The sequence below is a fragment of the Homalodisca vitripennis genome, chromosome 1 (assembly GCF_021130785.1).
Source record: "Homalodisca vitripennis isolate AUS2020 chromosome 1, UT_GWSS_2.1, whole genome shotgun sequence".
Taxonomy (NCBI): domain Eukaryota; kingdom Metazoa; phylum Arthropoda; class Insecta; order Hemiptera; family Cicadellidae; genus Homalodisca; species Homalodisca vitripennis.
The window spans coordinates 170,564,740-170,630,189 of NC_060207.1; the positions used below are offsets into that span (position 1 = coordinate 170,564,740).

At 32.9% G+C, this 65,450-nt stretch overlaps 2 protein-coding genes across 2 annotated transcripts; both read right to left on the bottom strand.

The window, feature by feature from the left end:
- Positions 1-24,772: 24,772 nt before the first annotated feature.
- LOC124353979 (UDP-glycosyltransferase UGT5-like) lies at positions 24,773-35,942 on the bottom strand. The gene is made up of 5 exons (XM_046804083.1): positions 35,112-35,942; positions 32,708-32,930; positions 26,917-27,136; positions 25,359-25,486; positions 24,773-24,967 (listed from the first exon to the last, which is right to left on the bottom strand). Exons 1-5 carry the CDS (start codon positions 35,907-35,909, stop codon positions 24,810-24,812), a joined length of 1,527 nt encoding a protein of 508 aa, XP_046660039.1. The 5' UTR covers positions 35,910-35,942; the 3' UTR covers positions 24,773-24,809.
- A 3,601-nt stretch (positions 35,943-39,543) lies between these two features.
- Positions 39,544-56,277, bottom strand: LOC124352721 (UDP-glycosyltransferase UGT5-like). Its single transcript, XM_046802352.1, has 5 exons — positions 55,322-56,277; positions 47,293-47,515; positions 43,783-44,002; positions 40,612-40,739; positions 39,544-39,773 (listed from the first exon to the last, which is right to left on the bottom strand). The coding sequence occupies exons 1-5, from the start codon at positions 56,123-56,125 to the stop codon at positions 39,604-39,606; spliced, it is 1,545 nt and encodes a 514-aa protein (XP_046658308.1). The 5' UTR covers positions 56,126-56,277; the 3' UTR covers positions 39,544-39,603.
- Between the last annotated feature and the right edge of the window lie 9,173 nt (positions 56,278-65,450).

The window sequence follows — 65,450 nt, forward strand, 5'->3', positions numbered from 1 at the left end:
TTACTGGACAGCAAATAACAGCAACGACCGGTACAAGCATTTCATATTTTGTAGGGACCTAATAAAACAGCATTTTTCTTCAGCGTGTAAGTGTATTTGGTTTAAAGGTCTATTCTCGGAAAAACTCCTGTTCTAAAAGATAACAAAAGTATCCTCCGTTTTATTTTAAGATATAAATTTCATATTTAGCTCGTTTTAGAATATAGCAATTCAAATTGAAAGGCTTATTCTCAGAAACTAACAATTTTCAATCAACATTATTCCTATCTCCAAATTTTGTTTTCCCTAATCTCAAAAAATAATTAAGTTTAAAGTTTATATAGAAATATAAATAAAAAATATCTAATGAGTGATTACACACCAAAATTAACGTACATTATAAACTATGTTTCGCCGCATTGGTAGATCCTGTTTCACATATTTGTAATTATTCCTATGATTTGACCAGCAAAATGCAGTGTTTACAACATATGAAACAAATTAATACAACATTTTTTATGTAACAAGCTGTTTATAATATGCTTTAAATTGAGAGAAATTATATTCGGTAAATTTACACAAGTTGACCTATTGAGACAGTGTTAATAAACTGCACCATTGTGAAGGAGCCGGCCATTTCGAAAAACAGAACAAATATGATACTTGGGATATAAGTCTATTAGTATTAGTCTATTGTATATAAGTTTTCAAATGAACACCCTGTACGGTTGAAAACATTAATAAATACCTAAAGGAATGTCAAATGAAAATCAGAGCACATATGCGTTAAGAAAAATCAAGGAGTAAAAATGTCTAAATATATTCAGAAATCATCTCAATACACAAATTAAGGCTGCCATGCATTCTGTACGTTTATTAATTTATTAGAAACCTCTTATTCTATTGATTATGTCTTGATGAATGACGCATTGAATGACATAGGAGTGGTTTGTCGACAGCTGGAGTGTGTAAAATCTTATTTGAAAAATAGACCCTTCACAGTAACAATATCAGACTTTTATAGTGATACAAAAATACTCGTACAGTAAGTGAAGAGTTCCTCAAGGGACTCCTACAATAACCTTGGTCATTTGCTATTTAACATTTACATAAACAAAATATTTTATAAAGCACAAAAAGTAAAAATGTTTGGATATTTTAATGATATGATCCTAGTTTAATCCCACAAGACATTGATTAATGCACAAGGAATAATAAAAAGTGACTTCGACATAGTAAATAAATGGTTTCATAATATGGATCTTATTGTTAATCCACAGAAAACGGTTCATATTCATGTTAACCTCGAAAAAATGTAATTAGTACTATTCCAGTAATAAAGTACCACAAGGGTCAAAATTGTGAAAATTCAATTGGAAAACTGATTGAGAGTGTAACACTATAGAACTAAAAATGTAATACAACATGTAATTATATAGGAATGACAACTGACAAAGGCTTAACTTGGAGAAACCAAATTGAAATGCTACAAAAGAAAATGTATTAATGCAGGTCAGAGTTCTGCAGACTAAAATTGTTTTAGTACTCACACTCAAATATGTGTGTACAAATATTTTATAGAATCTAAAAATGCGGTACCTATCTTTTTGTATGGAACAGCATTAGATATACACTTGAAAAATGTATAAAAATTAAATAAAAAGAGGATAAAATCGTTGTTTGTCAATATACTTAACTATTCTGGCCATAAAAACTACATTGAAAAAGCAAGCTCCCAAGTGCCAAAAGATTGTTATAAAAAAATCTATTGTTACGGGTTTGCTTAAATAAAACACTCGGCGAATATTGAATCCACTAAATTTGTATGAATCTTAATATTTAAAAACTTAAAACTTGGCTGGTTTTAAATAAACTAATTGTTTATAAACAGTCACTGATCTATACTGTCACAATACCACTATTAACTATATTGTCTATCTAGTTACGTACATTCGAGTCTATTTAACACTGACGCTGTTATTAATTAGTAACAGACTTCCATCTGTCACGATCACGAGTATTTAACTCTAATTCTGTCACTTCACATGTTCACTTCTGGAGCTTCCAGAACTTTCAAGTCAAGTGGAGAAGGTCACAGCGTTCATCCACCGCTCATGTAAGAGGGGCGCCACGCCCGGTTCAAAGAAATTGACCCAACCCACTGAGTGCTCTTTCTCCAGCAGCGCTATTCACCTATTATCCTAGTTGTTACTGTCCGGAATCTCGAGTTCACAGTTCACAAAACACCTTATTTTCAAAAAATTTTACAAAAAATACAATTCCATGTGCTATACAAAGCACGTGTGGAAGGGAAACTCAATTTCTTTTTTTAATATATTGTTATTATATATTACAGTTCGCAAAGTATATTCAAAGCCTATTCAGTCATCGTTTATTGAGTGTTCGATAAAATTCCCTTTTTATGGGATGTTCCGTTTATCTGGAATATTCTCGTAACGCTAACTTAGTCAATTATTTTGGGGGAAATTATTTAAAAGTTTCAAAGAATCTGCGGGTTATTGCTTAATTATTAGGTTGTTGAATGATATATCGGTTAAAATATACCAATATGATTAAATTTATGATTTCATACTTTATTTCGTTATTCAGTAATATCAATTTATTTTAACATAAAATTATTTTAATAAATAACACTATATAAATTGGTATAAATTATTTTATAGCGAATAATATTGTGTAAAGCAAATAAAACTATTTAATTTAGTTCAATTCAATTCATTCAGTAGGTCAGCGGTATCGTGTAACTCTATAAATTAATAAAATCACTAACAATAAGAATAAGAATAAGAAATATTTATTCCATTTGAAAATAAATACAGTTATAAAATCATAATTAAAAAACTCGGAATTCTAGCCATCTAGACAGGTGGCGATGGCTAGCACAGTTTTATCAAACAACTAAATTGGCATACAACAGTCTATATTTGACACTTAAACTGGCGGTCCACTGCAGCGCCTACTATATACACACAAAGTATTTTACACAAAAAACTATTAAGTCAAAACTAAGAATTATAGATTATTTCTTGTTAAAATTAATACCCCAGTAAGTACATATTTTTCAAATTTTACGAAACAGAAACAAAATATTATATATTCTAAACTTAATGCTACCATTTTCAATGTTTTCATCCACAACATAACATTTAATGGAAATTAAAATTACTCCCAAGATGAAGTATTACATCATTGTATAATACAATTTTTAATTTACATCGAGTTTATAATATATCACTGAATGATGCCTGTTAATTCAGTAATTTCATCATTTTCCAGCAACCAAAATTGTAATTTTTTTTTTTTAAATAAATGTTTTTTACAAATAATTTTGATTTGGTTTGGTAGCAGGTTAAACAATTTTGGACCTAAAAAATACAAATGACTTTCTAAAGAATGACTTATACACTTTTGGTCTTTTGAAAAGACCTTCTGAAGCAGCTCGCGTATAATATTAAAACTGTTTATTATTGTCATCACCACTTCGCATATAAAACGTTTTTAATACTTTAAATACAAATAGATATTTTAATGGTAGTATTTTCAACTGTCTGAACAGAGGAAGGGAACGGCTCACGTTTACATTTAAAACTGTTATTATTCTAATAAAGTGCTTCTGTAATTATCTCCAGTGGGTTTTAAAGCTTTATTACTAGCTCCCCCCCAAATTTCTATCCCATAAATAAATCTGGAGTGAATTAGTGCAAAGTAAAGGGTGCGCATTACAGCCTCAGGTAGCAAGTTCCTCAAAAAGTAAAATTTTCTGACGTTTCTTCTTAAATTGTGACTGTAGATTGTCTGTATGTGGTTTCCAGGATAATGATTCGTCGATTATTATGCCAAGGTATTTGATTTGATTCACTTGCTCTATAAACAGGACATTTACATTTATTGTCATTCTCGCAGTTAATATTTACGTGAAATATCAAGTTGTTGTCGAAAGAAAAAACGTTTATGACCAAAATTTATAAATTTAGTTTTTTCGCGGCGTTTACTATCATGTTATTATTTTCACACCACGCTTTTTAATGACCGAATGTCGAATTTCATTTCCTCTAAAATGTTAGTCCAGTGTGTATTATTATATTGAAGAGCAATGTCGTCAGCAAAAGCTGTGGCTCTTCCCTTGAAGGGAACGCATAGTAAATCATTCACGAATATTAAAAACATAGTTTTTTCACTAAACACAGAGCCTTGAGGGGACGCCCCGGGATACAGGTTTTGAGTTACTGGTAATATTAGCTATATTCACTTTTTGAGTTCTGTTCGTTAAATAACTTTCAAACCAGTCCAGCGCAACTCCCCTTACTCCAGCAGCCTTAAGTTTTTTCTAAAAGTATTCCCGTGATCTACTAAATCGAAAGCCTTTGAAAAGTCTATGAAAAATACCGGAAGATTTATTATTGTTATTAATACTGTGTAAAAACATTTTCCATAAGAGTTGTAATTGCGGTCTCAGTACTCTTTCCTTCAGTAAATCCGAATTGATAGGGCGAGAAAAATTTTACTTTATTTAAAAAAGACAACAACCTTGCTTTCATACATCTCTCAAAAACTTTAGAGAATACACATAAATAGAGCGATTGGTCTGTGGTTCTGTAAAATTTCCCTATCACCTTTCTTAAATATTGGGAACCACAGTTGCTTGCTTGAATTTAGTAGGGAACTTTCCACTTAAGAAACTTAAATTCACAATAAATGCTAAAACTTTGGAGATTTCAGGTTCAATGAATTTTATTAAATGAGTAGATATTATTATCACAGCCGGTTGATTTCTTATTTTTTAGGCTTTTAATGATGGAAGAGATTTCTTGATGAGTGACCGGGTTAACGAACAGCGAGCGCGGCTGGTGCTGGCAGTACCTGAGTGTGTCGGGACGCGGGCCGGGAGGGCTGGTTATCTAATAAGTTACTTAATGACTGTAGCCGGTTTTAGCTTATAAAAGAGATGTTGAATTGTCTTCTAATCATCTAAAAAATTCAAACCATTTGTACATTGTTTTATTACCAACAACCAACCAAACATTATCATTATCTGGATATTTACTTGCAAACGTTTAAAGTCTGCTTCCAAACGTGAAGCGAAGGGCTTTGATTCTGTATCGTAACACTATATAACGATAAGGGATTTGGCTGTGCGCCCTACGTCGATGTTGCTGCTCCAGACGTCTGCTCACTTCATACTACAAATTATGATATATACAATAATAAACCTTTTAACACTTTTTTATTTTTTTTTAAATCGTACAATGTACATTTCTAATTCTAGGAATTCATCTTCAAGTACTATTAGGTTAAGGTAAATTATGAAAATAAATAATTAAAACCAAATTGTCATATGTTTTAACTACCTCGGTGGCTAAATTTGTTGTATTTAATTTAATATGTGATCAATGTATATTGTTTACAAGTCTAACGAATAATAAATTTTTTGTTGGAAAATCTTTGTCATTTAATAATACATTATGATTAATTTTGGCACTTTTGTACTTTTGTAAATTTCTAAACGTTCTAAAATTGACAATAAGCGACTTTTTTGAATGTGTGAAATTTCAAGATTATTTTCGATGTTAATGTAATTATGGCCGGTGTTATTTAAATGATCTGTATATTTTGCATTTGATGATGTTTCCAATGCTTTTATATGTTTATTAAATATAATTTTAAAGGATCGGCCGCCTTGTCCAATATAGTGGGATTGACAATCATTGCAATTTAATTCGTATATTCCTGATTTAATTTAATAGTACCTGAAGATAAATTCCTAGAATTTAAAATGTACATTGTACGAAATAAAAAAGATCAAAAAATGTTAAAAAGGTTTATTATTGTATATATATTTATAAAACACTTTTCAAGGCTACATCTCTAATACAAATTATTTTTTACTCTCATATTTTACTAATGTTGAGAACATTAAGTGAACAATTCCGTGGTTTATTCACATCTAACTATGGATTTACGAGTATGTTTTTCTTGCTCTATGTTTTAATATTGTTTCTACAAACTAATATACTCTCTTATAAATCACTTTATTAATGTTTTGGAAAAACCAAATATCCAGTCAAAGCTCAAAAACATTAAATAATACGAGTCACACTGGAAAAACTGTTCATAGCGATAACCGACGGCCAAACCTAGTACTATCATTTATAGGACCTAGCACAATATTAGCGGATTCCGTTAACGTCAGTAAAGTGTATGTTTCTGGTTAATGGTCTTTTTAACACTATTTTAATAAAGGCTAAGCATTATTTTTATTTTAGTTTTAATTTAATTTTATATTTATCTATAAAATTGTCCATACATTATTGTAATCAATACAGTTTTATTTTATTTTTAGTATCTGTAAGATTTCCCTTACAAAGGAGGTTCATACTTTAGATAGAAGAATATAAAAAAAATTAAATGTCGAAGATATCAGTAAAATTTCAAACCCGGTGTTACTTTACTTGTGATCAAGCATCAGAACTGCGAACTTTGTTATTAGCTTTCTATTCTAATTTGTGCTAAACTCGTAATCACAAGTTGAGCTTTATATTGTGTTATACCTGTAAAAGCGCTGTAATCCTCTGATATAAAACAAGCACCCGGTGGTACAGATATCCCTATTAGAGGCCAATACAAGTTCATTTTGTCTCACTAGTGAAGTTTCTGTAAGGAAATAATTAATTGTACTAAAATAGTATAGATATTGTATTAATTGTATAAAATATATCTTGTTTATATTCCCTCTACGGCTTTTTGCGACTCTTGAACATCCACTGGCAATATTGAGTCACAATAGGTTTCAAACTCCATAATACCATATACAAATATAGCAGTTACTATTAAACAATAAGGAATTGCAAATAGTAATTATATTATGCATTACCAAATAGCCAAATCACATAATTAGCACAGTAGTGTTATTATAACAATAAGTTTTTACTCTATTAATGCTTTATGGAAATGCGCTGCATAAGAATGATGTAAAATCCTATTAGCTGTGTGCGGTCCAGTTACTGGGTCAATTTTCTTCAATTAGGGACAGTATTTCGCAACCTTAGGGTCCTGAGCTGTCGTCTACCTTTCCCAAGCTTGTTTTCTACGTTCTTTTAAATAACTTAATTAATTTTCCTAATTATTAAATGAGCCTCTACTGAGGCGGTTATTCAATGACATATCTTCGTCAGTAATTTGATACGAAATGTTTGTTATGATAGTAGTAGGTACCATTAGTACAAATAAAATACATAATGGAAGAACAACTTCATTGGAATCCCTATCGCACAAGAAATATCAGTGTTCACTATATTAAAGTAAAATTGGATTTTTTTAAATCTGTATATTCCAATTGGGTTCATACAAATCGAAAATCCAAATATAAAACTATATCAAATTTTGCTTCACTGCCCAGTTTCATATACAATCAGTGAAATGCCCTATAAGCTACAAAATGTTTCTATTATATGTATACATAATATTTATATATTAAGGGGAGATGTACGCCCGAAAATTAAAAATTTGTATTTATTTTTTTTATATTTTTGTTGTATTGTTTAGTTTGTTCTGATTAAAATGATATATAATACATGCATATACGGATCCTAAATAATATAAAAATAATATTTTTTTCTTGCATAAAGCGTCCACGGACGACAACCCACAGCATCAGCTTTGCGACATATCATGGTGTAGGTATAAGCAAGCCATTTGGGATGCTAAAACATATGAACATAAAAATTCACTGGACCAGCCCATAATTGATCTGATAAAACCTATATTCAGGGACCTGGCAAAAACTGAGTTGTTATAGTTGTTAGTCTGCACGGCCGCATTCAAAATATTAACGAAAGCTTCAATTCTGTTCTCTGGTCCAGAGTGCCAAAAAATAACTTTGTAGGACTAAAAACTCTAAAGTTAGGCACATATGATGCAGTTATTACTTTTAATGAGGGCAGTCAGGGGAGATTAGCAGTCTTAAAAGGGCTTGGGGTCAAAATTGGCAAAAATTGTGCAAAGTGCCTTAGTGAAATTGATCGAGGTCGGATGATAAAATCAGATATAGCATGTGAAGAGAAGACAAAGCTAGCCAGAAAAAGGACCAGGATGATCAGGAAGAAACTCCTCGATGTTGAGAAGGAAAATGATCAGAATTACGAAGCTGGAATGTTTTGAAATGTAAGTAAATATATGTTTATCATGTTTTCGCGATTTCCCGAAAATCTATTTTTTTTACACAAAAGTCCCATTATCTCAGAAAGTAGAAGGCCAATTCATTTCAAATTTTTACAGGTTATTAAGAATGTCTGTTTACACAACCCCTACTAGATTTAGACTTCTAGCTCAACAATAAAAAATTATTTTAAAATAGTAATCCAAAATTATAAGCAAAAATATTTACAAATATTTAAAAAATAAAAATAATGCCAAAAAGTTAATGGAATTCAATGAAATTAGTAGGGTGTCTTTAGAATACTATGTTTATTTTAGGGTAAAAATTTCAATTTTATAACTCTGATACTTTCTGAGATAATGGGTTATATATTAGCATATGTTTAACATTACGGGCTTATGGGCGTACATCTCCCCTTAAGAAAGTTTAGAAACTTAGTAACACAGTTATTTCTTTCTTTTTTAATACTCCTAGCTTGAATTTCCTTGTAGTTTATAATCAGAACCAAAACAATTTTACCACTTACTTTTTCGAACGATTCCCCGGGCTTATTTCATAAAATACCAATGACTTAAAAATACCATATTAAAAGCATTAACGTTAAAAACGTTAACGCTAATGCTTCGGAGTGCCTATTGTGAGCGGTTTTTTTAAGACATTGGACTTTGAGTCCAAGTTAAAGATAGCGCAGGTTCGAATCCTGTCTGTGACCGTTGTACGTTTCTCAGTACCATCGACCTGGCGCTGTATCGACTCTCTCCCTTATTCTGTTTTATAAGATCCACGCACAGGCCAGTGGCCGATGAGGACGGACAGTGTAAAGTTTAAAAGGTAATCGGCTTCTCCTCTAAAACATCTTAACAGTTCTTCACCCTGTCTTTTAAATTGGCTACTTACAGCATATAACAATAAGTTTATTTGGAACATAAATGGATCTTGACACTTAACATTTGCTCAGTGTTGTCACATCTAGAAAATACTATAACGGTAAATGTCCCGATCAATGTAAAAACACTCTCTTTACTCAAAGTTTCCTAACGAGAAAATTTCGGTTTCCGCGAAATATCTTGCACACATAGATGGAATAAAATTATATTATGAATACTTTGATCCTAAATAAATCTTTTAAGAGTAATTTTGTCTAAATAAATAAATACTATCTGCAGCAAAATGGATTTAAATTTTAAATGATAGCCCATATTTTGAAATGAAATTGATATTTTTAAATCGAATATTGGCAATGTTAATGTCTGAAAATGAAATAAAAGCACAAATTTCCGGGTATACACACACACACACACACACACACACACACACACACACACACACACACACACACACATATATATATATATATATATATATATATATATATATATATATAAATTTTGAGGAGGCTGCCATTTTAAAAATAAAGCTTCATAAGAATTTAAATTTTTTTCTGTAATTAGGCATTTAAGTAATAAAGCTTTATACCAAATAAAATTAAATCCTGCAATAGGTAACTACACTATGACCACAGTTCAACGTATGTAGTGATATAATCAGCTCATTGAAGCAGCTAAAATTAAAACAGCTGATTTTTGTGGCTCACAAACAGTGCTGTCACATAATCAGAGTTGATATTGTTTAGTACTGAGTTTTAAAGTGCATTTTCTCCCTTATTTACTAACAGATTTTAGAAAACTTGTAATTATGTAATGTATATGTATATGTAATTAAATTGTTGAGCTATAATGTAATAAATATGACTTTTTTATATTTGTAATCTTTTGCATATTTGTGCCAACAGTTTTCAGGAAGTTTTTGAAAGTAAAGCTTCTAAGACATTGATACTTTTTATGTGATAACTCTATTTTTCAAATTTCAACCCATTAAAACAAGCCGTTCTCGAATAAAAAAAGTTAAGTAAAAAAAAAACAAAATAGCAGTTAGGTAATTATTGAGTTTAAAAAAGGTTTAATATTAAATTTTGGTTTGTCTTTAGTCAGGAATAATACCTGAAAATATTGGTAGAGGTTTCTGGGTCCCTGTATATAAAAAAACAATCCATACTTGTATAAGTTACAGACACGGTCTTGCTAAAGCCAGGAATAAGTCTCGAGAAATACTGTTTGACATAACAAGTATATAATAATACTTTTTCTACTTGTTGATAATTCGCCTTATTATTTGTTTTTTTTTTTTTTTTTTAGTGAAGTATTGTTTTATTCTGTTTAGTGTTGTTTTTACTGGCAAGTAGGTGCATCTTGCAGGTTTATTTTGTCATACCCACTAGGTATTTGTAAAGATCTTTCCAAATAGAGTACAATATTGGTAAAGTTATTTTAGTCACAGTTTGGATTTTAACCCGCTTCGGAACCGGAGTCTTTAGAAACAAATTTAGATGCCGGAGATCATTTCGAGTCCACTGCCTCTATCAACATGGCATTACATGAAACTTAATGTAAAGATATTATGAACTAGGCTTCTTGTGCTACGCTCTTTACAGCTGTGCTCTGTACTCAGCGCCTACTACTACTGGACGGCAAACAACAGTCAGCAACGAGTCTGGTACACGTATTTCATGTTTTGTAGGAACCCAATAAATCAGTATTTTTCTTCAGCTTGTGTAATGATAACTAGTTTTCGCATCTGTTTTCGGAAAAAAATTTTGTTCTAAAATTCCCTACGTTTGATTTTGAAATATAATATTCATACTTAACTAGTATTTGAATAAAGAAATTCAGGTTGAACTACCTACTCTCAGAAACTAAGAGCTTTCCTCAGTATTTAACAGGTTGAAAGAGCTCTCAAGTAATTTTTTTAATCAATATTAGGTTTCTTTGGATATTGGACGATCATTGATATTTTATGACTATCTTATTCTAAGGGTTAAATAAAATACACATAATACCCTCAGTTATCAGTCTGTGCTCTGCTTTTTGGGTGGATTTCATTAAGTTGTACAACCTATACAGACCTCTTTTTGATGTTTCTTACGTAAAAAGCAATATCAAAACCACATTTTTCCTTGCGCTTTTTATAACTATACTTTTTTAACATTTTAAAGCTATATTTCTTGTCGATTTTCTTTCTCTATATTACACAACCTTGTTTCATTTTCAATTTAATAACAATCCTTAATAGAGTTTTAGTTACGTTTTTATAATTCTGATTATTGTTAAAAAACGAATGGATCAACATCGGTCAACATTTTGGTTGACTCGCTGGATAGATTTTTCAACTTATCTATTGAAATCCATGGTTGAAATGTATGATCGTTTGAATATAAAAATCAATTATTTTAAGCGACTCCTTTAATCTTTCTCTGATAATTTATTTTCATTAGAAGATATTTCTGTTTTTGAAACTACTTCTAAATTTGAATAACTAACTTTAAAAGAGACTCTTATAGTTTAATACACTCTGTCCCAATTTAAATGTATTAGTTCCCGAAAATTTAAGATGTTGCTGGTTTCTTTCCGAGTGAATAATTATAAGGTAAAGTAACTTGACAGTTGTTACCGAGCTTTTTAAACTACAGGTATCAGACCAGTCTCCTGAACTAGTAAATCGTGAATACCTGATAAACGTTTAATTGCACGTGTATCATTATATTTTCATTATATTTATCATTATAATTTCCCATAAGCTATATTAGCGTTTAACTGAAATGTCATTGAACGGAATCTCAAATTATATTGTAAAAACGTATGTGATTAAAGGTCATAATGCAACTTGAATTACTGCAAAAGTTCATGATTCATTAATGCTTGATATAATAGTAGTTTCTTAAAATGATGTAAAGGCCGTAGTTAAAGAGACATAAATTGGAGGGAAAAGTATTTTATTATTTTTCAACTGTAAGTTAGTTTAACTGTAGTCGAATAGCTATATAAAAAGTGTAGACTACAACAGAACAATAAAGAACTTTTTTGACGGAATAGTAAATATATATAGGATGTGTTAAAACTCACCAAGCAATAGATACCCGGATTTTAGATGAGGTGAGACATGGCTGATCTACAAGTTTTTGCAATTAATAATGTAAATATGCAAATAAATGTTATAAGTGCCTGTAAAATTCATAGGCTTTTCATATTTATCTATATAAGCCTCATTGTTTCTGAGAATGTTCTGATGATAGAAAGTTAATTCTAAACAAGTTAATAATATAATTAACTTCTATTACTTTGTTTTAATAAAGCAGAGTACTTTGAGGTAATATAAGAAGTGATGTTACTATCAAGTTTAATCTATGCTTTCAATACATTTTTATCAAATTTGTTTGAAATAGGTTCAGTATTTTCGAAGATTAACGAAAACGAATATCGTGTATATTATGTTAAAAATCGATTTCAAAAGTTCTCTGCTCTCATTAACTCTTGAACATAAATATATGAACCAATATTCATACTAAATCTTAAACCCTCAACAATTGGGTAGTAGGAAGGTCAATATTTTTTAATGTACCGATTGTGTGACATATAATTTTAATGGCCAAAGAACAAATCCGCAAATCAAAGGTCTCTCTATCAATCTTGTACAAAACGGTGCCCAAAGTTTTAATTTAAGAAATACAATAACATTTAGTACTGTTAACTATAAAGTGTTATAACAAACTATATGTATTAAGATTATTAAACAACACATAAATTGAATTGTATTTATTATTTTTTAATCTTTTTAAATAAACCGTTTAAATATTTCAGTTACAAAGTCTACCCATTTCTTCCGTCCAAGTCGGAAAGACTATTTTTATTTATGTCCATTTATGACGGGGAGGCAGGATCATGAAAATAAAGTTTAATGCGGATTATGAACTTCGAAATTGTTGATCTAATCATTCTAAATAACTGATAACCGTCAATTCTCCCTCACGAAAACACGAAAATGGCTCATCTTGTTCATTTGGAACAACAGACCTCTTTCAATAGATTATGGGAACAGGAAAAAATCAAATTTGTAGCATTTAAGTAAAAATTCAATTTAATCGTGTATTTTATTAGTTATTTAATTACTGCAACTCTTGAACTGTTTGGAAAGCGAAGTTTTCCGAGCGGGATTCCTTGTTTACTCTGGCCCGCATCACGGTGTAAATGTGTTCTCCCGCTGTTGGCTCTCATCTAATTAGGTTGCCGGCACATTTGTTGATTTTAGCAAGGTGAAAACCATTCCGTAATATCGGCTGTGATACTGTTTCATGTTTTTAAACATATTTTACTCTTTTAGCACTGCACTTAATTTTTCCGTATTGCAAAACGAAACAATTTTGCTATGTAACTTTATAATATTTCAGGGTCGATTTATACGTAAAGAGTTGTATCTCACATAAATAATGGCAGAAAATAATTGGCAAAGCAAAAGTATGAATTTTTCTTCTTTCAAGTGTTTAGCAAATGAATTTCTCAACCAAATTTCTCCAAAATATACTTTTTCTTCAATATCGTACTGCAACGCAACAACATAAAGTCGTATCTTTATTTATATTATGTTTATTCTGAGATATTCATGTTAGAGGGAGCAACTATGTGAATCGATTGCAAATGTGGGATAAAAACCGAATATTTACTGGATATGGTGCAAATATATGTTCCCTCACCAAAATATGTTCTCTGGAAATCGTTTTCATAAATAACAATGTCACAAATTATATCCGTTCTAATTATGTCTTATACTACATACTGCATAACTATTAAAGAGAAGGTTACGATAAAGAAATTGAGGATGATACTTATTTTGGAAAAAGCTCGTTCCTAAAACCACAGGAATAATCTAAAAGACTCAGTGCACGAATTCCTTTCAAAAAACTCGCAAATTCTGTCGTTGTGACTTCTAAACTTTTTAATATAAACAACGAGGAATGATCTGATGAGTACTCGAATTTACCACTGTATTTAACTACCTACATCAATAACTTAAGCATAAATTTAGAATCAAATTTTAGAAAAGTTCTGTTTCGGGAGGAACTCCGAAATGTACAGGAGTTCAGAAAAGAGTTTCACAAATTTCTGTAGTTGATAGGACTCATAATAAAATAAAACAAGCATTATTGTCAGTTAAGAGACATCAGCTATTTTACCATGTTTGTTGCAACGAGCTTGTGCAAACGTCCCTTTAAGTGGTCGTGCTCCTTCGTGCGTTGACGGATTTCTTTTATTTTATAACTACACTGGTTCTTCTGTTATTTGAATTTTAAAAAAATTCAAATGGTTTTATAATAATAGAAATGGCGGCTAGTGGCTAAACAAAACATTTCTCGACTTATTTTAACGGGGCATTTTTATTTTGAAATCATAAGTACTATCAGCCACAGGTTTGTTATACCCTTTTCTGAACATCCTGTATATACATATTAACAAGTATATGCTACACATGGAAAATTGCATTCATATTTATATAGATAGTTGAGGAAAATACGAAAATCTCGTACGTAATTGCTGTTGTTTAAATTCTACGAGTTGCAATCACGCGAATCTATAACCAACTCAGACGAGAATTACATTAGCATAACAGGACAGAATACTATTGAAGGTCACATTTACCATTCATCCTTGGGCCAGTAATTTAAAATTTGCTACTTTCCTCAATTAACTCTCTATTGCTTTTTATAACCTGTCTGCACACTTAGCCAAAGTTCACAGATCGTACGCCTGAAGATGCCTGATCAAAATTCATATCAGTTATATACGTTTTTTTGTACCTCCGTCCTTACATTATGGGTTTCTATGACAAATTTTCTCTAGTTTCGAAACAAATGGTTAGCACTATCAGGAAAATATTATACACAAACGCAATATGATATTGAAATTCATGTCCCAAAGTATGCTAGAATAAAATTTACATTTTAGATACTCGACAAATTGTAAAAAGTGAAATATGCTATGAACATATTACAATATTTTAAAAAATAAAGGAAAAGTGTCCAACATCTTCTTGGAATATTAATCGAAAATAAGTGGTTGCTCAACCACGTTTGAACATCTTTTATACAGTTATAGCCATTTAATTTATTTCTTAATGCATGAATATTTCCGAGCAAACTGTATAATGGCTCTTTGTTCAGTTACATATAAATTATTACTTGTGATGAAAAAAAAACAATGTCATCGAAATAAAACTATTTTTTATATTAAAGCTACGTTAAGCTACTTTAAAGCTACTTTATTTTTATATTTTTTATATTATTAATATTACATTTTGTATATTAATATTAACAAACTTAACTAACCATCGTTTCTTCCCAGCTCCAGTCATGATGTATCTATTTGTGTCTATTGTTGTGATGTGTATCTATTTATGTATAACTAAAGGGAGGGTTCCATGGATGTAGCCTACATAATTTTAAATCAGTTTAATGACCAGTCTTAATACAGAATGGAAAAATTTAAACTAAAATGAATATTTTGGTTTATGATTTGTTTAAATGTACCGTAACGGAATTTAACATTTTAAACTTATTAAATGCAATTTAGTTTAATTAAAATTATGTACAAATCATTATGAAGTGCTACTTTATAATCTATTTCTACTTAACAGTTTTGTATTTGATTAAATGGGTGGACAAAAAACTGAGAGCGTACTCTTGATGAATACTCGCTATGAGGTGTTTCAAGAGCAATCAAATTAGTCTGCGTGTATAGGTAGCAATAATTCTAATTATTCATTTTGGAGGAGTTAAGTATTAAAGAAGGCTTAATTTCCATAAGCCTTACATTACAATTATTATCGTTATCTCTCAAGAAAATACACCTCAATATCCTCCTTCGTTTTATTGCGGAGTAAATATGATAATTTTGCCTTTTTCTGCGTTTCAAGAAACAATAACATCATAATGTTTTTCCTCACTTACGTAAACAAAATTCTCGCTCAGTTTCAAAACATGTTTAATTTTATCAGAACTAATTAGGAAGTGCGAACGTCATCCCTTAGCGAATAAAGTTTCTCTTTTGATCAAAATCAACAATCGAATTTAGCGTAATTGGGTGAGAGCATACAGTTGCTTCAACACATTTGCTCAGAGATGCGGGTCGTTGTGTGCTGCAAAGTACACTGTAACTGGGGACCTAAGCGATGATGGTATGTTTAGTTTTTACCTCACACATTTGTTTGGTACGTTTAATCCTGTGGTTTTAGTCTCTGTGTAGCTTGAGAGGACGTGAAAGAGCTATATAAGTTAAACATATTTTATTTTTGTGTTTTACTGTTGAGTACTATTGCACGCGTTACGTTTGACAGAAAGAATGCTAATACAGTTTTAAGCTGAAAATGACTAAAAAATAAAGAGGGGGGCATGAGCATCAACAGCGATACATTAATTTATAAATGTATAGTATTATTCATATTATCAGCAACAAATACTATTAACACTTGAAATCGAGTGAAACTTATTATAAACCAGGATGAAATGATAAGAAGAAACAGTGTCATGATTGTGTGCGTGTGCGTGTGTGTGTGTGTGTGTGTGTGTGTGCGCGCGCGTGCGTGCGTGCGAGCGTGCGAGCGTTCGTGCGTGCGAGCGTGCGTGCGTGCGAGCGTGCGTGCGTGCGAGCGTGCGAGCGTGCGTGCGTGCGTGCGAGCGTGCGAGCGTGCGTGCGTGCGTGCGTGCGTGCGTGCGTGCGTGCGTGTGTGTGTGTGTGTGTGTGTGTGTGTGTGTGTGTGTGTGTGTGTGTGTGTGTGTGTGTGTGTGTGTGTGTGTGTGTGTGTGTGTGTGTGTGTGTGTGTGTGTGTGTGTGTGTGTGTGTGTGTGTGTGTGTGTGTGTGTGTGTGTGTGTGTGTGTGTGTGTGTGTGTGTGTGTGTGTGTGTGTGTGTGTGTGTGTGTGTGTGTGTGTGGTGTGTGTGTGTGTGTGTGTGTGTGTGTGTGTGTGTGTGTGTGTGTGTGATTATATTGGTCTGTCTGGCCAACATTGAAACTCGAGGATCAATAATATCAACTCCGATATTAAACAGTAATCTAACTAATTTCTAACCTTGGCCCACCAGATATTATTGTGTCCACTAATCAACCTGGATATACAGAACTTCCTTATAACTCCTGGAACGCTAAGGAGACGTACCATATAACGTGAGAATGCCGTAGTCAAAATTCATCACCTCTAATATTCTAATACATTCCACTCTATGAGCACAATACTTGCTTATAACTCTGGAAAGGCTACGCAGACGTAAACGTAAATGACGTGGAACACTGTAGTCAATCCTCATCATCTCTAATATTCTAAAGTATGCCCCTCTAGAACCTCAATACTTCGTATAACTCTACAGGTATGCTGGGAATTCTACGCAGACGTATATGTATATGCCGTAACGATGCCGTATCACACGTAATCACATCCGATCTTCTAATGCATGACCCTCTAGAAGATAAATACTACACTGTTACGCTAAAATGTCTAATTTAAAAATCAATGCCTTCTAATAATGTAAGGATTTCAAACCAGAAGGTCAAGACAACACAATATTTCTGACAACAATATTTCTCCATTTATAAAATCAGTTAAATAGATAGTACGTACATTTTGATTAAACTTTAAAATGTTAATTTGTAAAACCTTTATAATATTCTAATAGTTATTTCATGATTTTTAAGTAAAACTCCTATGAACTTTCATAGGTTATATAGTATAGAAAAGTATAGGAGACGTATAGGAAAGACCATATATGTTTTTCTTCATATTTTAAATGAATATATCAATGAAATTTAGAGTTTTTCTCTATTTAATGTATTACTTTAACAGCAAATAAATTTTAATATATTTTAATAGCATTTTACAAGTTTTTCTTTTAATGCTCAAACGAACTAAACCTTGCACAGAATATAAGATTAATTATGACTGCTTTTAGGTTATGTAAAGAACAATTACTTGAACAGGAGCATCGATAATTCAATTTTTGCAGGTGTGAAATATCGCGTCTGTATTGAAGTAGGCTTGCACGATATCCTTTGAAAGTTGATTTTTCTAATTCAGTATCCATGTAATGTATGGGAAAATCCATATCAATCGTAGGTAGATAGTCAGTTACTTTTACGCTCGTTCCTCAAGAGCCAGCTGTACTTCATTGTACCCGCATAAGAGCATCACCTTTGTGATCTTATTTTTAGTACTATAATAATCATAGAAAGGACATTTAAATATGTAATACTCAACTAAACGCTTTTATACCCTTCAATATTGATATTTCTTATACACAAAAAATTTTTAATTTTATCTTTTAAATACTCAAAAAGTAGTATGCCACAAAGAATCTAAAAAGAGTCTTGATACGTATTAGATTAAAATGAAACATTTCCCACTATGATTAAAAAAGGGGTGTAAACGTGCATGAAGTTTATCACTGTCCTTAAGGGACAAACCTCAAGGTCGTTTCACTATAGTCGCCTCTAAATTGACGACATTCCACAAGGAATCCGGAAGAATATACGACTAAATAAAAGTATTGATTAAGTGTACAAAAAGTTAAATTTCGACATAAAAATAAAAACCTTGATAGCTATAACACGAGTCTTGAAAGTTCTCTGGTCTTGGGCCATAAGACCTCTGTTACAGTGTTGAAGGTAACGGAGAAATGGTTAAATATAAGAATGACTTTTTCAGGAATAGATTAAATAAAAATTATGGTAATAATATTGTCATCCGTGTAATAGCATTAACTCACCTTTAATTTTAAAATTGCATCCCTCGAGTTTTGTACCGTATTAGTTAATTAAATTTCATTTAATGTAAATTTCGCAACCTAGTCAGCCAGTATAATATAATATTATTTTACATCCAATGTTCCGGAACTAAATTATTGGGCGGAGTAACTACCTAATTGGCACGCGTATGAATATTTTCTTCTAACCCTTTGTAGCAGCCCAACTACGTGACCGATCAGACCTCGCGCGCTTTGTCCGTAAGTAAAATTTATCTCTTCGTATTATTAAATTAGCCCTTTGATGCCAAACGTATAAAAATGAATGTAACGTAAAGTTGTAAATAGTAAAGTAACGTACCCTTGAAGATCTTTTATTTGCTTGATTGAGATAGATAAAAGTTGTGGCGTCATCCTTATGGCGAACACGTTTTTATAACAAGTAATTTGTATCATTAAATGGCTAATACCGTCGCGAATTTGTTTTAGGCGAGTTCACGTAGCTCACGTAGCTGATGTATCTCACGTGTTGTTTGAGTAGATGGCTACCACTTTCCCAACTTCTAGGAATAACCGTTCTTAGACTACAGCTTCAAAGTCTCGTGCCAAGACGCCGACGCCCGGGTTGTTCGTCTACATATTGCGAAGGGAAGTGGAATCTTATTGTTTTATAAAGTAAAACATCGTAGGCATAATTCCACAGAACATTGGATAGTTTGGGCCCACCTAGCGGATATACATTTTTATTTCTTATATTCTAATTGGCAGCAACGTGGCATTACATACTTTTCCTTTACCATCTAAAAGTGGTGCTTGTAAGTATTCATAATTAAACTGAACTTATAAGTAAACTTTGCAATTCGAGTATTTATTACTACGACCTCAGAAGTCACCACCCCCATGTGTTATTGTCATACGGTACAGTTTTATTTAATTTAAAATATACTTTTTCCTTTTAACCATAATTCATGTATACGTTAAAGAAAATTCTTATCCTTATCCTCAATCGTTTTCCTTTCCAAGTATCATTATTTATTACCCAAACTTACTTTTTTAGCAAGAATTTTAATTCATCGTGAGGAATCAAGGACTTTTTCTGTTTTAAGTGTCTTCTTGGAAGGTATCTTTAAGTGTGTCTGTCATATTTATAATAACCGAACTAAATTAAAAATCAATTACATCTCCTGAAGAACTAGCCAACATTCTATATCTTGCATCCAAAATCTTACCCCTCTTTTTTATTTTACACTGTTGCGTTATAGTAGAAATTCCCTGTACAATTCTTGTAATCCCGATACAAAATGCATGGTTAACAATATGTTTTGAACAAACGAAAAACTGTTTGCACTCAATTGTTAGAGAAGGCAAAAGAAAAATGGCCGAAGCTCTCATTCATCACCGGGCTTTTACCAACGGCCAGCAGTATTCATCACAACGACATATTGCGTTTTTAACTACGTTACACATTCCTCGGCGTTCAGTGTTTTCCTTGTTGGCTATCCCAGTAATTAATTTAGTCATACTTAAATTTTTTACTGCTGTACTTTGTTCTTTTATGGAAATTATCGCTAAGTAAGCAATTAATAAAGCACCTTCATGAAATTATTATGTCAAAATAAACTTTAAAATGTTATATAGTTCCGTTAGTTGTACGCTGTATTGCTCTCACGGTAGTGTGATTCACACGTAGGTTACGCGGGACACCATTTTCTCACTTGGTGTTATGGGAAGAAGAAGTAACATTAGGCTAGCTTGTAATTGCTAGTAAGTAATTGATTTTATTAGTGTGTGTGTGTGTGTGTGTGTGTGTGTGTGTGTGTGTGTGTTTGTGTGTGTGTGTGTGTGTGTGTGTGTCTTCTTATAGCACATTTAATTTTTATAGCGTCTTAATAATCTAATGTATTTTTATCTTATATTATTAAATTTTTATTTAAGTATCCTACAATAGCCTTTTATACAGTCCTTTTTAATTTACCTTGCGTGGCGCCTACTACATCGGCAGCACTGGAATTTCTTGTTTCCAGTGCTCAGTGTACGCCGGCGAATCCTAGGCTGATGATTTTATTTTCTACACATCAAAGTATACTTTTTGAATGCTTGTTATTTAATAGCCTTGATTTTTAGCTATTAATGTGGTTATTTTGTTATGAACTCGATCAATTCAATGGAGAACTCTTAAATTGTAGTCTGTATATTGCATGTGACGCCGTTTTTTGGGCGGGCTACGTATCTATGTATTCCACGGGGGAAACTTTCGTTTTGAGTCACGGAACGTCACGTTTGTTCGCTCTGTAGTCGCTAGGAGCGGGACTATCGCGGCCATGTTGATGTCAACTCGTTTCTCCGTTCAGTCGATATTCAGGTGTGCGAACTTGAGGTTACTGTCTCTCATTGTTGAAGTGACTACTTCTTTTGGCGGGCTATGGATGTTTGTTTTGAAACTTAAAAACATTCGTTTCGTGTAACGCATTTTTATTTTTTTCACATGCTTTCAAAGACAACTCTGCCGAAACGTAAACAAACCGTTATATAAACATCTGCTCTGAACTACCAATTGTTAACGATAATGAAAACTCTGTTAGGAGAGATAAAAATGGAAATATAAACCACAATAACATACAACATTATATATGATAAGGAAAATAACGAAATGTTTCTCTAATCTAGTAGTGTTTTACAATGATTTGCTTTCTATATATTCGGTCAGTTTACTCATATTATTGTTGACGTAAATTTTGTCCATCACATCGGCTGGATCTATTGCAGACTTTTCTTGGTCGTGGAATTGTGCAGGTCAGGTTACTTAAAGTCAAATTTAAAAGCTGTCAAAATTACAAAATCAATTCATATTTTATTATTAGTAGTTATGTTGACTTTAACACACTAAAAAACTTCCAATGCGAAACAGTTATTGCAAAGAGACTAAAATACTATGTATGATATATAAAATCTACGAACTACTACTGTAATGTATTTACAGTATTAGTAAAAACCAAACGAACCTAAAATTTATTAATTTACTTCATCATTTAGTAGCATTATTTGAAGCTCATCGGATTGTAAATTGAATTTCAGCACGGTTAATATTAATTTCTATTCTAGTTCACTACTACTTTCGTTCAGACGGGATACAAAAATGGATAGAAAATAAATTGTTTTGTTCTTTTCTAACTTACAAAGCCGTAGTGTAATTTAATCCCGGAAGAATTATTATTTCAGTTTGTTAAAATTATAACCTTTACTCAATTACATTCGGCTTTACCTGACATTCGCTTGAAAAATAAATTACGTAAAAACAGATTTTAAAACAAATTTTGCAGACGAAACATCAAAATCATTAATTGACTTTTAAAAATATAAATTAAATTTATCAATCTCAAACGATGGAACAATATGGAACAACGATAGATGTTGTGTTTACAAGATATCTAGCAAGATTTGATTCCATAATTTTTATTTTTTATAACAATTATTATGAACCCATTATTTTATTTTCAGAATATAATTACAAAGAAAATGAAGTAATTTTTCAGATATACAAGATTGTATTGAAATTAATACTGACAAAATTATAGAAACTAATACAAATGATAATAATAAAAATGTATAAATATGTATTAATTTAATATTTAGAAATCAGTGGTCATTATAATATATGAGATGTAAAAGATATTACACAAATATATATACAATTAACAGAAAATATAAATTTTGTTCTAAAGAATTGAGTATCTCTTATTATTTTAAAATATAAAAAATAACCATTTAATAAATAGTGAACAAACTTTTTCAAAAGATATATATTTTCAACTACCTTTCTGTTTTTTGTTTATACTTTTGAATGATTTTTTTGTAAAAAGCATTTCATTGTTTAAGTAAAATTAGTATTCATTTTTCTTTCTTATTCAAATTATAATACACTTAATTGCTTTAACTAATATTTGTGAATCTTTGAGATGTGGGAAAAGTGAATCAACTGTGACTAATGTGTGGTACTGTATCATAAAAAAGTAATTCATTCATTAAACATTTTTTTTATTTTATAATATATACCAACAAAGAGATAAACCGAGTGTTTGTTTCAGTGTTAATGGTCGGGCTCGACAAATCTATCTCCTTAATTGAACTGCGCAATTTCGGTTTAATAAAGTAAAACAACAAATCGACGTGTTTAATCTAAACGCACATCAAACCACCGACTGTATATATATCTCTGAAACAAACGATAATCACTCCCTTCAAACCGTACTTCAATTGGTAATTATTGAGATAAAGCCTTTTGCTTGACAATAAATTGTGTTATATTCTGCGTGGAATCACTGTAGTTAACGAATCAGTTTTTGCTATACTAATGTACTGTTGCTTGATAAGCAATAATTATAAGTGTTACGTGACTAAAGTTGAATTGGAAAATTGATACATAAGATTATTATTCGTAGATATATTAAATAATTAAGAAAAACTACTATATATTAAATTTGCTATAATTATGTAAGAAAATAAATTTTACCTTCTGATGAAAACATGTACTTTCAGTTTAACGTGATGCACAGTTGTAAATAAGTTGTTCAAAAATGTAGTTATACGTTGGCTGTCTACATTTGTCAACCATTGCCATATTATCATACCAAAAAACATCCATAAATGTAAAAGAATTATTATTACATTACTCAATTATTATTACTCAAACATGATGTTGAATCGCTTACATATGAAATACCAAAATCTATTATGCATTGAAAATAAGCGATAATGGGCACTTTTGCTACAACTTCATACAATTTTTGATATTAACGCAACCAGTAATTCAAAAACAATGATCTTTTCTACTTGGTTTTATACTTCCCTCCTGGAAATCTCATCAATATTAGTTAGGCTATCTTAAGTAAAAAGTAGCGGAGCAACTGTTTGACTGCAATGCTATGGATTAATTTTTCTTCTTCTTTATTACACTCTTAAGCTCTCCCTTGGCTATATCTCATGTTTTAACTTGGTGACTATAAACTGAGTATGATGCTGCATATATTGTCTTTATTTAACCGTCTCTTAGTTATCGTACCTATATTTTTAGAAGATTTTAGTATTATTCTTATGCAAGGGCAAGATTTATTTTTCTTAAAAGGGTCGCTGCAACTGTAATACAATATACAAAGGTACGAAATATGCAAAGTTTACAATCAAAAGAAAATCTATATATATATATATATATATATATATATATATATATATATATATACATTGTTTGTACGCAAAGAGACTATTTTTAATTTTGCATGTGCCTTATAGATGTTGCTAAGGCTTTTCATTTCTTTAATTGTGTTTTTTTTAATATCCAAATTCTACCACAAGTTTATAAATACATTATTATTACGTATACCCAAATCATGTCCAGCTTAAGATTTCTTTACTGTATGAGAGGAGAAAGAGGTAATTGGTACTTTCAAATAATGGTCTTTTCATTCGACGTGAATAGTTTAAACTTGTGGTCCACTGAAAGATATCTGAAAATAGATATAGAAAATTGAGTTAGTATTTGTCCAGTAATTCAATAATTTTTTACACAATTGGTAGGACAAGAAGAGAAATTACTGTCTAGTCAAAATAAATCTGACAATCGATTTAAATGTGTATTTCAAGTTCATTTCGTTTATTAATTGTTCAATATCAAAAACACATTAACTTTGAATGTATACTTCCTATGCATTCTGAGCTGTAGGTACTATAAGTTTAGTCTGTCAATCTTATTTATAAATCTCGTTTAAAGAATTTTTTATAAATTAAAAATCATGATAATGGTATACATATGGTACCAAAATAGTATAATGATGGTTAAGTAAATATCTCTGTGATCGATAATAATAACGTATCCAAATATAGAGCATGCATAACGTAATTATGGTTTTAGAAAAGTTTGAATAGTTGTTCATAGACGTCTTACCAATAGAATACTTGAATTATTATTTTCTTTGTCAGCTGAAGGAAAGGAAATAAAACTCATATTATAAAAAGTATAAATGTATTTAATGAAACATAGCAAGATTACTGTATCTTCTTCCTCGATGAGCCAAGTTGAAGAAAGTGTGGAATTTTCAAGCGTCGAGCAAGCCAGTACATCACTAGCAGGAGACCAGCGAGACAGACCAACAGCACCACAGCGACATCTAGCAGCCAAAGCTGGTACCACGGCATATCCACAGCTGCACATCAATAACAATATTCTTACTCAAAATCATGATGTCTTAAAAGTGTGTAGATTACTGATACAATGTTGATACAAGTCCAAAATACTATCATTAATTGGCAGGGTTAACTGTGGACTCTTAACAACTTTTTAAATATATTAACAAAGAAAATTAGAATTATAGGTACTTCTCATAAATACATTAATACACAAGGAGCCTTTGTTTGAATAAAATGAGTCGCTTTTTGACTCACTATTTGCGAATGTAAAGGGGAAAAAGAGGTTGTATTCTTCTTAGATTGAGATACCCTACCCAGAAAAAACCTTTTAACTGAACATTTAAAAACTTTTTATGTAAAATATTGAAAAATATGAATGTATCTATGATGATTGAGTATATTACAAACCTGGTGAGCGGAGATGGCGGGCACCCTTGTGTCTCAGGACGTACTCTGTCCAATAAACTGCCGTGTCCAGTGGAGACATTGGCCTGTCCGTGAACCGTTCTGACAGGTCTTTGGCCTTCTCTCGGTAACTGAATAATATGGATGGGGTTTAGACATATTTTGTAATATTGCAATTATTTTTGAGAATTGAACCAAATAGATATTAATAGAATTAGAGAATTATACAGAGTACACGTGGACCAATAAGACCATGAGACGTTTATTCTAAGAATATTTTAACGTACCCATTTCGTATCTATGACCCTCTAAATCTTCCTCAAACAAAAAGATATGTTTGAATAAACAACCTTTCAAATAGAATATCCAGGTTTATCAGTGAAAACTTATATTGTGTTAGAAAACCTATTTGAGAGTTTTTAAGAATATTTCGATAGGAATGATAACTTCTTAAAATTTTAAGCAGCTGCCTAAATTTGAGGTGTACTCTTGTAATGCTATTCACTTTTCCCTAGATATTTGTTTCAAGTGTCAAACGCCATTTAGTAGAGCTACATTTATTTACATTACATAAACTAACTTTTCAGTGATTTTATGTTTGAAAATCTAATAATTATATTTCCAACACTATTCAATCAGTTTTCAATCACATATAGTTTGTCTAAAGTTGATTGTTTTTCCACAAAGCATATTGCATCGTTTAATACAAAAGCTAAACGTTCGTGCTATCATTTAGCAATTAATTATCTTCCTTTCATCCCGGTCAAAGCAGGTTTGTTCCAATTGAAATTCCAGTTTGACTACGAAATAGTTTGCAGATTAACTGTGGCGATGTGATTTGTGTTGTTGATCCCTTGTCAATATGTTTAAAATATTTCAATCAAGATTATCGAGATGGATTTGCAAGTTAGTGCTAAATTGGTTTCATATTTACGTATAGAAATATTACATTTTAATTTTTCATACATAATAATTTTGTACAATTTTGCATTAGACTTTTTGACTGTTTGGATTTATTGTTTATTACAAAGAAACGTGAGTGGAAATGTGCAAAACAACTAGAGTTAACTCAAAACATTTCTTTTATAATTAAATAATAGTAACATGTACTTTTGACTGTTTGACCACTTGTGATGGTATCAATTAATTGTATGTGTGCAGATAAGGGCTATTCTAACATGGAAAATTATACTATCGTTGTACGCGTACCTATATTTATCTTAGAGTTTTAAGATTTGTTAAAGTTATGTGTGATTACAACAAAATATTTATGTACTTCAAGGTTCATAATTATAATACGGTTTCATTAGTAAATGTCCTAAAATACATCTTCAATTAATATAATTATAAACAACCAAAATTTATACACTTTTTTGCTGACTATATAACTCAATGTTATCCTTTTTTTTATATTGAGGACTCTGAATTATTTTTAAATTAAAATATGCTTTTCTCTGTTTGATTTTATTAAATACTGTATTCACAAGTATCTTTGAGTGTTGTTTGTAAGTATACAGAAATTATTATATTGTTTAATAGTGGATTATTATTATTGTGATACCTGGAATCGAATAAGACAGCTCGGAGCGCCTCCAGCACCGTGTCTTTGGAGATGTAGTCATAATCCAGCTTGACGGCGGCTCCCAGGGAAGTCAGATGGGCCACGTTGTTCCCCTGGTCCCCGAACATGGGGATGAGCACTATGGGGACCCCAGAGGTTATCGCCTCCCCGGTCGACAGCAACCCACCGTGACCCATGAACGCTCTTATTTTGGGGTGGGCTGAACATTTACAGACAAATTTTAATTTAATTTTAGTAAAACATTATGGTTGTTACACAACTCAACTGTAAGTAGGTATTTGGGAGAGTTGGATGTATATTATTGTACATTTTTATATACCAGTATTGTAATTTTGTTTGTAAAACATACCCAACATAATACCCACATTGGTATGATTTCTTGCAACTTTGGAATTTTATAAGGGCCCTATTTCAGATTCTTGCCTTACACTTTATCAAGTCGTAACAACACTGTGCGTATAATTCTGTTTCATTCTGTAAAAGAATAGTTTAAAACTACTCGATATCATATTAAACTCTTCCATAAAAGTATCAAAATATCGTATACGAATAATTTAAACAAGAACTTTTAGTTGAACAGCCACAAACTAAGATAGATTTAATTGTTCACTGAATCAACGAGTATGTCGTTCTGACTCTAACAGCTCCTGAAAACCTCTGAGAGCAGAGTACTCTATCTTTAGCACACCTCACTTCTGGATCCACGGCCTAATTTTTAAGAACAGTATTCTCTGGTACATCTCTGGTCTCTCTCTCTCTTTCTCTGAACAATTAATTAACCTTTAATTAATTATCATTCTTAAGGTTTTATATACCTTAAATCACAAAGAGACTAACTGTAAATGACGTGCGTTCAGCAAAGTGTCCTACAACTCCATATAACGTTTAAAGTAAAGGTTACTCTCCTAAGGTTTTATACCACCTTGCTATGTTTATAATAAACTCTTCTTAATCCACTTAAAAGAATGTATACAGTAAAAAAGTAACTAATTAAACAGCACAACTGAAATTTTCTGTTTATTTGTAACTTGGCATGACAGACAACGTATGGTTAAACACAGCATATCCTACACAGCATTTTTGTGTTGTTGGTGTTTTTTGTGTGATCTGACTAACCTGTATCAGGATGTTAATTTTTAATACATTGTATTGATTTCTATTGAAATTCGATGTTTGTATATATATATATATACACATCGAATATATATATATATATATACACACATCGAATATCGAATATATAACATTTTGCATGTGTGAGTGCCCACGAAAACTTTTTTTTTTTTACTAATCTAAAAGACTTGTTACGTAATATCAGACAATCGTCAAATATTTAAAAAATTTTCCAAAGACAGTATTCGATTAAAATCACATACAAATTAATTATAATTAAAATCAGCAGTTCTTAAACAAGTGAAAGGTAGCATACAATCGAATTCATCTAAAATTTAACCAAATAGTTTTCACTGAATCGCTTAACGTTGGTGATTTGTAATACTAATATGAATAAATGCTCCGGCCTCGATTAAACTCAGCAACAAACGCATACATTTCATTAATAGCCACATCAAACACATTATTAATGTATGGGAATGGGTAACCATCCGCCTCCCTCCTGCATTACTATGTGAACACCTGTTTGATCCCACTCATTAACTCTGCGTGGTTTAGAAACAAATACATAGACGGGCGTTGTTAACTTAACATTTAAAAATGCATTACATTTGAAACATGGTATTGCATATTAAACTGCGCTTTGGTTTTATATACGGTATATGCGTATTATAAGCTTTTCTAATTGGCTGAGAAATCTTTCATTCTAAAGGGCTGGAAAAAATTCATTTTAGTCTGTTTGTCTGTCTATTTTTATGTGATTGCAACACGAAAGGCAATTCGAAATAATTGCATTTTATATGTTTTGCAATAATGATCAAACTGTTATATCTAGAATTTAATCCAAGATTCTTTAGTACTTGGAAAACGTTTCGTGTGTTTGCAATATGCAGAATTTACATCATTGCAAACTATGCTCATATTCCTTCCCTATGATACAGCTCTCCATCAAACATACTGCTTAAATTAACCATTTAGATTTTTTTCACACCAGTAATTGAAAAAATTTATATTAAAAATATAGTTTTTTCCATGTTTTTAAAACTCATCATTGAGAATCAAGAGAAAATTAGACATATCTTGCCCACAATATTTAAATAAATTTCATTTCAGTACTCGTAATAATATTTAAAAAAACATAGGAATTACTTATAAGGGCTGATCGTTAGCGAAGCCTATCAATCATGGGACTGGAAACATTTCATTCTGTCTCTCTGGCTATCTGTGACTCTGTCCGCACGATATCTCAAACGGAACTGACCTTTAAATTTTTTAATTTAAATTTTGAACGCAGATTTGGTGAAGGTTACCTTGTGGTATTTGCCTGAATGTTAATAACGATTGTACAATGTACATTGATCTTATGTGTACACATGATGGAAATAATCCTAACTATCCCCAATATATCTCGAGAAAGATTTAATTGATACAATTTCCATTTTGCCTGCCGTGAAATATGAAAATCTACTTTCTGAATAATTATTTATCTGTCTGTCTGTCCTCAGGATTTTAAGAAAGAAATGTGCTTTATATTTGAATTTTTGCATGCATACTCTAAGACTCCTGTCCTCACGTAGGTTTGTGTAATCCTGTATCTGATATTCTATTACAGAAATATATGTAGGTTAATTAGAAAAATTTATATTTATCATATTATGTATTATAAAAAAACTTCTTTGCTATCATTACAACTATTTATAATAATTACTGGACAGATGCGTCACACACTACTGTAGTGAAAAATTACAAAAAACCGTTTCCCTTAACTGAACAGATTGATACACAATTGACTCTCCAATGCATCAAAGGTTCAACGGTTTATGAGGAAACCAAAGAGGCCTTTTCCAACTGATTCATGACGCATGTTGCGATGAATCGGCTTGACATTGTGTCCAGTAAGCTACTTACCGCAGTGGAGTTGGTAAGGGATTCATGCGGTTTTTAAATAAACAGTAGCATAACTTAACAATTGTTGAAATTTTGGTGTTTTGACTTGTTTTAATTCTTTTCATTCCTGGTTAATATGAAAGTATTCCGTGTATTGTTTACTGGAATATAAAAACTATTTCTCATCATCAAGCAAACGGTAAAATGTTAACTGTCCAATTAGATGTAATTGTATATTCATGTATCGTACTATAATACCCGACCACTGTAAAAGTTATAATAGCCTTTACCCAGTAAGGAGGAACTATCAGACTAATTACAATAGTTGTAAAATAATTTGCCTGTCATCCCTTCTTCATATTCACACGATAATTTTAAAATTATAATCTTAATTTCTTAATCTTAACGAGTAAGTATTGGTAATAATTAATATCTTAATATACCTAGGAATGGTATTTACCAATGGGTCGTGGTTTATGATTTATTTACATCGCAATAAAATGACTACATGGAATTGATATATAATATATATAAACACCATCTTTCCTACAGCATATTACTGAAATTCCAAAACATGTTTCAAATTTCAATTATTTCAGAAGCATCTTTGCTTACAAGCGAATGTTTAAAACATTCCATACTGAATAGTGTAGTGAAAGTTTTAACATTAAAAGGAATTGAAAGCAACATTATTAACGTATCAACAATTCGTATAGGAGCGTAGTATGTACAACTAAATGTTAACTGGAGAGAAAAAAATTTCAAATTTGATTAAGTACAGAAATAATCTCAATATGGTTATACTTCAATGTATTTGCTTACTTGTTATTAATTGTAAGGATAACGTTTTGTCAGTGTGAGATGATACATAGGCGAACCAATTAAAATATAGAAAGTAGAACATTGTCAGGAGTATGTACAGAGGACGGTTTGGTAGTTGTGTAATAAAGGTGTTGCTTTCGGGGAATGTGTTTTTTGTAAAACTATTCGAATGGATAAAACAACTCATACTCTACTCCAACTGTCAACATCACCACCAATTCATTGGATACTCCATAAGATATCGGCACAGAACCTTCAGAAATTTAGTTTATTTGACTTTTATGAAAGTTGCTTTGATGAGTCGTCCTAAGTGCTTTCTTGTAATAAGCATGGTTGAAGCTACATTAGGTACACTCTGCATTTTCAAGGCCACAAACTGATGGTAATCATTGGTAACGTGATTAAAAGGTTCTCCTCCTGTTTTTGGCCACGCTTTAGTAGACGGTTGCAGGGACCGTGCCAAGGCACTAATGTATTAAGTGGCAGGTAAGAAGTCGCAGGTGAGTCCTGTACTGTATAGCTGGTGGTTTGCTGTCTTCAATTTTGAGTTGCCTTGCTATTAATCTTGCTTTGAGGTGCTTCTAATGTTTACTTATTGTAAACGATTTTAGTGTGGCTACTAGAAGTTACTACTAATATCGGTTTCGAGTGGAATCACGTAAGTTTTGCACGTGTACGAGTACTTCAGGTTCAAGTAAATTGTATTTCCGACGCCAATGTTAATTTGCTTTGTTGCTACGATCAATAGCCAATGTCCGAAGTATATATGTATGGTCTTTACTCTGGTATCGGTATTTTTATTATTCCATAGTTCATTTTTCATTGTTTCCTGATCAAGAAAGAAATGTATATATACGTACATAGATCTGAAAAGCCTACTTCCAAAAGACAACTAATATAGATTTTATAACAATCTTTAACTTTTTATATATAATACTTCATATTTGCTAAAAATATAAAGTTTAACGTATATTTTTACTAAATATTTTAATTTTCTTCTCTGGATATTTCGTTACTCTGTGCTACACAGCGGTAAGGCAGTAAAGGTAAGAAGTAGTTATTATCAAACATTTATAATATTATAGGACGTTTTCATCCGTAATTAACTATTAAATTATGAAAATTAATTCACATTTTTAATTGCAATCAATCAATTGGAAAATTCACTGACTGTCATAACTAATAGTGTGAAACATTATAATCTTCAAAATAATCGCACTTTTTATATATTGTAATAGTTTGTTGAACAGACTCAAATACTTAGGTTGCATCTATATTAAGATTCAGTTGCAAAGTCTTCTAGATGTTATCCCCATAAAAAACTATTTTAAACTTCAGACACATTTACGATCGTACTTTTAGTGATAGAATTATGGAGAGGTCTCAGTTTAAATATACCATTAACTCTAATCTATTATATTATTTTAGATATTTATATTGGTGATTCTGAAAAATCGATAACTTCTACACTTTAATGTTTGAATAGTCAAAAAGTAGATTCTTAACAATAAAAACTAAATATATAAGTACGCTATAAGTCTTTGAAATTTAAAATTGATCTTATGTAACAAAACTACAGCTAGCTCTTTATGGAACCATTTCATAGTAAGAAGAAGCAATTAACAGTACAGCATTTAGAAATAAACTGAAACGGTAGGAATCTCTCTTATTTTGATGAATAAAAATTTACTCTTCATTATAATAATGAACAACAGACGGACATGACACTGCTTACTGCGGGATCACGTCTGGTTAACGAAGGTAGGCAGCGTCATTGTAACATTTACTACTACTTTCTGTCCATTCACGGCTCCATCATTCCATTCCGTCATGGTACAGTCGTGTATCAGAGTCTAATACCATTCAAAGTTTTGAAAGCAAACCAACAAAAAGATTCCGTATAATTTACTGGAAATACTGTGAAACGTGTTGATTGCTTAAAACTTACCCAGCACGTCTCGCTCAGGCAACCAGTTGCTGATCATCACGTTGTCAGGTTTGCCGGGCAGACTTTCGTTCTCCCACTTCATGACAACACGGACCGGTAACTCGGCGAAAGCCTCCATGATGGCCTGTCTTTTGTTCACCGGAAATGAAGATGACTTTAGCACCGATCCCATGGAAAAGATGATGGCCCCTTCCGGTGACTCGTTTAGAAATTTTTTCAAGTCCTGTAAGAAGTAAAGAACATAGTTAATATCCACGACCGGCGCTTAGGCTCAGCACATAATTCAGAAATAAGCGTATGAGAGATTAAGGATAATCTCTTGACAGACTATAACTTGGTTAAAATATTGCTATTTGTCTTATTCCTTCCTGCAGTCTTATTTTATAAATAGAACAAATCTAAATAACATTTATCGAAAATTACCTCTTTTTATCAAATTTATTAGTGTATTATTAAAATGTATAAAACTATTATTACCAAACTATTTACTATTGGTACATCACATGAAAAGTTCTGGGGCCCAAAAGTTCTAGTTACGGCCCTGGAAGTTGACTTGTGTGTTTATAATGGACCTTTTTCAAAAGTGACATGCAATATGTATTATAACAACTTACCAAACTGAACTACTATTCAAATGGAGATAATTTTAACCTGATACAGTTTTGATCTTGTACCTATTTTGAAATTATTTCAATATTTGTTTTTCTTCAATACTGCTGTGAAATTGATTAAACCCATAATGCAAACTTAATATGACAATTGCAAGGTTTTTTATATTTTATCAAATAATATTAAAATAAATTTAAAAACTACTGAAGTACGACTTTATTGGCTTATTTCATTATTATATCGTATAAAGATGAAAAATTCCAATGTTTAGTTTGCACGACGTTGTTTATAAGTATGTATATATAATTCAAATATATCTTACCTAATATATACAGACAGAGAAGAGATCTCATCCATTATCTTTTCAGCATGTTAAATATATTTATTTCAATTTATTTTTATTTTATTTTATTTTAAATTTATGTGTTCCTAAGCTTCATCAAAATTTCGATTGGAACATAATCTGAACTAAATTCTTTATGACAGTAAATTAGATGTATACAATACGATTTGACTACCGGAAAGTGGAATAAGGAGCAGTTTAGAAACAGAAACTTAAGCTCAGGTTGGAATTTCAAGGTTTCTCCATAATCACAGCAATCATTATAAATGATGACCTTCACTAACGGTCAACACTGTTATAAACCAGCTGGCGTAATTTTATACAACCAACCCGAGACGCTTTATTTACAAGTTGTACTTAACTTCGTTATGTTAAATTGTTTAAGTTGTTTACAAAAAATAGTATTAGAAACACGACTTATCTGTTCACAGTTTTTTGCATGGCTCCAGGTGGTTTCAAGACAATATTCTGACAAATACTGTTCCCAAATACAATGCCTGTTCCCTTCTCACATAATTCATTCACAATTAATTGGAATACGGTAATTCAGGAATGTCTAGTTTGAAACTTGAATTCTATTTATATATCAAGTTGTAATTATATATTATTGTAAATTAATTTGTATACAAACATGGTTAATGAGTTTTTAATTATTTAAATGAGCTATAAATAGTTAAAATATAATCAAAATCCATAGAACTTTTGAAAAAAGCTATCTTGTAGCAAAAATGTAGCTTCACTGGCAAACATATTAGTTACTATCATTTATAATCCCAAACGTAAAAAATTGTTAAAATAAAAATATTTTCTGGATAGTGTCTGTGATTTTGTTAAGCACTGAATGGGATGTAAAAAAATTAAATCAAGCTTTTATAGTGGTCTCTAAATTATTTTTTGTTTAATAAAAATAATTTTTTGAAGCTAAGGGCCTGAAAAATAATAATTTAATACATATCTAGATATTTACCCAATACAATTGCATGCTAAATATCTAACAGATGTACTCGGCCGTTATATTTCTCAAAACCTATTCTTACATACATACAAGCACTCATGTACAGGTATACTATACTTTTGTATACTATACTATGATCGATATTTTTAAGTTTTCAAAATATAAACTAGGGTTTTTATTGTGTTAGAAGATTAGTAAAAGTGAGTGGCAAATATGAGCAAATCCACCTAGTACTAGGTTTGCTTTCTTAAAAACACGCGTATAAGGTAATCATAAAATTCATAACCACTATAAATCATATTTGTTCAAAAAGAACGAGGTGGTATTAAGGGATCTTAATGTGAGTTATCGACAATTTGTAGAATATATTACAGAACACTTTGCTTGGATAGAATGTAAGATATACTTGTAGGTAAACTTTTAAGCACAAACGTGTAATTTTGTTATTTTATAAGTGATCAATTTAAGGATTTGGCTTGTACCACAATAAAGTTTACCTTACTGAGAGGTTTGACGGGTTTGATGTGTATCCCTCCAACCTCGATGTGGGCGGGAACAAGAGGGCGGCTCCCCAGCAGTGAGAAGTGAGTGTTGACAAGTATTAAACTAGCGTTGTGTACCAACTGTTCCAGGGGCGGAACCCCCTCACCCATCAACTGATAGAACCCTCTTTGTTCCCACAGGAGCACGAAGAACCTCTCAACAGCAATCATGAGTGTGTAGGCGACATTGATCACTCTGTGGAAGAGGCCCATGCGGTTAGTGAATGGCAGGTTGATGTGGGACACGTACGCGGGATAGTTCGGCGTCCCGACAATCCTGTCCTGATCCGGGCTCGTCTTGGCGGAGTTGAACCCTATATGGGGCACTTTGTACTTGTGCACGAGGCCAAGGAAACAGTCCGAGTCAAACATTTCTAAAATGATCAGATCAAAGCGGGCGTCCGACTCCAGCAGATCGAGGACAGGTTTAGACTTAAAGATCTTAGAACACAGGTGAAGACCAACGTTGGACACAGAGAAGGTATCTGACATCGTATCATCCCCTCCTCCGATCTTAACCCTGTTCAGCCTCAAGGGGGAGGTCCCCATCAAACTGATGTCGGTGTAGTTGGCCATCGGGGTCTTCTGGGGGTAGAAACTCATGACGGTCATTTGATGTCCTCTGGCGGCCAGCTCCAGGACGAGAGGCTCGAAGACATCGAAGTGGCTCTTGCCGGGATGGGGGAACACGGCGAGGATATTCGCAGACAGAGCGGAACCCAAGAAGCAACCGAAAACTAGGAAGGAATACATTGTTTGTAGTAGAACTTGACTGCGATATATGTGTAATCTTCGATAGTAACATCAGTGTTGGGGAACACTCGCCAAATTCTCCCCCTATCTATGACAATTTTGGGATGAATTACGACAAGCTACTAAGGTAAGGCAGGTCTCACGTCACGATGTGCCGCCCAATCCTGCTGAGACTGACTGATGCGGAACCGGTCTCCACACTCTCTTATACAGTTGTACAAGACTGGCATTCAGTTTTTCCTTGTGGGAGGGCTTCATCAATATATAACTTTTAGGGGTGCATTCAGGAAATAGTTATGGGAAACAATGAAGAAAATGTTGTTTGCAACAGATAATAAACGCAAATTAAATTACAACAATTGCAAATATCTAGAGGTAAAATGAATACTGTTTAAGTGAAAGTAATAGTTTAAATGTCTCGAATGCGTGTATTTCCTGTACACGTATGTACTACGTAATATTATAATTTTATTAACTTTTAATTAAATTTGTTCACAATTTAACGTGATATTTATAGATTTTAAAGGTACTATGGGACAGTTTCATCTATAGCAGTATTTCAGTGTTATTTTTGCTTAAACTTATGTACTAAATTAATGTAAATAAATGTTTTAAATCTTTAAAAGCAAACATTAGAACCTAACACTTGTAATTGGATTATTGAATATTAATATTCGCAACCTCCATTTGTTTTTTTCTGATTTTACAGTGTTAAGGTTTATCGTCTAACTGATTTGATTCTGTATGGGCGGATAAAAAAACTTTTTGGGAAGGTAATTATATTTTTCTATGTTGGTAGCCCTGCCTATTCTTGAGAAGAAATAAATGTTTTAATCACCATTCAAACTCTGTTGGGAACTCACAGATGCTGCAACCAAACTAAATTGGAGATTTTCACAGATGAGACTTATTGCTGTTGTTTTGGGAAATTATCTTGGCGTTAATTACATTATCACAAATATAGTTCATTCATTTTATTTAGAATAAGTCATTTAACATATGATATATTGAACATTTGTAGCTCCTGATCTATCATAGTTTTTAAATCTTTGCGCAGTTCAAATGTTTCTAAGGTAATTACAAACTAAATTCTCCATAGCTAAATGGTTGGCCACTATTGGTTACAGTTAAAAAAACTTGTGAAATGGAGGTTCAAGGAACTAGAGCCAAATCTGTAATGCATAAAAAAAGCATTTTCACTCAAATTTTAGAAATCACGCTATATATAATAAAACACGCACGCACGCACGAGTGCATGCACAAAGATATGTATTTTTATTTGTATACATACATACATATGTATTAAAATTTCAAGAAAGATAAATTTTCTACTCGTGAAAATTTTAAAATGATATACATAAACAACCCACCAAGTAGTTATATTCACAACCATAAATTCATTATTTATTACATATATTTAAAAGGGAGAGGGTTACCAAAAAAACGGAACCTAAATCCTTCGGTCGGTATCATTAATAATTATTCTAACCTATTATTATGACCCAACATGTAATTCTTTAAATCGTGACGTTCTATGTACATATGTCTGTCTGTCTGTGAGATCACTCATTATAAAATGTGCTAGAGATTTGAAACTTGGTACATAGATTCCTCTTGTTATAAGGAAAAACTATTAATTATGTACAAAAAGGAAAAATTGCATATAAAATAAAATGCACTTTCGAAAATAATTTTATGCTGGTCTTATGAGTAACAATGATGTAAAAAAAAAAGATATAGCCAATAAAGATATTAATAAACATAGTATAGTCATACGACATTTTACCATGTAACACAACAAAATACCTTGTTGGATTGGTTGGTAAGACCGCATAATATATTACATTCTGGTGGTGGCTTCGACACTGTTGAATCAGTTTATATGTTACTATATTATACATATTATATATGTACTGTATATACAAAACACTAATAAAGAATGCACATTATAATCGTTGGGTTGTACTAATTGATTAATATTTTGCAGGAAAGTCAACGTTAAAGAACGCCTTCAAGAATGGAAAATACACTTAACAGCTCATATAGTATGTATTAACGATTAAATCAAAGAATTCGAGTACAGATTTCAAAGGAATTGTATGATTGTTTGTTAAAAGATGCGTGGAATTAAATTTATAATTTGACGTTTATTGTATATAACTTATATTGGGATTTCAACTTAATTAAATTTAAAACACACAAACCAATACTTAAGTATTGAGATAATTGTTGACTTGGAACTTGAAAGGAAGTGTGAACATGTATTATTTTTCTTCACATGTGCTGTAAAAATAAAGACAACATTTCAATTTTTGATGTATCGCTACAGTTTATCCAAAATTTATGTAGCCAAAAGATTTAAAATTCAATTTTGGCAAAAACTGACCCATTCCGTGGGTATAGGCTACTGCGCGAAAATGATTTATTTTTATTTCCAAATCAATTTAAAGGTATATAACGTACTTCTTTTGTACTCTATTTTTATTACTTACCTTTGATTAAAACTATTGGTTTAATCACTGCCAAAGCATAGGACTGTTAAATGTCTGGATAACGGTGCAGGCCATAGTACAATAAAACGCCCATTGCATAGTGTAAAATAAGATGTCAAAACAACACTAACAGCAAAAACTTGACACTTAACACCTGATCAGTGTTGCCACATGTAGGGAAAACTATCACGGTAAATTACCCGGTCAAGGTAAAAATATTTTCCTCCCTCACAGTCCTCTAACGAGAAATGTCGATTTCACAGTTGAAATTCGGTTTTGAGGTATCGATTACATATTATAGATTTGTGGATTGAATAGAATTAGCGTATATTAATAATACTTTTTTCTAAATAAATAAATATTATCTACAGCAAAATGGTTAATCATCCTTCTTGCCTACACGCCTCCGATATTCATTCACGGCTGTGCTAAGTACTCAGCGCCTGCTATTACAGAACGGCAAATAACAGTCTGCAACGACCAGTACAAAGATTCATATTTTGTAGGGACCCGATAAAACAGAATTTTTCTTCAGCATGTATGTGTATTTAGTTTAAAGGTCTATTCTGAGAAAACAACTCCTGTTCTAAAAGATAACAAAAGTTTCTCCGTTTTATTTTGAGATATACAGTTCATAATTAGCTCGTTTTAGAATATAGCAATTCAGATTGAAAGGTTTATTCTGAGAAACAGACAATTTTCAGTCAACATTATTCATATCTCCAAATTTTGTTCTCCCTAATCTCAAAAAATAATTAAGTGTAAAGTTTATACAGAAATAGAAATAAAAAGTATCTAATGAGTGATTACACACCAAAATGAACGAACATTATAAACTATGTTTCGCCGCATTGGTAGATCCTGTTTCACATATTTGTGATTCGTCCTATGATTTGACCAGCACAATGCAGTGTTTACACCATATGAAACAAATTAATACAACAGTTTTATGTAACAAGCTGTTTTAATATGCTCTAAATTGAGAGAAATTATATTCGGTAAATTTTACACAAGTTTACCTACTGAGACAGGGGTAATAAGCTGCACCATTGTGGAGGAGCCAGCAATTTTGAAAAACATTACATAAATCTTTTAATAAGTCGTATTGGGTCTTGGGACAATAGGTTAAATACAAGAGCATGTTTATAAAAAATAAACAATATTTATAGTGAATACATATTACATCATGTCTATTACTATCGCTACTCTCTCTTCGGCTTCTGCCGAGGCTGGTGTGGGTAGAGCCGACGGCTGATGAAATTTACGACTTGCCGAGCGAGCCAGAACAACAAAAACAGTACACAGGCTAGGCCAGCCAACAGCACTAGCGCGACATCTAGCAGCCAAAGCTGGTACCACGGCATGTCCACAGCTAGTAGAACAACATTCACTCATATAATATTTAATGTCATACATTAAAAGTCTTAACATTAAAAATAGTGTTTTTGCTTAAGATGTATAATATAATATTTAACATCTAACTTTACTAAGTTATAATTAATTTTAATGTGTATCATTCATTCATATCGCATATATATATATATATATATATATATATATATATATATATATATATCACACTTTTTTAGGCGTGACTGTTAAAATTAAAATACTTATAATTCCTTTTGTCGTTAGGACAAAATCAGGGCTGTGATTCTAAAATGTTTCTAAAGTTAACTAACACACCTAAACACTACACATCAAGTCCTTTGCCACAGACTCTTAAGCCTGCAAGCGATGATGACGAGATGGAGTGTCTATTCATCACATGTAGTAATCCATGGGTTTTCGTGGACACTGCGTCCCAATCTACTTTTCGTCTACTTTCGTCCAGAGTTTCGTAGATCTAAACTCCAAGAATGAATGTTGAAATGTTATAACAATTCATTTTGGGTGTCCATGGATTTTACCTTATTATATTCATAATAAGGTATACTATAAAATATTTCTTTATATTTTTTTCGAAACGAACTCAACTATTTTTCTTATCCGAACTGAGTAGTTTTCAACATCAAAACATTGGGAGCAAATGAAAAGCACATTGGCTCTAAAGCTAAGTCGTTAAAACCTCAAGTTGAAGGGTTTAGAGTGAAAAGTCATACTTTGTTAGAGAGATATTACATTTTGGCTGAAAGTGGAAATATTGCATCTATATATTCCCGGACCAGGTTATATTCTAGTACCAGAATAAGATTGTATTACAAACAAACCTGCAGAGCGGAGATGGCGGCCACCCTTGTGTCTCAAGACATACTCTGTCCAATATACCGCCGTGTCCAGTGGAGACATTGGCCTGTCCCTGAATCGCTCTGACAGAAGTTTTGCACTTTCTCTGTACCTATACAAAAATATATGTTTAAATTCCATAATGTGGTTGCCATTATGTTCTAAGATAGATAATTTTACCTGTGTCAAGGCATTAACACAATTCTCAGTACATCGTAAACTCATCTCATTCTCACTCAAATCAATATCCTATAATAATTATGTAAATTTTCTAAATTTTCTAACAGGTACTAACGTATGCAATATGACGTCTTACGTAACTAGTGACTAAGACAGAATCGGCTTCTTTGTTTTATCGTTTTTCTGCTATAATGTATTTTTTTATCACTCTGAATGGTAATGAGGTGATTTCCAATACAGCTGAGATCTGAGAAAGTCGTTGTTTTCCTCATAGCTAGGTCAGCTGATTTTCTCCCAAACATCTCTTTCCCTATAGAAACATCTCATTCCCTGTATACACAATTGAAATTCCCAGTTTAGCCAACAGGAGAACTAATGATTTTTGTTGTAAATGTAAAACACATCAGTGTGATTCTGTTATTGTTATACAGTCCTATGTTTAAACATCTGATTTTAACATCAAAATCTATATAAATAAAAATGAATTTCCGTTCGTTAGTCTCACTAAAACTCGAGAACGGCTGAACGGATTTTGCTAATTTTGGTCTTGAAATGTTCGTGGAAGTCCAGGGAAGGTTTAAACGATGAGAAAATATAACAACATTGAAAGGAAAATACCAAAAACGACAATTTGATTTTCCCATACAAACTGTACTTACCTATCAAACGTTTGATTGATGTTCATGTTTAACTTAATTTAATTTAACAGCTGTAACAAATACAAATGACGAAGTGCCTCAGTATCATATGTTTACTAACTACTGCATGCAATTTTGGGTAAAAAAAAGCTGTCGCCATTATAGGTTAACATTGTTAGTGCAAGAAAACATTAATATCAGATAATGCTTACAATGCCGAGAAGAAAACGACCTAACATAGGTCGTCGAAGTAGGTCGAATGTGCGGCGAGCTACCTCACGCGTTAATCGCAATGATCACCAGCAAGAGACTTATAATGATAACAGTCGTATTGGTATGGCACATTTGCGTTCTACAGTAAATCAGAATGAAGTGGATAGACAAAGAATGCAACGAGTTCGGGCACATCGATCACAAATAGCAGCGAGCCCGGGAAAAGGAAATTGACCGATTCCGCAAACGCAATGCTCTTGTGAACCCGGAACGAGCAGCATTCTCCTACGATCCAGAAATCGATTATAGTGCCGACAAATAAAATTAAACATATTGATCAGTCTTTATGGTAAGAAACATATTTTCTTAAATTTCTCGGCACTTGAATCTTTAAACAATATAACTTTCGAATGATGAGGGTTAAAATTAAATGTTAAACTCCACCTCTATATCAAAATTATTTATAAACCCGGCTTGCTAATGATGGCTTCACTTTGCTCGCTAGGACCTGACGGCGTGGCGGAAGGCCTCGGTGACTCGGACAAGTTCGGCACAGCCAGAATATTGCCGATGTTGTGCTCCTGATTTTCTTCTATCTCATCCAAAGATTTTAATTTTTTACCAGTTAAATTAAGTTCTGAAAATGTTATTCCTTCAGATGATGATGATGATAGCATTGTTGAGACGAACTTCGGTTTTGATGATAATTGTTGTTTCACTTGATTTTTTTGTTCCTTGGCCCTGTTAATTCTTATTATGCGGCTCAAATTGTGACCGCACTTGGTACAAAAGTTGAAAGTATCAGCGGTTATTGTCAAACATTTGTCGCATTTTAACAATTTTTTAGTGCAACTGGGACAGGTAGTTGTTTTATTCTGCCGTTCTATCCACTTTTTGTAAAAGGGACAATGCGTTGTAAAAGTTCTTCTTCTATAAAAACCAACCAATCAATCAATTTAAAGGAAAGTGACTATCACGTTACAAACGAATTCAGCCAATTATAAAAATAAAGCGATCTGACAGAAATTTAAAACACCTTTTTAAAGACACCTTTATGTTTTTTTTATTAATTATTGTGGCATTGTTCAACAGCTGCGGTGTAGAAGGCGCTGTATTCATTGAATGTTGAACAGTTCTAAGATGCCATAGCATGGCTTATACTATGATGATGACTTTATAATGTTGCCGGTTTTGCAATACATAATTAGGGTTTAAATTAATATGGTTTATGTTAAGAGGTAAATGAAACGAAGTTCACCGGGTCAGCTAGTTAACTATAAAATAGTGTCTCGTTTCCTTATGGAAGAATAAATACTAGATTATTAAATATCAGATAATATTTTAATGGATTTTTGCTTTTTGCATCGTGATGAAAAGTGTAGTTCATTACTAGTCTCGAAAGAGAAGTATTGCGAGGCGAGATTGTAAAATGCTTATCGAGCATTTTTTTAAACATGAAACCTTTCATGAAAGATATTTAAATGGTAATATTAAACACACAGACAAAACTGAGGTCTCTTTACAATTGTTTAAACTGGTTTAACTTTAATTGAACAATTTAAAGTAAACAAATATCTAAAGAGACGATTAATGATTAAACACGGTGAACAAGATTGCCTTTAGTAACATGATAACAAGGTGAAATAAAAACAGCTCTTTCAATGCGTCTTTAAAAAAAGGCCCAGTTTTTGCAACGACTGGGCTGACTCTTTACTGACAACGTTTTATTACTTAGTGATATCGTTCCTTTTTAGCAAGTGTATGCATTTAATAGCTAAAATTATATTCGTGTCAAACGTTAGTTCATAAAGCCAAAGATAATAGAAGTGTTTATAAATACATCTGTTTAATTTTATTTTAGTATAGACATGTACTAATTCAGTACTATGTTTATTTGAATTAAATCAATTGTATAGTTATTTCAAGTCACTGAAAATCAAATTTATTCTATCAAAATGACGTCTATTGTTGAAACTATATTGGTGATACATATCAGAATGTACGAAATTAGTTTGTGGCCATCATTAGATAATTTGGATTTGCAAGAGTCTGTATTAACGAGCCTGCGGTTTCTCGTGAATACAATGTGAGCAAAAAAAAGTACATATGGAAAACCAAACAAACCTTGAGTCATACAAAACTGCACGCAGAGCCTTCAACACTGTTTCCTTCGTAATCTCGTTATATGCCAGCTTCACGGCTGCCCCAGAGGCAGCGAGTTGGGCTACGTTGTTGGGCTGGTCGCCGAACATGGGGATCAACACCATGGGGATCCCGCAGTACACCGCCTCACTGGTGGACAGCAGGCCGCCGTGTCCCATGAATGCAACGATTTTCGGATGAGCTGCGCCAAAAGTGTTTATAATGTACGAATGTATATGTAAACTTCAGAATTTACAATAATAATCAATTTAATAAGCTAAGTAAAATTATTCATTGCTTCAATTATGTCTCAAGATAAGATAGGAAAATTATGCCAGAGAACTCAAAAGTAAAACCCCCTCAACCAAAACTAAAATATGTAATGATAAGACAAATCATGGTTAGTTATACAGTATGTAACAATATACGCAGATGATGATGTTTCTATTTTATCAAATTTACTCTCCCACCACTTGTGGGAAGTAAAATTTTACGCACACTTTCCCAAAATAAACTTTATGTCTCAAATGAAATGCCTTGATGAGCCAAAATAACACTTTGCCCCAATCTAGTTCTGTTTAAAACAAGCATACATTATAATTCCAATTGGACTCTTCGGTTATCAAGACTTTTAAAAGTCAAAGAAATTTAAGGTTAACCTGCGCATTATCCGATTACGATTTTTCATTAGTTTGTTACCTATTAATAATAATATTCTAACATTTTCTTCCACATTGAGTCCCTAATTAGGTTTTTTATTTAAATAGATCCCTGATTAGGAAGAAAGTTTAAACGGATTTTTGTTGTATAATTAATAGATTTAGAACAAAAATTTAGGGATTATGTTTAAAACTATAGAGTGTATGTGCATAATTGTTTTGCATCTATGTCGATATTCATTATTTCATTTTGTTAATAAACAGTGTAAAACAAGTTTATTACGTATTAGTCAAACCGTGTAAAGGAATAAAATCGATGTAAATTCGTATAATTTCTATTCATTTTAAGTGGAAAGTAAGTTTGGAATATCGTTCCCTCATATCCCTCACGTATTTTCACTCAAACTGTCCATTTATTGGAGATTAAACTCTATTTAAGTGCAAGCCTCTCGCATCACTAATCACAAGTTGGTTTCTTTTAGTACGTTTACAAATCCGATATTTCTTGAAATGTTTTCATCATCATGAACTAGTTAAATTGATTGTTATATTAGCCGAGGAGCTGAGAGCTAAATAGCATTGTATAAATAAATAAATAACAGTTTTTCGTGAAATTTGTAGAGTAATTTCCCCTAAGAAAACTAACGATTGTCAACCGCAATAGTTTTTGACGGGGGTCGAAGTGGAAGGGTATTGTAAGGTCTAAAACATGAATGGATCATTATTTTTCTCTGATTATATTTTTTAGCTCGATGCCCTTAATCGGTATTAGCGAACCATATAAAGACGTACTTTTTTACTGAACGTGACGACTCCAAATTTCTTTACCTCGTTGTCTGAAGCTGGTCAAATGTCCCACCAGTATAGTTTAGATTATAAATCTGTGATGTTTCGTTTATGATCTGTCAAATTAGACAAATATGATCTAAGAAACCATTAAACTGTAGTTTGATATTTTGCAGAGTGTTGTGTCAGTTGTAGTTAATAGTGTATTCTTCTATCAATTTCATAAAGAATTAGGCTGTATGTTTGTGCAATTTAAATTAGTTCCTGGATCGTAAAAAATAATTTTTCGTTCTAAATAGTCTTAGGTCATAGTTTTGAGAGTAGAATTTTAATGATTTTAGACTTTTAATATATATATATATATATATATATATATATATTTAATATATATATATATATATTTAATTTCTATTAAAATTGTTCGGTTTGTTTCTTAACCAATTACTCAGTAAACATATTTTATACAGAATATCTTATGTTTTATAATAAGGGAATGCCCCCCCCCTCCACGGTAGTACATCGTGTTGTGTTGGCCTTTTCTAAGATTATTTCAAAATTCAAAAATGGAATTGTCATGTATAAAAATCTAGATTTACAGCTGGGTCATGTGATGCTGTTAAGTTACCATGGCCTAGTTTCATTATTTTATTCGTTTCACTAGATGTTCTATTCGTAATCATAACAAAATAATACCAACAATTTTAATTTGAAGATTTTTAATATTGCCCAATACGAGTATTCTTTTAAAATTTACTTACTGTTTTCACATAAAAACACTATTAAATTATCTTATACAAGTTACTGGTCATTTCTAATGTTAATTCATAATTTAATACCCGCGCAGAAGTTATTTTAAAAGCAATCCTTAAAGCAAAACACAAATCTGTTTGTTCTGCAAAGTTTAGTGGTTTGAAGTGCATTTTTAATCAGTCGCTCTTGCAAACCCTCTCGTACACTCGCTGTGGCAACACCGCCCATTGAAGTGCTTACTGTAACAACTACCAATCCCGGTTTGCGGTTGCGTTACTTGAAATGTTGATCCTGAACCTGTAGTCTAGTGAGTTTATTAAACGCTAAACAGAATTACGTGGTAAAAGTACAACCAGTTATCATTGGCTTATCATCCGTTTCCTGCTGATTTATGTTGGATTTGGTATGCGCAGTAATTAATTATGACGAAACAATCGGTCGTATGGTACAGTGATAATCATAGTACATTATCCGGCAGTGCTGCGGAATGGCGTCGTTCGTGTACAAGTGTGTGCGGTATTGTTGAAATTCAAACACTGAATGTTTCCATGCTGGATTGTGACGTATTCGTTAATGTAGGACTGATGGCAGAATTATAAAAATGCTTTTATATTGAGATAAAAGTCAGATTTTACATCTTGTTACCCTTTATCTATTATCTAACTCTGTCTTTTAAATATTATTAGACCCTGATAGCAATCTAAGTACCGAACTCGGAACGGACAACACGAAACAATATTTCAGAATATTGAGACTATAGTAGGTAACAAATTAAAAGGTATAAAAATTACAACACCACTTTTATATTTGATTTCTGTGCACTTTGGTTAAATCTTTAGTTTATGTATTTGTATATTTAACAGAAAGGCATTCAGGTTTTGGATATTTTTTTACGTTTAAAATATTGCTAATTTTAAATGGTAACAATAATATTTGCTTACAGTTATTTTGTAAAAAATCCAATTAATCAATTTTAATTCAAACAATTTAAAAATATGAAGCATTACAATTTTTTAAGCCACAATTTTGGTAGTATGGTTTTAACACTCCACAAAAAATACTTTGTACTTATCAGTATAATGACTTAGGACTAATAAGTAGGTCCTATTAGTCATCATATACTAATTTTTTGGGACAACATATTTTGGGGTTTTGGGACACATGGTCACAGGAATTTCTTGCCTGTTTTTCTGTGATACAGTCGCAATCTATAATCACAACCTAGTAGGCGTACTGGAAATCTGTATTACCCTATATGCTTATTATTTGAACGTACTTCTGTAATGTCTTGCCTTACCCAGGATGTCTCGTTGGGGCAACCATTTGCTGAGCCGTACATTGTCAGGTTTCCCCGGCAGGGTATCGTCCTCCCACTTCATGACGACACGGACTGGCAACTCTGCGAAGGCGTCCATGATAGCCTGTCTCTTGGCGGGAGGAAAGGAGGAGGACTGGAGCACCGAACCCATCGAGAATAGGATAGCGCCCTCTGTGGACTCATTCAGGTACTTGTCCAGATCCTAAAATACGAGCAGCTCAAAATTGTTGTTTCTTTCATGTTTGGAAATATGCTATGCAATAGATTCGAGGGGAGATTAAAATTATTTTTATTTGGGTAGGTTACATTATGTATTTAATTAGAAAAAGTAAACAAAAGAACGATCCAGTACATTGCGAGGGAGAAAGTACACATGTATGTAGGCACTATTTTAATTGATGGTTTTACTCGCAAAACCCAAAATATCAAACTCTTTGACCTCTTCAAAACTGTGTGTATCCTTGTACGGTGCATACGTTGTGAAGGAAGCCAAAATTATTAAATAAAGCAAAGTCTAAATTTATCTTTAATACAAATACTGTACATGTATTCTTATGTTATTTTTGTGACTTTTTCTTGAAACAAATAATTGGAAGAGCATACCATGATCGTCTTTTAGATATGATTATGGTTTATGAAATTGTATGAAATATGCCATAGATAAAGTTCTTAAAAGTAATATAACATTTTGTAGTAAAAAGTGAATACGTTTCAAAACATGTTCACCACAAACCTTATTTTTATATCAAATATTCTGTACCTAAAAAACGAAATTTGACCAATAACGACAGAGAAGTAATTTAAGACTTTTCTCTTAATCCTGATAAATTAGGTTTTTGTTCAATCTATTAAAACAAAACTGAAATTTACGTTAATCTTATTTAGTGTAAAGGCGTCGTGTCTTTATTATGACATTAATTAATCAAAATTCAAGAAGCAAACTAGTATGAGTGCATTGAACTGCCATGCAGATTAATAACAGTAATTTTAATATTGATCACAACTTTATACAGAAATGTTACGAATACTCTAGTCACCTTGTAGGTATTTTGACTTCGGATAAATTAGAACCTAACGTTTTACACAACAGTGGCTTGAAAATCATAATCTATTACATATAAATCTATGTATTATGCATTCAACTAAACACTGCTATACACGATTAATTAATGATCTGTTTTCTTGGTATTTTTCAAACAATTTTATTATATCAAACGTTTTGCCTTTTGACGTGACAACGTCTTAAATTAGGTTGCGGGTCGGAGTCACTCATGAAAAAGTGTAACGCCCGGTAACGTTACGATGCCCGTCCAGTGGGTCCGCCGCACGGGATCCGCACGGGTTAAAGCAGATAACTATGTTTATTCGTGAAAATGTGGAGTGCTTAGATTCGTCATTTACAACAACTACAACAATAAAGGTAAGTAATTGTACACTGATATTTCATTATCGTAAACTATGATTGATTGATTAATTGTTAGATTGACACAAAAGTTGAGAAACTGAGTTTATAGGTTATGTCATACTATTGACAAATGTTGTACATCCGATGAAAACACTAAATCTAAAGCTGTTTTTTTAGGGACCCCACTTGGAAACAGCGGATAAAATTTACATCCAAAACTAAATTAAATCCAACAAACACAAACACTCAAAAACAAACTGAATTAAGACTGCTTCATCAAAATTCTCAATTTGCAACTAACAAATTGGACCAAATTCAACTTATGTGCGAGGATCTGAAAACTGATCTGCTTGTAGTAACCGAAAACGGTTTCAACATGGAGAACATCGCACTGTGCAAAATCCCAAATTACAAATTGGCCTCCGCGTTTTGTCGAAACCACTCCAAAGGAGGGGGAGTTGCTATTTTTCTTAAACAAAATTTGTTATCTACACCTTTTCCGATCCAACAATCAACCGAAAAAGATTTTGAAGCAGTCGGGATCAAACTTCAAACAACACAATCAAAATTACTTGTGATCGGAATTTACAGGTCTCCTAGTGGTAATGAAGAAATATTTTTTTCTAAATTCGAAAAATTATTGTCATGCCTGACTAACCAACGTCAAGAATTTGTCGTCATGGGGGATCTCAATATTGACGCGTTGGACAAAACTCACCATTCCACAATTCGATTGGTCGATTTACTTAGGTCATTTGACTTGGAGTTGCTAGTCAAAACTCCGACGAGAGTGACGGCTACAACACAATCGGCTATCGACAACATCATAACCAACCACCCAAGTGTCGCAGTGTCTGTAGTGAATACAGCTATTTCTGACCACTACGGCCAAGAAGCCGTCATTAGTGGCGTACAATTAAAAAGGGAGCCCAAAATTAAGCAAACAGTAAGAGACATAAGGCCAGAAAACATTGCTCACCTCAACAAATCCCTTTCTAAAGAAAGATGGGATTTTCTAAATTTATTTCAACCCGTAGAGCAGCAATTTAAATTGTTTAACGACACTCTAAATTTCCACATTAACATATGCTGCCCTACAAAAACGATCAATGTTTGCGAAAAAAATAAAAAAAACAACTGGATCACAGCAGGTATCTTGGTTTCTAGAGAGAAACTAAAATTCTTTTCTGAAATTTACAAAAACACTTCAAACGAACAATTCAAAATTTTTTTCAAGAATTACAAAAAAATATACAGGAAAGTGATCCAAGCAGCCAAAGCATAAGATGTCTCAAAATCAATTCTCTCTTCCAAAAACGTTTCAAAAACAATCTGGGGCATCATTGACAATAAAACAAAAGCTCACAAACAAATCAAAATTAAAATTGGGGATAGGCTTGTGGAGGATGAAACAGAGATTGCCAACCAGTTCAACGGCTTTTTCGCATCCGTTGCTGGTGGGCGGGGTCCTCGGCCATCTGAACCTCAAGTATGCCCCTCGCGAAGACAGAGCCCCATATCGTCAATGGCGTTGGCTCCTGTAATTGAGGATGAGCTTCATCGAATTATTCAGCAGCTCCCAGCCAAAAAATCGAATGACCTCAATCTAATGTGTCCATGGCTCATAATAAAATGCTGCAAGCATTTAGTGAGACCTTTAACTCAATTGGTAAACTATTCATTCCAAACAGGAGTGTTCCCCTCTCTCCTGAAAATTGCTAAAGTTGTCCCAATTTTCAAGAAAGACGACCCAGCTTCAATCACCAATTATCGGCCTGTCTCAATCTTGCCAGTTCTGAGCAAAATTTTTGAAAAGCTTTTTCTTATAAGAATGCTTCAGTTTTTGGACGAACACAATCAGCTCTCCAGTGAACAATTTGGATTCAGGAAGAGCAAATCGACAACAGACGCAGTCGTGAGTCTTGTCGATATGATTGTAGAGGGGATTGAATGTCGTAACCACACAATGGGTGTGTTCTTAGACCTGTCCAAAGCATTCGACTGCGTTGACCACGGTACACTGCTTGACAAACTTGAGTCTCACGGTATTCGAGGTTTGCCTCTTAAATGGCTTAGCTCGTTTCTAACTCACAGATCCCAGGTTGTCCAGATATCTAGTAAGTCGTCCAAAAAAATAGAACTGAGTTACGGAGTCCCTCAGGGATCCATCCTCAGTCCTGTGCTTTTCCTGCTTTACGTCAACGATGTAAAATCATCGCTTCTGCATGCAAACTTAGTGCAGTTTGCCGATGATACGACTCTCTTTTTCAATGCAATATCAAGTAAAGTTTTGGATCAACAGGCTTTTGTTGACGTCAACAACTGTGTCCAATACTTCCACAGCCTCAATCTTACAACAAACCCTTCAAAAACCAACGTTTTGAATATAGCCTTGCGCACTGCGGGCAACCAGTGTGGGCCTGCTATTTTGTTAGATGACTCCACACTGGAAGAAGTCAGCTCTTCAAAATTCCTAGGAATGCACCTTGACCAAGGGCTGACTTGGAATGAGCATATTGACTATGTTTGCGCCAAAGTCTGCTCAGGTATTTTTGTTCTGAGATCTTTAGCCAAATACGGCCCGAGTCAGGTACTGATTACGGCGTATTATGGACTGATTTATCCCCATCTGGCCTACGGAGTGGTCCTTTGGGGAGCTTGCGCAAACACACAGTTTCAAAGAGCATTCAGACTCCAAAAAAAAGCATTCGAATAATCGCCAAAATCAAATTTAGAGAGTCGTGCAGGGAATCCTTCAAGAAATTGCAGCTGTTGACTCTGCCGTGCCTCTACATTTTGGAAACAACTTTGTTTTGTGTGAGTAAATGCGCCTTAACCAGAGGCCAAGACATACAAATGTATGAGACACGTGGTAGAGCAAACTACCGAACTGGGAGACACAGAACGGTGGTTTATGAACGCCTGCCCTCGCAGGCGGGTGTTCATTTTCTCAACAGACTGCCCAATTCAATTAAAGATACTCCAACGCCCAAGGCGTTAAAGACTCGCCTTAAACGCTTCTTGGTGTCACAAGCATTCTATAATGCAGGTGAGTTTTTGGCATTCGACTGGGAGACCGCCCAATTAGAAAACTGACTCCGCTGTACTAAGTGGGTTGCATTGGCGATGTATGAAAGAGGCGTAACTGTGAAACTGTATGTATGAGTGTGTATTGTTATATGAATGTCAGAAATTTAAAAAACCATGACGTTTGCCATACAATGTAAGAATTGGCGATGCAATAAATAAGATTTGATTTGATTTGATTTGATTAGTGTTAAGTAAATTATTAATTTAAATCACTCTGCAGTCAATCGTAATTCAGTCGATTGAGAAGAAACAGCGCGTATTGCTAGTCAAACATTTAAAATAACAAATTATAACCTCTAACCTGTCATAACAGTGCGACCAAACAAACGAACTAAACCGACCAATCACCACGCGCGGAGTTAGAATTTAACTGTGTTTAGCAAGAATTTCAAATTCCAATTTTAGTAAATGTTTTATTCAACTTTACCATTTACAATAACAAATTTTAATTAATTTCAAATTATGTACAATGTTTTAGTAAACAAAATAAATTTCTATAGTTAAAATTTGTGCAATTCTTATTTTCATTCAATTCCTTGTTCCTATTGTGCAATTTAATAATATTCATATCAATAAATATTCTACCGAGAAAAAGACGTTGTCACGTAAAATCTTCGCCCGTAAAACCGACTTTACAGGCAACCATATTTTTTTTGGAACTCGGTACATTTTATGCCTTTTGATAGCGTGCACGGTTTAGTTAATCCTTACCATAATATCTAGAAACAAATCCGGTTTTAAAAAAAGAGAAAATACTTTTCCAATTTAACCATACAAAATATGTTTTCTCAGTTTGCAAGGCATTAGTAACAAATGAGGTTTCGAATGCGTTTACCTTACTGTGTGCTTTGTTTTACATATATTTCAGTTTTGAAGGCCAGATAGTTTTGTCAGTCCATATCCTAAGATATGTTTCAACACAGTGCATTAAGGGGACTTGGACAAAAAAAAATTTATTTTTAACATATATTTTTTTATTTATTTTTATTGTAGTTTGACATTTTCGGAATACAATGATATTAATATTATCACTCACAACAATTTCTAAATGCTTCAAATAAATTTTTGAAGTTGCCTCTGCAACGCCATTGACGGCTGTATCCAGTGTTGAGCTTTCTTATAGTGCTGATTTTACTGATTCATTATTTACTTACTCTTAGGTTTTGTTTCTCTATGACCTTAGCAGTTTTGACAGATGTCTGCTTGTTTTGTTTGCAACCTAGCAACTTTGTTGTTCTGACAATATTTTGTTATTATTGGAAGTTGACTCAGTGGTTATAGACTTTTATTTCAAAGTGATCTTTGATAATATAATGACTAGACCTAAAGAAAATCTTTAAAAAAACGTACCAATAAAGGTAATAGGTTTTATAAAAGGTTACCTTCAGTTTCACCAGATGAAGACTCAACAGTTAGGCCTCGGCCTACTACTCCAAAAGTTGTAGTGCCACCCAGTTCTTCTGAGAAGAAGAAATTAGGTAGTAGTGATGACCAAGGAAAGTCGAGTGAAGAAAAGAAGGAGAGCTCTTGGAGAGGAAGAGGAGAGAATGATGAACATTATGTCCTGGAGGGTTTTAGAGCTCGGGTATTGTGAAAAATATACTTTTTATCTAAATTTTTTGGTTTTTTGCGTTTTCCCGAAAATTTTGATTTTTCACACAAATGACCCGTTTTCTCTGAAAGTACTAAAGATAAAAAGCTGAAATTTTTACAGGATGTTTAGTACTTATCTATAATGCTACTGATCTACAAAGAAACAATTATAACGAGTATTGACTTATTAGGCCTCATTTTACTGAAAATTAGCATATATTTCAGGCTTATTTTGAACTCGCTAGATAAAAAAAATCATAACTTGGCCAAACAGAGTTATAAGTTCATAAAAATAGATCAGTAGCTTTGTATAGGACCACATAGTAAGTGATAAAAATATCAGGTTGGTATCTTTATTACTTTCTAAGATAATGGGACACAAAAGTACCTAATTTAACATGGGTTTATATGGAGCGTTCAAGTCCCCTTAAAATAAATTATAAATTTTTAATTGAACATTTTACGAAGAAATTGTTAATTTTAAAACTAAAAGCATATAAACAAACTTTATTGCTTCTAAACTAAAAATATTTCAAAAAATAAATCTCAAACTGTTATTAACTGTATTTTTTATATTAAACTTTAAAACATGGTCTATAGTTTGTGTGAAATGCGTAAAAATATTAAATGTTATAAATTACTATAAATTTCTCGTAATAGTTTTCTTTTAATAAGTGAATCTTGTCATTTTATTTTATTTTTGTTCCAAAATTTTATTTTGATATTTTGAAATTTTAGTTTTAAATTAATCCTACTATACAAACGACAAACAGGAGTGAAAACGACATGGTGTTTTTCTTATATCATATCATTTCTAATATCGCATATCTTGTTTTATAAATACTATTATCAGTACAATGTTATCACATATTACCAAATAGCAGAAATACGTGATGTATGGATATATTCGCGACAACTTTATGCAATGTCATAAAACAAAGACAACGCTTATCTTATCTTCGTGTTACCATATCCACACTGGTTTTGTAATTTTCACCTTATTCTAAAATCATATAACACCATTGTTACAAAAAACCATAACCTACTATGATCTTAAATACAAATAATTAACAATATACAGCATAATTATTATTACAGTAAATTAAATTATATAATTCTAACAATAAATTATCATTGAAAAATAAAAAACTTTCCAAAAGTACATACAGCTAGATAGCATAATTAATCTAAACAGGATCGTTTGAATTGATTCGTACAGAAATTATGATAAAAATATTGATCTATAACAAATAAAATCCATATCGCTTCAAATTTTGCATGCAATGTTTACTCAAGTAAAACTGTACTTTCTCGATGGTTCCACTAAAGAACCAAAATATCTACATGTTTACAATTAACTAGGCTATCTTTATTTTGTACGTACAAATATAAATATATTACAATTTAATCAAATAATTGTACATATTATGTATCTATGAAAAAGGTCAAAACAATATAATCTCTCCGTTACTATTAATATCTTCAACGATAAAAACGATAATTATTTTTGTAACATCTGTGTGATCTTTATTGGACTACTTAAAGTTTTTTTTCAAGTGTCATTTTACAATTTTCGTCAATTTATTAATTATTACTGACTCTGGGCACGCACTAATATTTTACTGTAGCTTCTAAACTAATCAACTACAAAATTTCCAAAAGGAAAAACGTTATACATTTTATTTTATTTTCCAACTTGAAAAAGAACTAGTGTTCCATGATAAAAATTTATCATATTCAAAATTGGCAAAAAAATTTACTGGCACAGTTCTGATAAAGAGGAGTATAAAACATATAGAGAAACAATCAAACTTATTTCTATAAATTCATTTTAAGAAGAGTTGGTTTTATAAAGATCTTAATATATTTTAACCAATCTAATTTGAAAAGATTAAAATATTCGTTGGTATGATATACTACCTTAGCGATGGGTTTGAGAGGGAGAATGTGTAGCCCACCAACTTCTATGTATCCAGAGACCAAGGGGCGTGCGCCCTGCAGGGTGTAATGAGTGTTCATCAACAGAAGGCTTACGTTGTGAGCAACCCTCTCGAGATCCACCTCATGGCCAAATACCTGGCGGATGGGCTTCTGCTCTAGTACAGAATAGTAGTGCGTAGTGCCCAAGCGCATGCCGAGTGTGTAGACCACGTTCTGCAGCCTTTGAAGAAAGCTGAAGGGTGGTGTTATCGGAAATAAAATATTATTCGAGAAAGAAAAACTATCTGGGTTTCCTATTCTAGGATTGTGGTGAGGTAGATCCATGGAGGAAGAAAGGCCGATGTGGGGAGCACCAAAGAAGTCCACCAGACTGAGGAAACAATCACTAATGAACAATTCAACGATGAGGAGATCGAAATGTTTGCCGGAGCTTATCAGAGATTTCACTTGTGGAGAGGTTAATACTGACTCACAAACACTGAGCCCAATACCGCTGGCGAAATTAAAATCAGATATGGGAGTTGAACCCTTTAGATAATCGAACTGCAGAGCGTTGACGAACACGGGCAGCGTCCCAACGAGACTTATGTCCGTGTAGTTAGCCACAGGGGTCTTCTGGGGGTAAAAGCTGAGGACGGTAACTTGATGACCTCTCGCAGCAAGAGCCAGGACCAGTGGCTCGAACACATCAAAGTGACTCTTGCCGGTGTGCGGTAACACTGCCAGGATGTTATCAGACAGGACATGACCGAGCAGACACGATAGCACTAGCAGCATAAACATCGCTGAAGGTGGACACAGATCGTTCTGTCCACTTCTGAGAGCAGGTTGAAATGACGAAGTACGGAATGAGTTTAGGAACGAGACAGTAAGTGATGTTGGCACTACAGCTACACGCAGCTGACTCACGAGCAGACTTACCGTAAGACGCTTGGTTACACGACCTCTATATCGCATACTTGAGACTGATGATTAGATAACCATTGTTTCCTACCTAACTCAATTTTATTTACAAATAACTGTTGTTTACGTTAATTATAGGGCAGGTAACTGTTTCTTGTGATGAACTCCCCAGATCAAATGAATTGATAGCTATTTCGTTAACAGATATTTATTATGTTTGGCGCTGACGCCAATTATGTATTATTTTACTACCATCGCATATTAAGTAGAATTGTAGTAATTTCCTTTTCTAACACTAATTAGAAAAAAATTTCCTTCCAAATAAATAAACCCATAAGTTGCTCTATTTCGATAAGATATAAACAATGAATATAGAATGTTCTCAGATGGTTGTCCAATGTATTTTTATTTAATATTGCCCTATATCAGGGGTGCCCAACCTTTTTTACCCAAGGGCCACATTGTAAAGCCTTCATGGCCAGGCGGGCCAACATCCCAGGGGATTTGGAACCCCACACAAAACGTATTGCGCGGGGTTTGTTCCAGAAATCTTGTGCAAAATATGAGTTTTAAGGTTTTTTGGCCCTTGTTTCCTGATTATTGCAATTTCTTATTATTTATTAGTTGTTAGGTAAAGGTTTATAATATATTATGTTTTTAGGTTCTTTTAGTAGAAATAAATATAAACCCAGACTTTTGGATGTTTGCTCTAATTCTGAGGGAACAATAAAAAAAGTCACCAATAAATTGAATACATTGATTTTAATTAATCCTACTAGGATACCAGGACATACAAATTACCACCATAAATGACAAAAAGTGAGGTTGTTTTGTTTTGCATATTTTAAAATCAAAATACCAGTATTTACAAAAAGTTCAATGAGATCCTTGGAATTGCTTAGTGCTGAGAATATGTTTCCACTTAGGCTCAAACTTAGTGGTCTCAATCATTAATAAAGATTTTAAATGTTCATCTGTAGTGGATGATCGAAATTTTGATTTGATAAAGTTCTTCAAAATGCCTGCTCACATACATAAGTCGAACCGAACAACGAAACCATTCAACTGCTGCAGTATTAAACACGTAAAGACTGACACCATAAACACTCTTGTCTGCATAGAAACACACGGGCAGTAGCACTAGCACTAGGATTGCAGGGGTGGGGTGGGGAGGTAGTGGAAATAAACAAGTCACGTGGCGAGTGGTGACCTTGAGTAGGGTAGGGGTTACGTCGCCGCACCGCGCGCTGTGCCGTGCTTTAAGGGGCGTTCACACATGGCGACTTTACTCGCTGCGACTAGAGTAGCGGCTACTAATCGCTATGTGTGAACAGTAAGTAGCGGCGACTAGCACTCGCCGGCGAGTAAAAATTCACTCGCGAGGAAAGTTGGACATGTTTAACTTTTGGGGCGAGTAGTCGCCAGTAGCTGACCTTGAAGTGTCACGTGGTACACTCGCCGCGAGTGGTAGCAAGCCTGTCGCCCTGTGTGAATAGTGTTATCGCCGACTAGAAGCCGGTAGCTTGCGATCTGACGACTCGTGGTTGTGTTTTGCTCCTTTTATAACGTTTTGTCAGTTTATACGGATTCTATACTAAAGATGGCCGATAGTGTGAAGTGGAGTAGTGACCAAATTGTTACTTTCCTTGAAATTTACAGAAAGCATGAGTGTTTGTGGGACATTAGGTCACCTGAATATCTAAAACGCGACTCGAAGCAACAGGCGTTTGCCAAATTGCTTGATGAACTCAGACTTAATGGAATAATAGTGACTGAAGATGTGCTGAAGAAAAAAATTAAGAACTTACGTGATGCATATCGTAATGAACTGAACAAAGTAAAGAAGTCGAAGAAGAGTGGTGCCGGGGCAAGTGAGGTGTATAAACCTAAGTTGGTTTGGTTTGGTGCAGCAGACGCTTTCTGGAATAGCGTGTTATCCGGGAGGCAATCATCTTCAAGTATGGTAAGTTAATTACTGTACATGATTAATTAATCATAGACAGGTCAAACTTCAAGTCAGCAAGCCTTTTTTATCCTGAAGATGGGTTAAAAAGGCTCGTTTAAAAAAAACAGTTTTGTATTAAATCAAATACGGTATGTAAGTACATAAAAACATCATATTCTTGTTTATGCCCTGCCTTTTTATTTTTCTGGAAATCAGAACTACCAAACTTGTAATGCACAACAATTAAGAGATAAAAATATTGAAACGAAATAGGAAACTGAAAATTAAGCATGTTTGAATTATTTTTAAATTAATTATACCAACAATTTAAAAACAAATTATACATGATTAACTTTCTGTTTCACATGTAATTAAGGTATTTTATCTTTCAGTTTTAGTACATTACGTCCTGTTTGGTAATTACGAAATTAATATAAATAAACATTATAATCTGTACTTATACTTATTACAGTAGTTGATTAAAATAATGAACGCAACATTGTTGGTATAATATATTTACATAATTGTAAAATAAGAGAAAACATATGATATTTACAGTCACATTTCATGGTACTATATTACCATTCCATCAATGTCCATTTTTATTTACTTAGGCCAACAGCTTTCTTCTGCCACGGTACAGCCATATGGGACATGAAAGCATAAGAATATGCATAGCGGACATCTTCTCCATCCTGTGCATAGTTATTGGATTTATATTGCTTTTCCATCGGGCTCAATGTAGTAGGTACATCCCGCCACGAGCCACCGGTGAGTTGGCCCGTAATGATGTCCTACTCGTCCACTGATCCTGGTGGTAAATACGCCCGACTAGCTGTCATTCTAAGCCAGTTGTGGATTGAGCAACAAGCTTTAGTTAGAAGCTCAGCTGTATCTACCTTGAGTGCGATCGGAGTGTTGAATACACGAAACCTTGACGATAAAATCCCGAATGCGTTTTCTACAACTCGCCTAGCTCTTGATAAGCGGTAGTTGAAAATCCTCTCTTGGAGTGTTAGCTTTCTATGCGCGTATGGTTTCAGCAAGTTACTTCCCAAAGGGAAGATATCGTCTCCTACTAAAACCCCTCCCTCTGGCCAATTTAACAAATTTTGCTCTAGTGCACAGTTTAAAGTAGAAGTCTGGAATATGGTGCTGTCACTCGCTCGACCATCACTACCTACGTCTATGTATCTGAAGCAATAGTCAGCATCTACTAAGGCTAACAGTACTATACTGTAGGTCCCTTTGTAGTTGTAAAATTCTGAGGTTGAGTTTGGTGGTCTTCTTATCAGCACATGCTTCCCATCAACAGCACCACAACAGTTTGGGAAATTCCAAATGTCTTCAAAAGCTTTCATAATAGCATTCCACTCCTCTTCGGTGTTTGGTACCTACAAATAAAAAAGCCTGTAAAATACTACATTTTATTTATCTAAAGATTCTAGATGTTACTGTATCAAAATTGCCAGTTTATTATTAATTTTGTGAAAACCCATATATATATATATATATATATATATATATATATATATATATATATATATATATATGTATATACATATGTATAGCTAGCTTTATGCAGACTTTGGCTTCATTTAACTAACAATGGTTTCAGGAGCCCGAGCTTTGAATGGCATTAGTTGTATATTGATGTGTTTTTCCACAGGATTGGGACACTCAGAGTGTAGCCGAAGACGACATTGCAGGGGATGAACCGGAAAACGTAGATGGTTTGTTAATGGAGCAGACTGCAACCGCAACATCAACCGCAGCACCTGCGCCTGTTCTACCTGTAAAAAGGATTGCAAGTAGCATGCCACCACCCAGTCTTCGTAAAAAACCTTTCAAGCCAGGCAATATGATAAAGTATCCCACAGGCAGTAACTCAAAGTACCCGACCCGCTTTGAATCCTCCTTAGATAGGCTGGAAAACATAGCCATGATGGCATCGCTGCAGGAAACTGAAACTGTTACAGATGACCAGTATGACAGATTCGCTAAGCACGTTGGATCTCAGTTAAGAGAATTACCTCTGAGGAGTTTTGTTCTGTTGCAACAGGAAATACAAAACTTAATTACTAGAGAAAGACTGAATCAAATCGACTTTACAAATCAGTTCACGCCCTCGCCTGCTGAATCTTCAAGTAGTTGTGATGTTTATAGTCCGTTACAGATTCAGCCGTATGACAACTCGAACACATCCGGACTAGACCTCGTGCAGAAAGCACTTTTACAGATTGGCGAAATGCCAAAACCGTGAATGTAATACTGTGTTTCATTAATAAAGAATATGTCACGATTAGTATGTTTTGTTATTACTTTTTTCAATGTTTTGGCCTCCTTATAGGGGATTGATTTAGTTTATAAATGTTATTTGCAATTGAATAAATAGTATACTTATATGCAGAGAATGTCCAGTATGATGGACGCATTCCCCATACGTAAAAGTATGGGAAATGCATTCATTGTGCTTTGAATATTGAATTCCCAAGCCTGCATTACTTTAATTTAACATAGTATTGAAGATTATTGCTATTGAAGAAAATAAGTAATCTTACCTTCATAAATGGCTGAAGAACTTCACATATGGCACTCAGCACTTCAGGTAACAAGACGGAAATTGTATTGTATGGTACTCTAAAAAGGTATTGCAGTGATTTCAGGCTGTCTCCACTCGCCATATACCTCAAAGCTATCTCCAGTTTGGTACGGCAAGAAATTGCTTCCCTCCATCGTGTATCCGCCTTCTTTATTAATGGTGATACCATTTTTAACAACTCCTCAAACTTTGGAACTGTTAATCTCATAATGTTGTAATAAGATTGGGGATCTTCACTTGCCAATTCTTTCAATAGTGTCGCAGAAGCACCTAGCATATCCCTTCGCCGTATCCACTCCCGGACCCACTGACGTTTTCTTTTATTTCTTAATTTATTCACTAATTCATCACAAAGTTCCTTAACACAGATACTCAATACACGTCTCAAAGTCTCTCGCCTTCCTACAGACATTTTCCACAGCAAACCCTACTCACAACGAATCATCGAACTGTACTAACTACTACAAATCGCGATGTGTGAACAGAGATCGAAAATTTGCCGGCGAGTAAATAGCGGCGACTAAAGTAGCGGCGACTTAGTAGCGGCTAGTTAGTCGCCATGTGTGAACGTCCCTTTAAGGCAAGAATTGGCAAGTGAAGATCCCCAATCTTATTACAACATTATGAGATTAACAGTTCCAAAGTTTGAGGAGTTGTTAAAAATGGTATCACCATTAATAAAGAAGGCGGATACACGATGGAGGGAAGCAATTTCTTGCCGTACCAAACTGGAGATAGCTTTGAGGTATATGGCGAGTGGAGACAGCCTGAAATCACTGCAATACCTTTTTAGAGTACCATACAATACAATTTCCGTCTTGTTACCTGAAGTGCTGAGTGCCATATGTGAAGTTCTTCAGCCATTTATGAAGGTAAGATTACTTATTTTCTTCAATAGCAATAATCTTCAATACTATGTTAAATTAAAGTAATGCAGGCTTGGGAATTCAATATTCAAAGCACAATGAATGCATTTCCCATACTTTTACGTATGGGGAATGCGTCCATCATACTGGACATTCTCTGCATATAAGTATACTATTTATTCAATTGCAAATAACATTTATAAACTAAATCAATCCCCTATAAGGAGGCCAAAACATTGAAAAAAGTAATAACAAAACATACTAATCGTGACATATTCTTTATTAATGAAACACAGTATTACATTCACGGTTTTGGCATTTCGCCAATCTGTAAAAGTGCTTTCTGCACGAGGTCTAGTCCGGATGTGTTCGAGTTGTCATACGGCTGAATCTGTAACGGACTATAAACATCAAATTTCAAATGAGGTGAGAGACTACCAGAATTTACAGTACCTACTCTCTTTAATAAATTGCCAGAAAATATTTACAATAAAAGTGACTCATAAACTTCAATAAATCTGCGCGCAAGTAGTAATTGCTTCATTATTAGGTTGTTTAGTGATATATTAGTAGAAATATATTAATGTGATGAAATTTATGACTTAATACTTTATTACTCAGGAATATCAATTTATTTTAATATAAAATTATTTTAGTAAACAACCCTAAATACATTTTTAAAAATTATTTTATAAAAACTAAGATTATGTTGAGTTATGAGAAATAAAACTGTTTAATTTGTACCGTATGACGATAACACATGGGGGTGGTGACTTCTGAGGTCGTAGTAATAAATACTAGAAATACAAAGTTTACTTATAAGTTCAGTTTAATTACGAAAACTTAAAAGCACCACTTTTAGATGGTAAAGGAAAAGTTATGTAATGCCACGTTGCTGCCAATTAGAATATAATAACTAAAAAGTATATCTTCTAGGTAGGCCTAAAATATCCAATGTTCTATTGAATTATGCATACGACGTTTTACTTTACAAAACAATAATATTTCACTTCCCTTCGCAATAGGTAGACTCACAACCCGGGTGTCGGCGTCTTGGCACGAGACATTGAAGCTGTAGTCTAAGAACGGTTATTTCTAGAAGAGGAGTAGAAGTTGGGAAGTGGTAGCCATCTATTCAAACAACACGTAAGATACATCAGCTACGTAAACTCGCCTAAAACAAATTCGCGACGGTATTAGCCATTTAATGATACAAATTACTATTTATAACAACGTGCTCGTCGCCATAAGGACGACGCCACAACCTTTATCTATCTCAATCAAGCAAATAAAAGATCTTCAAGGGTAAGTTACTTTACTATTCACATCTTTACTTTACGTTACATTCATTTTATACGTTTAGCATCAAAGGGCTAATTTAATAATACGAAAAGATAAATTTTACTTACGGACAAAGCGCGCGAGGTCTGATCGGTTACGTAGTTGGGCTGCTACAAAGGGTTAGAAGAAAAAAATTCATACGCGTGCCAATTAGGTAATTACTCCGCCCAATAATTTAGTTCCGGAACATTGGATGTAAAATAATATTATATTATACTGGCTGATTAGGTTGCGAAATTTACATTGTATGAAATTTAATTAACTAATTTACGGTACAAATTTAATTCAATTCAATTCGTTCATTAAGTCAGCGGTATTGTGTAACTCTATAATTAAATAAAATTACTAACAATAAGTCACGTAATGACTGTAGTAGGTTTTGGCTTAGAAAAGAGATGTTGCTTTGACCTCTAATCATCTACAGAATTGAAACCATTTGTACATTATTTCATTAACAAACGCCCAAGCAAAAATTATCAATATCTGGGCATTTACTTGCAAACGTTTAAAGTCTGTCTCCAAGCGTGAAACGAAGGGCTTTAATTCTGTATAATAACTACATAGTATAAAACAAAGTCGCTTTCTCTGTCCCTATGTCCCTTTGTATGCTTAAATCTTTAAAACTACGCAACGGATTTGATGCGGTTTTTTTAATAGAAAGAGTTATTCAAGAGGAAGGTTTATATGAAGTAAAGTATAAGAAAAGTTATCTGAAATATTTTGAAATTCAGAAAAAATGCACTTTTTACGTTTCATAATACAAATTAAACTGGCACTAAACAGCTGTTCACGCCTTCAGTTTTATGTCGATTGGCTGAAACATCTGTTTACATTTAAATTCAATCAAATATTAAGTAAACAGTGCTTGATCAGTTGTGTAATGCAGATAGTAAATAAAAGCTTAATATCAAAATTTTACTCCAGATTGCGCCAGTGATGAATTTAAATCATCTAATGCATTTTATATATTATTTAAACACTGTTATAAAACCAACCTTAATGAGCAAAGTTATGAGTGTTTTCACATACGTTGCTTTAAACTGGTGAGCTTCGTTGACATTGTGATATGGCATTGTAACAGTGGCTTATAGGAAAACAGAGAAATTAGTACTAACATGCCTCAACGTAACAAAAAACTTTTATTTTTGAACGTTGCGTAACCCTAATAAGGATTTCTCCCTTATACCGAAAGTACATAGGAAATGGGTAGGACTTCTCCCTAGGTCGTAATAGGTCCTACGTATGTGTATATTTTCTTAATCAGGACAACAACACAAAAAACCATGTCCCTGAAAATATTTTAAACTGAAAATAGATAACAGAAGCCGATAGTAGACGATTTTGAAAAAGTAGATTTCGGAGAACTAAATAATCGAACTGTCTAGAATTTGATCGAGGAAATATTGCAAGCTGAAATGTGACATAGTAAGTGAATTTAAACGATCTGAAGTAGGCACTTTTTAAACGAAGTAGGCTTCTCGGTCCTACGTAAGTATATATTTTTTCTTAGTCAGGGCAAGGCAAATTCTACTATGGTACTGGAAATATCTTAGACCTGAAATATGTGATAAAGGCTAGAAATTAGACGCTTTTTTACCGAAGTAGGTTTCCGCGACCTGTGTATTTGTATTTTATTGATCAAAATAATAATGCAGGCTCAGCTGTGACTTTGCAAATATAATTAATTAATTTGAACCAGAAATGCTCTACCACGTGCAAAACATGATACATAAATTAAATTGAACTCTGATAACTTCACCATGAACTTAAATAATATCTACTTGATGTATCCCTACTACCATCATTTTACATCATAAGTGCTTTTACTGAGTAATATAAGGACTTCGGTTCGAAAGAATGCGTGCGAAGCCGCGGGTAACAGCTAGTAACACTATAAAACGATAAGGGATTTGACTGTACGCCCTACGTCTATGTTGCTGCTCCAGACGTCTGCCCACTTCACTCTACAAATTATTATTGACTCTCATATTTTACTAATCTTGAGAACAGTAAGTGAACAATTCCGTGGTTTATTCGCATCTAACTATGGATTTACGAGTATGTTTTTCTTGCTCTATATTTTAATATTGTTTCTACAAACTAATATACTTTCTTATAGATCACTTTATCAATATTTTGGAAATACCAAATATCCATTCAAAGCTCAAAAAACATAAAATAATGTGAGTCGCACTGAAAAAACTGTTCATAGCAATAACCGACGGCTAAACCTAGTACTATCATTTATAGAACCTCCCACAATATTAGCGGATTCCATTGACGTCAATAAAGCGTAAATTTCAATTTCTTTCTTAACAATATTCTAATAAAGGCTAAGCATTAGTTTCATTTTCGTTTTAATGTAATGTTTACCTATATGAATTTGCCATAAGTTATTTTAATCAATACAGTTTTGTTTTATTGCCTGTAAGAATTCCCTTAAATATGAGG

What these genes read in the sequence shown, in the direction of transcription:
- LOC124353979 (XM_046804083.1), bottom strand. Translation starts at nt 35,909, where the DNA reads ATGTATTCCTTCCTAGTTTTCGGTTGCTTCTTGGGTTCCGCTCTGTCT. An exon ending in GCCTGAGCGAGACGTGCTGG is followed by an intron (nt 27,137 to 32,707) that starts GTAAGTTTTAAG and finishes GTAAATGTTCAG; the next exon opens with CCCACCCCAAAATAAGAGCG. An exon ending in GCTGTCTTATTCGATTCCAG is followed by an intron (nt 25,487 to 26,916) that starts GTATCACAATAA and finishes CATATTATTCAG; the next exon opens with TTACCGAGAGAAGGCCAAAG.
- LOC124352721 (XM_046802352.1), bottom strand. Translation starts at nt 56,125, where the DNA reads ATGTTTATGCTGCTAGTGCTATCGTGTCTGCTCGGTCATGTCCTGTCT. An exon ending in GCCCCAACGAGACATCCTGG is followed by an intron (nt 44,003 to 47,292) that starts GTAAGGCAAGAC and finishes CTTTTGGCGCAG; the next exon opens with CTCATCCGAAAATCGTTGCA. An exon ending in GCAGTTTTGTATGACTCAAG is followed by an intron (nt 40,740 to 43,782) that starts GTTTGTTTGGTT and finishes ATTTTTGTATAG; the next exon opens with GTACAGAGAAAGTGCAAAAC.